This window comes from Dipteris shenzhenensis, chromosome 29 (genome assembly GCF_047967505.1).
Source record: "Dipteris shenzhenensis isolate YYH24624 ecotype China chromosome 29, Dip_SZ_1.0, whole genome shotgun sequence".
Lineage (NCBI taxonomy): Eukaryota > Viridiplantae > Streptophyta > Polypodiopsida > Gleicheniales > Dipteridaceae > Dipteris > Dipteris shenzhenensis.
Window position 1 is genome coordinate 35,928,354 of NC_141624.1, and position 72,089 is coordinate 36,000,442.

At 42.6% G+C, this 72,089-nt stretch overlaps 1 protein-coding gene across 3 annotated transcripts; it reads right to left on the reverse strand.

Moving 5' to 3' along the window:
- Positions 1-17,065: 17,065 nt before the first annotated feature.
- On the reverse strand, positions 17,066-42,240 carry CNX2 (cofactor of nitrate reductase and xanthine dehydrogenase 2). Of its 3 annotated transcripts, none has more exons than XM_087400607.1 (7): positions 41,978-42,240; positions 40,908-41,660; positions 40,678-40,815; positions 40,335-40,526; positions 25,481-25,549; positions 17,479-17,691; positions 17,066-17,326 (listed from the first exon to the last, which is right to left on the reverse strand). In XM_087400607.1, the coding sequence occupies exons 1-6, from the start codon at positions 42,059-42,061 to the stop codon at positions 17,608-17,610; spliced, it is 1,320 nt and encodes a 439-aa protein (XP_087256733.1). In that variant the 5' UTR covers positions 42,062-42,240; the 3' UTR covers positions 17,066-17,326; positions 17,479-17,607. The 3 variants fall into 3 exon arrangements, with proteins under 3 accessions (XP_087256733.1, XP_087256732.1, XP_087256731.1); XM_087400606.1 differs by having other exon boundaries at positions 17,491-17,691; positions 40,648-40,815; XM_087400605.1 differs by having other exon boundaries at positions 40,648-40,815.
- Between the last annotated feature and the right edge of the window lie 29,849 nt (positions 42,241-72,089).

The following is a 72,089-nucleotide window of genomic DNA, read 5'->3' on the forward strand; positions in this document are numbered from 1 at the left end:
GAAAGAATGTGCTATAGCAAATACACATGTTTTCCAATGGCATTCCATTACCTAAGCTTGGGTATCCACATGGTTTTAAGTGAGTCCAGCAAAGCACAAAATCAACATATGCCTATCAAACTCAGTTTATGTCTATAAGCAAAAAACCATGTTTGTATTACGACTATGTAAATCGTAGAGCATGTAAAGTCCAACAAGCAGCAGGCAAGTTTAAGTAGTTATTATTAAACATGGTCAACTTCAATAAAGAATCTTTACTAGATGACTTCCATAATTTTACTTTACTAGTTACAATAGTTTAAAAATAGTTACAATAGTTTTACTTTACTAGTTACAATAGTTTAAAAATAAACTAAAAAACAATTTATGATGGAACAAAAGCTATAGCACTTTCTGCTACGAAATTGTTCTTCTCTCAAGAAATAAAGAGGAACCTTTTATTTGTTGACTTTGGTCAAAGAAAGCTGACTTTAAATAACTAGAGAAAGTTTGCTTTCCTTTGTTTTGCATTGATTAGTAAGCATCATGGGGACACCCACAAGGGAGTAGGATTACTCCAAGAACTAGAATACATGCATTAGCTAACCTCTAACGGGTTAGCTAAGGTGAAGGACCATCTTTTGGAAGAGCCCACTTCGAGAAATTCACCTTTTGGGACACCTTTTATGGAGAAAAAGTGCTTCAACTAGTTTTTCCTAGCTAAAAGCCCAAGCTTTCTAGGGCAAAAGCCGAAAAGCATGGTTACCCCTTAGATTATAAAAAAAGAAACTCTTAAGCTATTTGAGTTAGTTGGGATTTGTACTCAGTTCTTTCTCCTCGTGAGCCGCCTTGGACAAATAGCTTTCTATTGCAATAAAGACCCTCAAAGAACATGCACGCGTGTGTGTGTGTGTGTGCATTCGTGTGGGAGGGGAGGAGGAGGGGGAGACAAGAGTGGGACGGGGAGGGGAGGGGAGTTTTTTTTTTTTTTTTTGGGTGAGGGGGGGGCTTATTTGTGGCTGCTAGCGCTCCGATTCCTCTCTCTCCACCTCTGTCTCACTCTCTCCGTCAATTGCGATTCCAATTCTAGCGCTCTCGCTGAAGCTTTTTTGTTGTTCCGAATTTCCAACCACAAATCAAAGTGGTTTTAAAGTGCAGTATGGAGCTACAAACATAAGTTCAGAGGTATCAAAGCTAGCTTCTTCGAGGCAGTCGATAGAGCGAGCGAGGAAAAGCGAGCGGGCCCAAAAAAGCGAGCGAGCTTTTCCACAATTTCCTTATCGAGGTATTCAACATATCTTTGTGGAAACCAGTATTTGGGAAAATTGTCGAAAATAAAACTTATGTTACTATGTGTAACTATACCAATATTGCGAATTATAGTCTACCTTAACTTCCAATTGGAGCCATACTCACATTATGCAACAATAGTATGTGGTTTGAAAGAAACTGAATTTCCACTCCAAAGCGGATTCTATTACTGATACAACAATTCTTTTGCATTTGAAATGGGTCTTATTATCAAACTCCTTCAATAATCAAAACAAATGCGTTGCTTGATATGTTGAACTTAGTAACATAAACATCACTTCACCCATATGAGGGGAAAAAAAACTTTCTGTAGACTTCATAGCATGGGATTGCATCAACACTTATGACATTTAAAATGGTTCTTCTTATTAAAAGTGTTATCAACCATGAAAGAAAATGTTTAAAAATAGTTCACCCATATGTTGAAAAACCCAAGTGTCATTTACATTTATGACATTCAAAATTGTTCTTGCAACCATCCTGTAGTTCCTAGAGATTTTGCCCATACTTCCAACCCCTTCCCTTCAACCACTAAGAGGTATCTAATAGTTTTATAGAACACTTGAGATATCATCACCTCCTAATACAAAACCATTATTACTATTTGTAGAACACTTGAGATATCATCACCTCTTAATACAAGACCATTCTTACTATTTGTAGAACACTTGAGATATCATCACTCCTTCCCTTCAGCCACTAAGAGGTACCTAATACTTTTGTAGAACACTTGAACCATTCTTACTATTTGTAGAACACTTGAGATATCATCACCTTTTAATACAAAACCATTCTTACAGTTTGTATAACACTTGAGATATCATCACCTCTTATTCTTAGTATTTGTAGATCACTTTAGATATCATCGTCTCTTAATACAAGACCATTCTTACTATTTGAGAGATTAATGGATTAAAGGTTTGAAGCTCATAGGAGACGAAGGAAGAGAAAGTCAGTTTCGACATGAGGACAATAAAACTAATTGGAATATTTTGACTTATGTATTATACCTTTTTGAAGACTATGAATTTAAGTCAATTTCAACATTAGGATGATAAAACTAATTAGAATATTTTGACTTATGTATTATATATTTTTGAAGACTATGAATTTTAATGAGGAGAGGCATGCACACTACTTAGTAAATACACTAGTACTACTACTAGCCTACGACTATTAAGCCTAGTAGCACCAGTGTGATTTTGAGCCTTGTATCAGCCTTTTGATAATTTTCTTTCATCTTTAGTGCAATAGAAATTATTCCTTCTATCAGAAGAATCTTGCCAAATTTATTCAAAGTGATGATTTTGTAGTCTACAGCCACTATCCTCTGACTCTCAAAAATATATTAAATGTGAGCACCCATTTATCTTGTTTGATCAACCCTAGACTATGCTGCGATAGGACATTACTAGAAGAAAAAAAAAAAAGAATTGATATGGCAATGTTCGGTGTGAAATAACCAAATTAAGGATTTAATAAGAAAGAAAACAATCAGAATCAATAGGCTATTCAATGGCTCAAATCTGCACAGAAATTATAATGTGCCTCCCAACTCTTATGCATTCCAGCTCCTCATGTTTGACAACAATGCAAACAATAATGAAATCACATTATCTTTAGTTTCAAAGTAAGCAAAGCACCAAAAATAAATGCAAACGTATTGGATGACGAATAAATAGGTATAGATATAGATAGACCTATATATATGCATTCATAGATATAATGATGATTAAAGTTGGACGGTATAATAATATTATGTGTACTATCATTGGGATTAGGACTACTATTGGTAATATTGTATGTAGTAGTAGGAGAACTACCATTAAGGAGCACTCAAATAAAATTACTAATGGTGGTGATAAAACTACCACTAGTAGTTTGGTAATTACCCCTAACATCTACAACAAATATTTGATGGGTAGCTAGTATTAGGTCAAAAGGCCCCAATTGTGCTATAATAATGGACCAAAAAAGGGAGTGCTATAGCATCACCTAAGGGTCACTTTTTATCCATGAAAGAAACAAGTCGGTGCAACCTAGGTCATACAGATCTGGGTCATGTGGAGTGATTCGCGTCTCTTTCCTTGACAAAAAAGTTACACTACCTTTGATAGTAACTACAAAGATTGCTGCCATAGTGCCGTAGAGTAGCCCCTAGGTTGCACCATCATCCCTTTTTGCTTTTGAGCCATTAAGTTTGATCCACTGATTTTATGTAGAATTATTCTACTATATGTTCACATGTCCTTAATAGGATCTTGATATAATCCCTTCCATTGTAAGTACTTTTACTTCAAGTTTCACATATCCTTAACAAACCACTAGGCTTCAACACAAATTTATTCTTATGTTTCAAGCCTTAAACTCAAACACCCTTGTAAAAGGGATAATGTATTAAAGCTACATTTAATCCATCAAATCTTTTGAATAACAGTTCTATTGAAAATTCATGTATCATCAATAGGATTTCATCCATTATATGTTCATTTGTCTTTAATAGTATGTCTAAAAATTCATGTATCTTCAATATTATTTCTCTCATGTGTTCCAATATCTTCAAAAGGATACCTTTATTTAATAATGTCCAAACTTGAGCATTGATTTGTATTTATCAAACACAATTTCACTCCACCTATTCTTTAGAATGAAATTTTTTCGCCAAAAGTGGGCCAAATGTAAGGTCTTTCCACATATTCTTAAGAATGAAAATTTTGGCCTTACGTTGGCAAGTCTATGGAATGAGGGTAAGGCCAAAGTCTCTGGTACGGTGCATTAGGTCTTGATTAATTCTTCTTTAGGCTTGAATATTTAATGCATTAACTTCACAACTATTATTTATGCTTGAACTTGTAATGTATTAATTTCATGACTTAGGATTTTATGAAGTTATATCTAACATATCCCAAATTTAATGGAAATTAATATCCTACATAACACAACAAAGTATCATCATATCCCTTCCCAAAATCAATGCTACCTAGCAACTCTCCTGGCATTTTCACTGCCTTGCATTTGAGTTAGCTATGATGAAGAATGTTGCCTGCCTTTGGAACCTCTTAGAGTTACCGTTAGCATGATCTAATTTCATGTACCCCAAAACTTGAGACTTGGAGATTCCCATATCACACCAGTGGTAGCTATCTTGTCCACTCTCAATGCTAGTAAGAGCTAGGCCCCATAGACCGGTAAAAGAAGTCTTTTTGGAGGTTCAATTTTTTCCCTTCGTCTTCTGCAGGCCCCCTGATGAAATAGCATATATTCATCACCCTACATTTAATGCAATAATTGACACAACTTTTTTGGACCTGACTATGTAGTTTACATCCCAAAATTGGTGCTAAAATTGCAGATTAGGAGATTCCCATATCACACCAATGGTAGCTATCTTGTCCACTCTCAACACTAGTAAGAGCTGCGGTCCCCATAGACTGGTAAAAGAAGTCTTTTTGGAGGTTCAATTTTTTGCCTCCGTCTTCTCCGGCCCCATGACGGAATATCATATATTCACCACCCTACATTTAATGCAAGAATTGACAACTTTTTTTGGACATGACTATGCAGCTTACATCCCAAAATTGGTGCTAAAATTGCATACCGGGCATCTCCATTTGTCGGGAGGTGTCCCCAGCGACCCCTTGGACTTGCTCTATTTGTCTAGTTGTGTCTCTCCACAAAAATCGGAGTAGGGCCTATTTTTCCCATCTAGTAAAACTATATGCATCAATATGTATGTATGTATGTATGTATGCATGCATGCATGCATCCATGTATGTATGTACACACACACATATGTATGTATGTATGTATGTATGTGTACTAAAACTACTAAAACTATATGCATCAAATAATGTTCTTGATCAATTTTTGGCATACCCTACCAAAATCAAGACCCCCATTGCAAAGAAAGGTAAGGAACACAAGTGCTTGTTCTTATGCTCATGAGACAACAAAATGCATGACATAGGCAACCAATGGGGTCTTACTTTTGATGTTTGTATGTATGTATGTATGTATGTATGTATAAATGTATGTATGTATGTATGTGTGTGTGTGTCTGTGTGTATATGTATGTATGTACGTATGTATGTATGTATGTATATATATATATATATATGTATATGTATATGTTGATGCATATATGTATATATTGATACATACAATTTTGATATATGGAGAAAATGGACATGAAAACCATCTAAATTGGTTCTTGTCGTTCGATTTGATATATGATATGATCCTATTTGGATTTGTAAGTCCAAAGATATGGGGTCCTACTTTTAGGGCCTGAATGCCTAAAATAGGTAGCGCATTAACGCGCTACCTATTTCATGCATTCAGGCCTCAAAAGTAGGACCCCATTGGCAACACAATGGGGTCCTAGTTTTAAGGCCTAAATGCATGAAATAGATAGCGTGTTAACACGCTGCCTATTTTAGCCATTCAGGCCCTAAAAGTAGTACCCCGTATCTTTGGACTTGCATATCCAAATGGGGTCATGTCATAAATCAAATCGAACGGCAAGATCCACTTTAGATGGTTTTCATGTCCATTTTCTCCATCAACTAAAACTATATACATCAAATAATGTTGTTGATCAATTTTTGGCATACCCCCCTAAAATCAAGACCCCCATTGCAGCAAAGAAAGGTAAAGAACACAAGTGCTTGTTCTTATGCTCATGAGACAACAAAATGCATGACATGGGAAACCAATGGGGTCTTACTTTTGATGTTTGTATGTATGTATGTATGTATATATATGCATGTACATACATACATACATACATATACATATATATATATATATATATATATATATGTATTTATGTATATGTTGATGCATATATGTATATATTGATGTATATATTGATGCATACAATTTTGATATATGGAAAAAATGGACATGAAAATCATCTGAATTGGCTTTTGCCGTTTGATTTGATATATGACATGACCCCATTTGGATTTGTAAGTGCAAAGATACGGGGTCCTACTTTTAGGGCCTAAATGCCTGAAATAGGCAGCGCGTTAACGCACTGCCTATTTCATGCATTTAGGCCTCAAAAGTAGGACCCCATTGGCAACACAATGGGGTCCTACTTTTGAGGCCTAAATGCATGAAATAGGCAGCGTGTTAACGCGCTGCCTATTTTAGGCATTCAGACCCTAAAAGTAGCACCCCGTATCTTTGGACTTGCATATCCAAATGGGGTCACGTCATATATCAAATCGAACGGCAAGATCCAATTTAGATGGTTTTCATCTCCATTTTCTCCATCAACTAAAACTATATTCATCAAATAATGTTGTTCATCAATTTTTGGCATAGCCCCCCAAAATCAAGACCCCCATTGCAAAGAAAGGTAAAGAACACAAGTGCTCGTTCTTATGCTCATGAGACAACAAAATGCATGACATGGGAAACCAATGGGGTTTTACTTTTAATGTTTGCATGTATGTATGTATGTATATATATGCATGTACATACATACATACATACATACATACATACATACATACATACATACATACATATATATATATATATATATATATATATATATATGTATATGTATGTATGTATGTATATGTTGATGCATACAATTTTTATATATGGAGAAAATGGACATGAAAATCATCTAAATTGGCTCTTGCCGTTTGATTTGATATATGACATGACCCCATTTGGATTTGTGAGTCCAAAGATACGGGGTCCTACTTTTAGGGCCTGAATGCCTAAAATAGGAAGCGCGTCAACGCGCTGCCTATTTCATGCATTTAGGCCTCAAAAGTAGGACCCCATTGGGTTGCCAATGGGGTCCTACTTTTGAGGCCTAAATGCATGAAATAGGCAGTGTGTTGACGCGCTTCCTATTTTAGGCATTCAGGCCCTAAAAGTAGCACCCCGTATCTTTGGACTTGCATATCCGAATGGGGTCATGTCATATATCAAATCGAATGGCAAGATCCAATTTAGATGGTTTTCATGTCCATTTTCTCCATCAACTAAAACTATATTCATCAAATAATGTTGTTTATCAATTTTTGGCATACCCCCCCCAAAATCAAGACCCCCATTGCAAAGAAAGGTAAGGAACACAAGTGCTTGTTCTTATGCTCATGAGACAACAAAATGCATGAAATAGGTAACCAACGGGGTCCTAATTTTGCTGTATGTATGTAAGTATGTATATATGTATGTATATACATACATATATATCTATATGTGTATATATGTGTGTGTGTGTGTGTGTGTGTGTGTGTGTGTGTGTGTGTGTGTGTGTGTGTGTGTGTGTGTGTGTGTGTGTGTGTGTGTATGTATATATATATATATATATATATATGTGTGTGTATGTATATATATATGTATGTATATATGTATATGTTGATGCATACATGTATATATTGATGCATACAATTTTGATATATGGAGAAAATGGACATGAAAACCATCTAAATTGGTTCTTGTCGTTCGATTTGATATATGACATGATCCCATTTGGTTTGTAAGTCCAAAGATATGGGGTCCTACTTTTAGGGCCTGGATGCCTAAAATAGGCAGCGCGTTAACGCGCTGCCTATTTTAGGCATCCAAGCCCTAAAAGTAGGACCCCGTATCTTTGGACTTGCATATCCAAATGGGGTCATGTCATATATCAAATCAAACGGCAAGATCCAATTTAGATGGTTTTCATGTCCATTTTCTCCATCAACTAAAACTATATTCATCAAATAATGTTGTTGATCAATTTTTGGCATACCCCCCCAAAATCAAGACCCCCATTGCAAAGAAAGGTAAAGAACACAAGTGCTTGTTGTTATGCTCAAGAGACAACAAAATGCATGACATGGGAAACCAATGGGGTCTTACTTTTAATGTTTGTATGTATGTATGTATGTATATATATGCATGTACATACATACATACATACATATATATATATATATATATATATATATATATATATATATATATATATGTATGTATGTATGTATGTATGTATATGTTGATGCATATATGTATATATTGATGTATATGTTGTGCATACAATTTTGATATATGGAGAAAATGGACATGAAAATCATCTAAATTGGCTCTTGCCGTTTCATTTGATATATGACATGACCCCATTTGGATTTGTAAGTCCAAAGATACAGGGTCCTACTTTTAGGGCCTGAATGCCTAAAATAGGGAGCACGTCAACGCGCTGCCTATTTCATGCATTTAGGCCTCAAAAGTAGGACCCCATTGGCAACCCAATGGGGTCCTACTTTTGAGGCCTAAATGCATGAAATAGGCAGCGCGTTGATGCGCTCCCTATTTTAGGCATTCAGGCCCTAAAAGTAGCACCCCGTATCTTTGGACTTGCATATCTGAATGGGGTCATGTCATATATCAAATCGAATGGCAAGATCCAATTTAGATGGTTTTCATGTCCATTTTCTCCATCAACTAAAACTATATTCATCAAATAATGTTGTTTATCAATTTTTGGCATACCCCCCCCAAAATCAAGACCCCCATTGCAAAGAAAGGTAAGGAACACAAGTGCTTGTTCTTATGCTCATGAGACAACAAAATGCATGAAATAGGTAACCAACGGGGTCCTAATTTTGCTGTATGTATGTAAGTACGTATATATGTATGTATATACATACATATATATCTATATGTGTATATATGTGTGTGTGTGTGTGTGTGTGTGTGTGTGTGTGTGTGTGTGTGTGTGTGTGTGTATGTATGTATGTATATATATATATATATATATGTGTGTGTATGTATATATATATGTATGTATATGTATATGTTGATGCATACATGTATATATTGATGCATACAATTTTGATATATGGAGAAAATGGACATGAAAACCATCTAAATTGGTTCTTGTCGTTCGATTTGATATATGACATGATCCCATTTGGTTTGTAAGTCCAAAGATATGGGGTCCTACTTTTAGGGCCTGGATGCCTAAAATAGGCAGCGCGTTAACGCGCTGCCTATTTTAGGCATCCAGGCCCTAAAAGTAGGACCCCGTATCTTTGGACTTGCATATCCAAATGGGGTCATGTCATATATCAAATCAAACGGCAAGATCCAATTTAGATGGTTTTCATGTCCATTTTCTCCATCAACTAAAACTATATTCATCAAATAATGTTGTTGATCAATTTTTAGCATACCCCCCCAAAATCAAGACCCCCATTGCAAAGAAAGGTAAAGAACACAAGTGCTTGTTGTTATGCTCAAGAGACAACAAAATGCATGACATGGGAAACCAATGGGGTCTTACTTTTAATGTTTATATGTATGTATGTATGTATATATATGCATGTACATACATACATACATATATATATATATATATATATATATATATATGTATGTATGTATGTATGTATATGTTGATGCATATATGTATATATTGATGTATATGTTGTGCATACAATTTTGATATATGAAGAAAATGGACATGAAAATCATCTAAATTGGCTCTTGCCGTTTGATTTGATATATGACATGACCCCATTCGGATATGTAAGTCCAAAGATACGGGGTCCTACTTTTAGGGCCTGAATGTCTAAAATAGGGAGCGCGTCAACGCGCTGCCTATTTCATGCATTTAGGCCTCAAAAGTAGGACCCCATTGGCAACCCAATGGGGTCCTACTTTTGAGGCCTAAATGCATGAAATAGGCAGCGCGTTGACGCGCTCCCTATTTTAGGCATTCAGGCCCTAAAAGTAGCACCCCGTATCTTTGGACTTGCATATCCGAATGGGGTCATGTCATATATCAAATCGAATGGCAAGATCCAATTTAGATGGTTTTCATGTCCATTTTCTCCATCAACTAAAACTATATTCATCAAATAATGTTGTTTATCAATTTTTGGCATACCCCCCCCAAAATCAAGACCCCCATTGCAAAGAAAGGTAAGGAACACAAGTGCTTGTTCTTATGCTCATGAGACAACAAAATGCATGAAATAGGTAACCAACGGGGTCCTAATTTTGCTGTATGTATGTAAGTATGTATATATGTATGTATATACATACATATATATCTATATGTGTATATATGTGTGTGTGTGTGTGTGTGTGTGTGTGTGTGTGTGTGTATGTATGTATGTATGTATGTATGTATATATATATATATATATATATATATGTATGTATATGTATATGTTGATGCATATATGTATATATTGATGCATACAATTTTGATATATGGAGAAAATGGACATGAAAACCATCTAAATTGGTTCTTGTCGTTCGATTTGATATATAACATGATCCCATTTGGATATGCAAGTCCAAAGATACGGGGTCCTACTTTTAGGGCCTGGATGCCTAAAATAGGCAGCGCGTTAACGCGCTGCCTATTTTAGGCATCCAGGCCCTAAAAGTAGGACCCCGTATCTTTGGACTTGCATATCCAAATGGGGTCATGTCATATATCAAATCAAACGGCAAGATCCAATTTAGATGGTTTTCATGTCCATTTTCTCCATCAACTAAAACTATATTCATCAAATAATGTTGTTGATCAGTTTTTGGCATACCCCCCCAAAATCAAGACCCCCATTGCAAAGAAAGGTAAAGAACACAAGTGCTTGTTGTTATGCTCAAGAGACAACAAAATGCATGACATGGGAAACCAATGGGGTCTTACTTTTGATGTTTGTATGTATGTATGTGTGTATATATATGCATGTACATACATACATACATACATACATACATACATATATATATATATATATGTATGTATGTATGTGTATGTTGATGCATATTTGTATATATTGATGTATATATTGATGCATACAATTTTGATATATGGAGAAAATGGACATGAAAATCATCTAAATTGGCTCTTGCCATTTGATTTGATATATGACATGACGCCATTTGGATTTATAAGTCCAAAGATATGGGGTCCTACTTTTAAGGCCTCAATTTTTGGCATACCCCCCCCAAAATCAAGACCCCCATTTTACTGTATGTATGTAAGTATGTATATATGTATGTATATACATACATATATATCTATATGTGTATGTATGTATGTATGTATGTATGTATCTATATATATATATATATATATATATATACATACATACATATGTATATATTGATGCATATCTTGATGTATATATTTATGCATACAGTTTTGATTGATGGAGAAATCAGGCATGAAAACCATCTAAATTGACTCTTGCCATTCGATTTGATATAGGACATGATCCCATTGGGATTTGTAAGTCCAAAGATACGGGGTCCTACTTTTAGGACCTAAATTCCTGAAATAGGTAGCTTGTCAATGTGCTGCCTATTTCATGCATTTAGGCCTCAAAAGTAGGACCTCATTTGGTCCTACATGGGGTCCTACTTTTGAGGCCTAAATGTATGAAATAGGCAGTGCATTGGCGCGCTGCCTATTTTAGGCATTCAAGCCCTAAAAGTAAGACCCCATATCTTTGGAATTACAAATCCAAATGGGGTCATGTCATACATCAAATCAAATGGCAAGAGCCAATTTAGATGTTTTCATGCCCATTTTATCGATTTAATAAAACTATATGCATCAAATAATGTTGTTTATCAATTTTTGGCATACACCCCCAAAATCAAAACCCCCATTGGAAAGAAAGGTAAGGAACACAAGTGCTTGTTCTTATGTTCAGGAAACATTAAAAAAGAGGCCTAGTAGCCCAAAAATGGCAGCGCATCAATGCACTATCATTTTTGGGTTGCCAGGTCTCTTTTTTGTTGTCTCACGAGCATACATATGGAGGTTATTATACAATATAACTAAGAAGTAGTATTGAAGTAGTTCTACAATTTGGATGCATTAAGAGCATTCATATAGCAAGGAAGAATATAATAATTGAATACATTTTTTTTTCAATACATATTGCTAGTGAGACTACCAAAAAGAGGCTCTACCCCTCATGATGTCTCTGGATACAGAATATGAGATTGCTTGAGGCTTGGATTGCAGCTGGAAACATTGCGTGGGCAAAGCCACTATATGCCTCAAGTGTTGGAAATTGATATATGGCTCAAGTGCTAGAATGTGCAAATCATGGCCAAAATCAAGACCCCTTAGAGATTCCATGAGGGCTATCCTTTTACTACTACACACGTCACCTTTAGTCGAGGGCAGAACCATTCGTCGTCATAGGCAGCAGGTTCATGGGACCCCATCCCATGATCCAAGGCATTATTCAAAGACAAAGTATTTCTGACCATTCCCAAATTGAGTTTGCCAATTCCTAATCTGATTGCAAAGCCCTTGCTTAAGGAGCCTCTTGATTTTGGGGGTATAATGGTCAAAAATGGCTTAACACGCCCAAAATCAAGAGGCTCATTCAAGCTTAAGCAAGGGCTTTGCAGGTCTTGTTTTTGGGTGGCAAAAGCACGAAAAATGACAGCGCATTAAGGTGTTGCCATTCTTATGCTTCCCCCCTCCAAAAACAAGACCCCCAAGCTATTCATTAGAGACACCAAAATGAGGAGAAGGATGATGTGAGGAGTAGAGGAGCTCGCCAATGAGCGGAGGGACAGCCTTGGAATTGCCAGCAACAAGCATGATGCAAGGAGGTGAGAAGGCAAAGAAGCAAGGAGGTGAGGAGGTGAGGAAGCAAGGAGGCGAGGAGGCAAGAGGCAGTCTTGAAGGGCAACAAGAGGGTGGAGGTGCCGAAAGAGTAAGCAAGAAAGGGAGGGATGGAGATTGCTTGTAGGAAATGCTTGGATTAATGCTACAAATGCCATTTTTTTGTGTGTATTTTGCAGCATGAAATGTTTATGGCATTTTTCTTTTAAAAAATACAAAATTGTTGTGATTAATTGCGCTACAAACAACTCAAGCCGTAAAGCACCATGGATTAGTACAACAATATACATCACAAATGGATGCATACACTCATATACATCACCGATGGATGCATACACTTATACTCACATCAATTTCCAATATTGTATTAGATGGACCCTTAGCATATATGTGTGCATAGAAGACCATTTCCTACATTGATCCCTGATTTCATAGTTAAATTATTCCCTTTCTCACATTCTAACATGTGAAGATTTAATGTACATGCATTATGGGCACATTATATTGCAGTTTATGACTAACTTTTTTTATGAATGCATGATACTTGTATATGGTCAAGGAAGGTATATTATCATTTTTGAATGACAACATTACTCTATGCTCCATTTTATCCTATATTAGAAACTATGATCACTAGATATTACATAAATGTATTGCTCCATTATATCCTATACTAAAAACTATTTTGACCCAAATACATAATGCCAATTGAGGTTAGTACTGATGACAAGTGATGAAAACAATCTAATGGTATGAATGAGATCTTGTAAATTTTGGATATATAATATGGGTACTATGTTGATTGAGCTATTTTTCTAAGGGAATATTTTCAACTTAATTACTAAATACATACTTACAATGGTGACCTAATTCCCATCTATATGTATAATCAAGTTTTACTTTGTGTTTTAAAAAAAGCTTTTGCATAAGGTTAAAATTTGAATAGTATTTATATTTGTTTAAGACCACCCATTGAGCTAGCTCCTATCCTTATATTGAACATGATAATGTTCATAAAGATTTTATGAATACAAATAGATAGCATTGGCTCTCTTTTTAGTGGTTGGGAATGAACCCTAAAAGTACCCTAAAATGACTATGTATTCCCTTATTTGTAGCATGGAAGTGATCATGGTAGAGTGGCATAATCCCTATTTTGCTTTTTTCATAGGTTCTTTTGCTACTCATGGTTGGCGGATACACCACAGCATAGATCCGAATAGATATTTGGTTTTTTGCTTCAACTTGCTTGACTAGACTTTCCTTGATGATTGTTTGATTGTGCATGATGAGTAGTCACTGGCTTAACTGATGCATTAAGTGAAATGTTTTCCTTAAAGTTTTTCATACTACAAGATATGAGTTTGCTTATACGGGTGGAAATAAAAGCTTGTTAATGCCTGGTGCATATTTTTCGTTAGATGCAGTAGGATACTAGTTACCGAGTGTTTTTGCCAATTATTTCACTTGAATCATGCTCCTCTTATGCTTGAGTTTGTGGTCACGTATTGACTTTAACATAATAGTCTATAGGATACTGGATGAGCACTCAACATAGTGGTTAGATGCATTCATTTCTAGTTCCGATAGAACTATCATTCAGACATTGGTCATAATAGAAATATGGAGGGCTAAAATCCTTTTTTGGCTCCCTAAGTTTTTTAAAGCATGGTATTGTCCAAATTACATAGGTATTTTCACTAAGCAAAATTAATCCTTATGATGAAAATGTATTTTTTTTCTTTTGACATAGTTAGTTCTGTTTCCATGTTTTTGGATCGAATGTATGGATGATCTTCTGCAAGCGTAAAAGACATGATATGTATATGTAGCACATGATCATGTTTACATATTTTCAGTCATATATTCTACATTGTGATCTATCATTATCTTGCTGTGTGGATGTTCAATCTGAGTAGTGTTTGCTTTTTTTATCGCAAATTTTATGTATTGTTGTGTCTCTACTCCTCCACAACGACTCAAATTGATAGTATGGGGATGAAAGAGAAGTTAATTGTGAGTTTCAGGCATGCCTTCATTGTTGGAATATGTTTAATTTGCTTATGATCACATCAATTGTTCCAATGATATTGAGAGGAATAAGATGCTGGATGAGGTTCTCGCTCGCTTGAAACCTATTTAATCTTGCTCGCTTATTTGGGACTGCTCGCTTTTCTTCGCTCGCTTTTTGGTAATCCTCGCTTCTTCACTTCCCTCGAGTGAAGACAACCCAAGATTTCAAAGAGAGTGGAAATTTGAATGCTTTGAAGGGAGCGTCATCAACCAAGCAAGAGTAGCTTCCAATTGCCAACGAGTATGACGAAGCCTATGGACAATTGGAAATTTGAATGCTTTGAAGGGAGAGTCATCAACCAAGCAAGAGTAGCTTCCAAATGCCAACAAGTATGACGAAGCCTATGGACAATCGGAGAAAGCTATGAAGTTCGTATGCTAATTTGACATGGCTTTTGGTATCGAGAGGTATCGAGCATCCTCAAAGCTCTGAATGGTGAGTCTGCATCTCATAGACATGGCCAATGCCCGATGTAGTGCAAAGATGGTGGCTGGAAAAGTTCCCAACATCAACATAACTAAAGAAAGTTTGTACATCAAGTACATATCACATGGGAAGGCCTCCACATGGATGAGGATGAGCCTATCAAAGCCTACTAAAAGAGATTTTGGGATGTGTATTTACAAGTCTCTTCTCTTCAAGAAATCCTAGATGAGGTACAGCTGTAGAAGTATTGGGCATGATTACCACAAGAAAGCACAAGCTTTTGTAAACATCCTACCTAATACAAAGATTTAGAACCTTCTGCACTCAACTTCAACTACATTTCTCATATACATAGAGGATTATCCTTCCTTTGAGAAAGGAAAGAAAGGGGGATAAGAAAAGAAGAACAATGGACAAGAGGAGCAAGGAATAAGCCCTCTATGCCACAATGTTTTGAAAAGAGTCTCAGCCACATAAGCCAAGGAGTGAACCAAAGCCCTACAAAGAAAAGTCCAAGTTCACTCCAAAACAGATCAAGACCTTCCAAAAACAAGGCAAGTGTTTCAAATGCGGGACAACAAAGGACTTGATTGCCAACTGCCCCAAAAAGTCCAAGAGCTCAAAGGAGAAAAAAAAGCCAAAAGAACCATCAAAGACTTTGGCTAGAGGTAGACAAAGTGGCCAATCCAAAGGCTAGAGAACTTTGTCTCCATGAGGCAAAGTAAGAGACCAACACATTTGACCCCAAAGGAGCGACAGATAACTTTATCTCACACAACTCAATTTTGCACCCATAGATCAATATTGTTAAGATTTTTGCAACGTATCAATATATTTGAGACCTAGAGAAAGCTTTTTCTCAGGTTCAGACAACCATCGAAAGATCCAGAGAAAAGCACAAAAGAGCTATGGATAAGCACAAAAGACACATGAACCTTCAAGAAGCAGATTGGGTACTTCTCAAGTTTGAGAAAGGAAGGCTTAGAAGAAAAAGGGCAAAGAAAAGGTGTATCCACAACTCTCTACCAACTACTACAGACCTTTCTAGGATCAACCAACCAATACACAAAGTAACATTTTGACAAGAGCTGCTAGAAAATTGGGTGATTCACAATACTTTTCACGTGAATCTTCTAAAGAAATATCAAGGACACAAGCCCACAGTTGCAATTCAAGAAGAACCACTAGAGGTGGAAGAAATGGAGGAAGTTGTCCAACCATAGCAAATTGTGTACCACACAGAGAAGAAAGGGCCAAGCGGCAAGGTTACCCGTAGGTACCTTATCAAGTTCAAGAACTCCTCGACACTACATGCAAGTGGGTGGATGAAGAATTTTTCTCCAAATTTGTAGTTGTGCCAAGAAGCTTTTCAGTTGAGAGGAGCCAAGGGGATGTCACTTCACTGTTCTTCTTCCAAGAAATAAAGAGATTCGTTCAAAGAAAGTCGACTTTGCTTAACCATAGCAAGTTGACTTTCTTTTGTTTTGCATTGGTTAGTGAGGAGCGTGGGAACACAAGGGACTAGGATTAGTCCAAGAATTAGAATGCATGCATTACCTAATCTCTAATAGGTTAAAGTGTTGAATATTGTTTATTCATTGTGTAGGACCTTGGAGAGTGCAAAAGGCTCATGTTTTAAGGAAAAAGTACACCAACGTGGAGGGCCAGCTTTTGGAATGCTTTTTTGAGTTTCCAAGCCACAAAGTTATTTTGAAGTGTGAATTGCCTAGAACTGCTGCAAATTGAAGTGTGGAGATGCAAACTGAAGTTCAAAGAAGATTTCACAGCCTGGAATCCTGCTTTGGAAAATGTCAGGTACAGCCAATTTGGAGCCAAATCATCACTTATGGTGGTCCATCTAAAGCGCAAAGCACATGACAACCGTGCATAATGGTATTCTGCATGAATATGCGGCACTGCAAGCACAATCAATGGTCCTTGTCACGAGCATGCACGGTCAGCATCATATGAAATCAATCAATGAATATATTTCATTCAAGAGGATACACATTCAAGTAAAGAAAACTTGACAAACTAAACAAACCCAAAAAAAGATAGAAATGATGACCTTTGAAGTTACCAGATAGCAGCTCGAAATCTTCTTTCCTTCTGGTTTTCTCCTGGTAATCTCCAAATCAATATTCAGGCTTCCAGCATGGCTGTTGTAAATGTTCAACCAGAAGCTTCTATTTTATAACTAGCCACCAATATGAATCATAGGCCTATTTGGTGTCTGGGCTATCTCAAACATGCCTGCATGAGCTGCCTTCTTTTTCTTCACCTGCTTGTGATTAATATAGAAGGTCCATTAGATCTCTCTCTCTCTCTCTCTCTCTCTCTCTCTCTCTCAACACACACGCATGCTCATGGAGTCTACTTGACGAAGTGTTATCAATCTCAATTACTAAGCAGATAGCCACACCATGCTATTAGAACACTTAGCATCACTATGTCTAATGGAAAATAATGATGGAAATCACATATCATAAGAACATGCTAAGGAAAAGGAGAGAGACAGCATAATCCAAATCACATATCATAAGAACATGCTAAGGAAAAGGAGAGAGACAGCGTAATCCAATTACATCATCACAGATACCACACTAGAGGCATGAAAAAGGGCATCCCCTACTTTGCAGGTGAGAATCTACAGGAATACATAATAATACTAAGATACAATGACCAAATCTCAATTTCCAAATCTTGGGCACATCCTGGCCATAAAGAGACTGAGCATAATAGGAATGACTCACAAAGTACTAAAATTATGTAAATCTGATAGCTCCATGCTGAAACGATAGACTGAGAATAATAGGAATGACTCACACAAGTACTAAAATTATGTAAATCTGATAGCTCCATGCTGAAACGATAGTCAGTGGAGAGGCTTAATCCAAAAGCCCCTACATTTACTGGGCCCAATTAAAGCCTCATGCTTAAAGAAATAAGAGGCTTGAAACTTGCCTTGAAATTATGATAATGAAAGTACGATTTCAACCTCCCACTGAACCAGCTTTCCCATCGCTTAGGAAGAGAACACCCTTTGATAAGTATAATTCCTTGTGTAAAATTGGAAATCTAGTTGTAAAAAAGAAAATGTGGAATACAAGTAGCAAACACCATTACATAGCCTTGAGTAGGAGCTCACAAATTTGACCTTGTAACTGGGGCAGGCCTTCAGAATATTAGTGCCAATTATAATAATGAGTTGGTGCCTTGAAGTTACAAGCTCGATAAAAATAGGTGGATAGGACCATGGCCTATGTTTAACCTAGACATTATGTATGTGACTAATCGACACACTCCTTGGGGTAGGCTACATGGACCTTGACAATTTGTCATATATCTAACTCAGATGGTAGCTAAAAGGTCATCGATTACCTGTAAGTCTGCAAAGATATGAAAGGTGATGATAAAAAGACCGTAGAGAGTGAAAACTCACCCTTTGAGATTATATAAGCAACCTAGCCTAGGTTCAGCTACTACCTGTATCCAACATAAGCTTTATAGCAGCTTGAGAAACATGAACAAGGTGTTAATTCTAGTTAAAATGATCTGATAATTCTCTCTATGATTCCTCTAATCTTTCATCAACATAATTCTTCGTTGTATTTTAGCCAACCCTTTGGTAACAGAAATTTATAAAAAGGCAACCACCTTGGAAATCATCAATTTTTTTGGTCTATGTGAAAATGCGTGGAGTGATACTTTGGTCCCTCAATTCTCCCCTTTCCAATCATATCTCCACTCATCTTCCAGATCTTTCTCCTCTTAAAGCAATACACCTTCCCATGCCTGGCTGTTCCAGCCTGCGTGGGCCTTTCCCAGGCTCGTGATATGTGTACATCGACTTTTACTATCCACTTAATCATCATGTCAGGAAGTCTTTAAGCAGACCTGTGATAATTTACTACCAATATTATCCAAGATCAGTTTTTACATCCAGCTTTAACGTTCCTTCTAGATACATAAAGCAACTACACCAAATTATTGCATGGCCAAATAAATCACTCATTGTCCACTAACTGTCTATTATCTGGCTGTCAAAATTCAATTGCAAGGTCGACTTCTAGAACTAAATGAAGCTTATCTCTACACAAAACACCTTGGACAATGGAAAGATTTTCAATGATTTGCATAGTACCCAATCTTTTAGATCCTCATGGGGTTTGGAATGCCGAGAATCCTTTATCCAAATAGGTCTCAATCTAAACCTCCATAGCTTACAATCAAGGCCGTTCGGAGATAGTCGATAAAAATTGGACTGTCCACAAAAGCTTTCAATCCGTTCACATAGTATCCAAAGCAAAATCCATTGAGAATCTAACTAATCTTGAGGTCACACTCATGGTCCTTCAGCAACAAAAGGGGGGTTTGATCAGTGCAGTGGGATCTCAAACACACCCCGTTTGGAGATTTCCGTTTGCCTCCACAGGGTTGGAGAAGTGGTCCCCGGAGGTGTTTGATGCTATTTTGGGTGATCAGATTATGCTCATGATGGACGAGTGGATGGGACCACACGGACTAGATCTTTGGTACGCCCATGGCGCAGAGGTGAACTTTCAGCTGAGCTTCACGCTGATAAAACAAAAGAGGAACATGGCTAAAAAACAACAAATAATCTTCAGACTGGAAGATATTGAGGCTGGGGCAATCATGGAATCAAAAATGCAGTGTGTTCTGGCTCCAAGTGACAATAGCTTAGCACACCATCCAAAGCATGGATCCAAAATTACAGGAATCGTGCCCAACACAAACTCATTGAAATCTTTCCCAGACACAAAGCGAAATTCCCACGAACCACCAATCCCAAAAAAAATAGCGTAACACCCACAAGCACCTTCTGACAGCACAAGAAACAGCAAAATATAGGAAATGAACCCACAGCTCATTGGAAAAAGTCTCTCTGTATCTGCATCAGGAACCAACCGCGTACAGCTTCATAAATGTCTTCTTGTCTCTGACCAAATTGCACATGGAGCCAACAAGAAAACTCTCTTAATGACATACACAAGTCAGCAATCAAGCTTCCTCGTCAACTCAGCAACCCACCAATCATGTGGTCGTAGGTAGATCCATAGACAAATCAGCGCTTGTATTAAACTACCTCTGCCTTATCGCCATCCAGTCACTTTTAAAGAGTAGCCAAGGAGAATCTCAAATGAACTCTCAAATCTAGTAATTCAGCCAGCAACCTGTCAAACTCTTGACTCAACGCAATTCGATCAATCATTTGGCATACTGATCGTTCTCACACCACACCAACGGATGAAAGACACCAGCAACAAGTCGTTCTTCTCTCTTACTATAAGGAAATCAGAGTCAATCAGAGAATGACGTAGGAGCACCTTTCAATTCAACAGCAAGAACATTTTCCCTTCGATCGTGAAACCATTGTTGTGAACTAGCCCATCACTCAAGCCTTCTTCTCAGGAAATATCCCACGATCAAATCAGCAAATGATCACAACAACAAGAACGTATCGCAAAGAAGTCGTTCAGATCCCTTAGAACTAATCACAATCAGCAACTGGCCTTTCATTTCCCTCACGATGAGTCCAGTTCCCTTCGAACACCATCGTTGAAGAAGACCAGGACGTCACGCTGAACTGCGTTTCTTTGCAACCACACTCCTTCCTTCTTTCCTCGCACTTCTCCTCTTCTACGATGTTAGGCTCTCTCTCATTTGCATGCGAACCCCCTCCTTGAGACAACCACGGATCTATCACCCTTTTGGAAACTCTAGCAACCTTCCACCACGTAACATGGCAGCTCCCCACTTTCTTTGAGCGTTTCACCTGATCACGTAGCCAGCTTGCACATCCATGCAAAACTCCCACATTTGCTGGCCACCTCATCTCATGAATTAAACCACTCTCTTTCCCTTTCCCAAAAACCATACACCAAGGCCAAAAATGCCCCACATTCACATTTAATGCACATTCCCTTCAAGCCAACACTTACTCACAATCTATCACATATAATGAACCCATCCTTGACACACGGGATACTCATATAGTCAAATGGAAACCACTCATAACAAAGGAAACCCAAGACACAAGGTAATAAAAGAACATATATCAAGTCACACACAAAAAACTCCGTCACACATTGGATACCACAAATGCTCTGGATATGGCTGTACCCACATTACTTCTCATCATTTTCCATGTGCCCCTGCAAAAAAACATTTTTTTTATTTATCTTGAAATATATACAGCCATTCATCATAGTTCCAAAAGTAGTCTTTGGTATCCCATAACCCAAACCAAAACATAAAAGTGCATATCTATGCACCTACCCTTTATTATGTACAATGCACAAGAGCTTACTACATTTTTTGACCTATCAACGCACGAGGAGCCGGTGTGTTGTTTGGCGACAGGAATTATCAAATTGCCAATGGAGGCAAAGGTGGAGTAGGCACACTTCTGGCCCCTCCAAACGTGCGCGGAGTTGTTCGGGGTGGAAGCCTCCTTCATGATGAAGTGGGCACATATCCACCCTAGTGCAACGCCGCACGGACATTGACTACTCGCCCTCCAAACCCTCGGCAAAATCACACAAGATAGTCTTTCTAGGTCAAGCACCCACTCACAAGAGAGCCTTGTTCCCGACTCCCCTGTCCTCATGAGCTAGACCATAGTGAGTTGAAACGTACACGAGCTCCACAACCGTGTTCGTAGCCAGCCGCAGTACTTGATGCTCCAGCAAGAGTTGCAGAGAGCAGTGGTAGGGCGGGCAGTGGACATCCTTATGATTCAGGAGCACATGTTTTCAACAGCAGACATCAGATGACGCCATCACCTTCTTCCAGGGAGAGGTCCATAGGAGTGGTCTCCTGCAGTAGGACGGAGCGGAGGGGTCTGCATCTCACTCTCATAGACTTTGGCTTCAGAAGTCTACGATCAAGGCGAGCTCATTCCAGGACGGGCAATTTGGATGGGAGTTCGGACGAGAGAGTCCAAGATTGGAATCCTGAATGTGTATGCCCCAGCGTCGTGTAGGCAGCACCGCCCGACCTTTTGGTGGAGGCTGTCAGAGTATCTTCCGGATGTTGACTCCTGGATTGATGGAGGGGACTTCAACAACCTAGAGTTTATGGAAGACAAGCAGGGCGGCACCTCGTTCTCTCAGATGCCAGTAGCAGAGCGTAGTACCTGGGAGCAATTCATTTTCATGATCAGTGGCAAAGACTTGTGGAGAGAGCCAGAGTTCAGCAGGACTCCTGGCAGCCTTCTCTTCTCCTTTGGATAGAGGAGGCACGATGGATTGCTCGAGAGATTAGACCCCTTCTATGTTGGGGACTGGGCATTACACAAAGGCAAAACTACCGAGATTCTGGCAAGTACCACCATGTCCGATCACTCTCCAGTGGTACTTCACTTGGATCAGCCACGCCGAGGTCTCCCCTAGAAGGGGGTCCGCACTCCAGAGGACCTCTTGCAAGACGAGGAGATTCAACAGGTTATGCCAAAGATCTGGGAGCACTCGAGATGGCACCGACTGAGGGCTGGGCTGCGTGGGTTGCCGATGCGATTCAGAGGAGCAGTGTGGAGCTGCATGCTCACTCCCTTAGGCGGAGGACGACCCTTCAAGAGCACGAGCGGGCTTTGAGGAGAGACCTCGCCTCCATCGAGAGGCTCAGGGAGCAGGACCCAGTGTCTCAGTGGCTTAGTGATAGATTGGAGAGCGCTCGTCTCGAGCTTCAAGACACGGAGCTGCAGCGGGCTGAGTTCTCCTACCATTCCTCCCGGGCCCAATGGGTACAATAGGAGGACAGGATGACGAAGCAATTCTTTCATACCGTTGGGCCCCGATCGACCGGCACACGACTACAACGTCTCTGGGACTCTCAGGGCATCATGCACACTGACCCGCAGTAGATTCTTGACATGACCACCGGATTTTATGGCCAGATCTTTCAGACAGAGAGGATGATCCCAGCTGGTCTTGTGGCCCGAGAGCTAGTTTGGGATCACATTCCGACAGTAGTCTCGTGGGACTTATGCAACAGACTTGAGGAGCCTTTCACAAATGAGGAGCTCTGGGAAGCCCTCAAGGCTCTCCCAACCCAGAAGTGCCCGAGGGAGGATAGCTTGACTCCGGCCTTCTTCCGGAACTTATGGAAGATTATCTCCACCCCTTTCCGTTTAGATTACCAAGAATTTTCCACACTGGCCTTCTCCCTCAGTCCTTGTGCAGGGGGTGGATCTGTTTGATCCCGAAAGGGGGAGATAGGTCAGATATCCAATAGTGGAGGCCGATCACTCTACTTGATACTGCGTACAAGATCCTCGCCAAGGTCTTGAGTTTGCGGTTATGGCCTCATCTTACCGACATCATCCATGACACACAGACTGGGTTTGTCCAGGAATGCAGCATCCTGGACAACATCTTCATGTTCTGGGAGGCAGTGGATTGGTCCAGGGAGGAGTCACAGCCATTGGCCATCCTTCTCTTGGACTTTGAGAAGGATTACGACAGGGTGGAGTGGTCTTTCCTGGAGGGCACTATGAGGAGACTGGGTTTCTCAGACAGATGGGTCAGAGGAGTTTCAACGCTATATGCAGGGAGCTCTAGTCAGATGATTATCGGAGGACACACAGGCGAGGCCTTTCCTCTCTCTCGCTCGGTCTGCCAGGGCTGCCCACTAGCTCCCTTCCTCTTCTTGTTTGTAGCAAAGGCTCTAGGCTACTATTTGAGATCACAAGTGGTGGGTCTCACAAGGTTGAGGCTCCCAATCAAGCAGGAGGAGGAGCTCCCTGACTCGGAGTTTGCAGATGACACGGCCTTGTATGTTGAAGGCACCACAGCGAGTCTAGAGAGAGTCAGAGGCGCCTTGGCTATCTATTGTGAGGCCTCGGGGGGGCACAGATCAACTAGACGAAATCCATAGGCTTCTTCATGGGCTTTGAGGAGACACAGGAGATCCGTGAGTGGGGGAGTGCTTTGGTTTCAGATGGATACTGCGAGGCCAGACAGCGAGATACCTCGGATGCTAGGTAGGTATTGACATCACAACACAGCAGCAGATTGCCCCGGTCCTTGAGAGTGTTCAGCGCAAGCTTCTCTATTGGAGCTCGGCCAAACTGTCCCTCACAGGTCGCGCCTTAGTGGCAAACCAGGTCCTTCTTGCCTCCTGTTGGTGCTTTCACAGAGGATGCATTGGGCAGCTCCGACGGTTGGTATGGAACTTTCTCTGCGCAGGTTCAAACGGCACGAGGAACACTAGGGCCCGAGTAGCTTGGCAAACGGTGATCATGCCGCAGCGACTATCGAGAGGCGTGCTCGTTTCTGCCAAGCTTGGCCTGCAGGTGTTTTCTACATCTTCACTCGGCGAGGGATTCGCTGGCCATATAGTCCCCCCAATTGGCTATTAGCCCCATCCCCTAGGCAGTGAGCTGGGCTTCTCCGGAACAGGCCGGTTTTCTTTCTTTCAGCCTTTTCCGGTATTTCATACTTAGCACCTTCGGGGCTTTTGTCTTGTATGAATCTTTCAAGCATTAATAGAAGGTTCCTTTCTTTGAAAAAAAAAAAAAAACCAGCATTGTTGGAATACAGAAATATGCCAAGTGAGAACAAATAACTGGAAACAGGCTTCTGCTAAAGCTCGACTCTGACATCTCATTCATACCCAGTCCGGTGTCAATGTCTCTTGGATCATGTCTCTCTTGATTATGGATTGTGTGAGTGTAGAATTTCAAAGTTACAGTCTGGCCTTGTGGATCTATTGTGAGTTATATGATGCAAATCCTAATGTAAAGAATTATCTGCACAAATCTGACTGTCAGTCAGGCTACAACCACCTGGACAACCCCAATAAAAAATATGGATCATAGATTCCTAACAAGACATCCAAATATCTACCAAACCAGTAAAGATGAGCTCACTTGCTGCAGATTCGATTTCATGCAGGTTTAAAAATTTTAATGCAGATGAGGAAGTAAAGTAGCATGAGAGATTACAAGAAACATTTGACAAAGAACCAGATGGATGTAAAATAAAAGAGAAGTATTCTTTAGACAATAACCAAGAATGTATTTCCTCTATACAGACACCAACTCTTACAGCTGCACTAATGATCTCTCGAATCATGGTGTCATCTGCTCCAGCCCGTATTGCATCTCTTAGACTAACCTGTCATTTAACATAAACACCATAATGTTAATGTCTCCAACCATAAGCGTCTCTCTCTCTCTCTCTCTCTCTCTCTCTCTCGCACGCATGCGTTATGGCCCAACAGATACAAAGATCACAGAGACCACGCCCCCCACCATAGCGAGAGACGGCTTGACAGATGCAGACCCGTGACATCTTCACATCTCATCGGAGCACCACCATGGCACCCAGATAAGTATTTGGTACACGAGCCTCGCTTGTCTGAGCTTTTCTAATATTTTGAGATTAGCTTAGCTTAGCACTATGCAAGGGCCTATGCTACAAAGGAGCAACGACTAGACATAGTACATCTAGATGTTGTTGGAGGCCCTCAGCTGAAAAAGAGAGTAAGACCGCATCGTTCACGTGGAGATGAATCTGAACCAAGGAGCCAGAAAGAAAGAAAGAAAGAAAGCTTATGAAAGTCTTTGAAAGATCAAAGGTCCATGAGACTGACACATTCAATAAGCTGAATGGGTGGAACCATTGAGCGGGCATTCGCACCCAAGACAAACACAAATACTAAATATCTTAACCCATGGAAAGAAAGATAGATCTGCAATGTGGTATCACCGTGGCGGTCCTATATCTGCTGTCTCAAGAACTAGGTCCATTGAGTGATTGAGAACTAATAGGAGGCAAATATGTATAAGACGGAACAATCTCTACTATCAACCTGTCGAAATTGAATTGCTCTATGTGTCACTACCTTGGATGTATTGAAGATCATAACCTTGGTTTTACCAAGATTGACGTTCAAATCATATCTCACAAAAGATTTGAAGTACATCTAGATATTGCTAGAGACCCTCAGTTGAAAAGCATAGTAAGACCACATTGTCTACATAGAGGAGAATCTAACCAAGGATCCAGCTAGAAAGATTGAAAGAAAGGTCTTGAAAAAATGAAAGGTCTATGAGACTGAAAGAGCTAGAGACAATGAGCTGAATGGGTGGAGAATCACTAAGCAGGCATCCACTCCCAAGACCAATAGAAATACTAAATACATAAACCCATGGAAAGAAAGAAAGATTTGCAATGTGCTGATCCTCTGTATGATGTCTCAAGAACCAGGTCCATTGAGCGATTGAGAATGGATAAGAGGGTCTCAGTAGACAGAGGCTCCGGTGGGAATCAGCACTCCAGAGGGATAAAAATCATGATAGAGCAATGATGTCAATTAACCCTTGTAGTAGCTCTCCGTCGAAAGTGCCCCCTTCACCCTTGTCGATGTTCCAAGATTTCTTTTAAGTAGCTTCCAAACTTGTGGGCTGGCTGTTCCAATAGATTCTTCAGATTACAACTATTGTTGCCATGGTTCTCCCTTATGCGGGCGTATGCTCGACATTTTAGTAGCATGTGATGCTCATCTTCTACCTCCCCTGTAGGGCAGATTTTGCATATCCTCGCCTCCCTTGGGATCTTAGGTTGTATTCATCTACCCTTCTCCACTTCCAGATCATGCGAGCTGGTCCTTATTTTGCATATTAAATTCCTTTTGAATATTGAGATGTCCTCCCCAAGATATTTATGCATTGCATTGCTGTCCATTAGTTTGTTTTCCCGTTTGTAGAACTGCATTTTTGTTATTGGATCGTGCCATAGTTTCTGTACCATTTTCGACGTCACTAAGTCCCTGATTTCACATGATTCTTCAGGTATATCAGCCACCTTTATTCCCCATAGTTCCATCCACTCTTCCCCATCTTTACACCAGGCGGTGGTCTTAGTGGCTTTCATTGCTTTATGTGGTTTCAGGTGTGCATCCATCTTCTTAACCTTAATAAGGTATCCCACCTAATGGCATAGTGCTTCACCTTCCAATGATATCATACCTGTTTCAGCTAACAGGATGGGATAAGGTGTTTGCGTTTCAACTCCCGACTCGCCTATAATAAAGCATTTATGCACTGTTTCTATCCTTTTCCAATAAGCCCTAGAGAGCCCAAGTGCCCAAGCTGGACATCCATAGAGAACCACTGTTTGCACAAGCATGGTGTATAAAAATTTCCTCATCTCCTAATTCCATAAATGTGCCTTTGTGCATTTATTTTGGCAGCTGGACAATGCTTTTAAAGCTCCCAAAATCCTACCTTCCACACATGCATTCCACTTGTAATTATCTGTAAAATCCAGCCCTAGATATTTTGTATGAAGCAACTACTTACAAAGTCTCCCCTTCGAATGTGAAATTTATATGTTTATTTCGAGACCCGATCACCATTACTTTGGTTTTTGCTATGTTGATCTGCATTTTTGAATATTTGCAGAAATTATATAAGGCATCCAAGTGTGCCTACATATCGCTGTTATTTTTTGCAAAGAAGACCACGTCATCCGCATAAATGAGCAGCAACAGTGTGTAGCCGGCCACCTGGGCTCCTCCTTTGCTGTTTTTTGTCATCCAATCTTCCAACTCGTCTATGAAGAGACCAAAGAGAGTTGGTGACAAGGGGTATCTCTCCTTGACCCCTATATCGCTGCTTATGATGACCTTTCCTTTGGAACTGGATCCATCTACAAGTGGTTGTGCTAGCTCAGCTAGTACCTTCTCGTAGAGTCTGTACGTGCCGAATGCTTATTATTAAATAAGCCCTTTTTCCCCTTCATTACACTCCGGCTCTCAGCTGCATCATCTACCTGGAGACTGGTAGTCTGTGCTATCTGACAAAGAATCAATGATCACCCTCACAGTGGACTGTAGCTATGTCCCATAATCCTACCTTTGTGTCTTGAGCAACAAGTCTTTTAAGTCATATAGCCTCGTTTCTTTGCCCAAAAAAAAAAAAAGGTCATATAGCCTCGTGAAGGTTGATCGCTACTCATCTCTTATCCGAATAAACCAATAGGCTAGAGAGGGATCCAAATCCATCTCTGAAAAGACAATGGTGGTGGCCTCGAATGTCACAGCACACAAGACATCTGGAAGCAAAAGTGCTCCTCTAACCAACCTCCTATAGATCGATTGATCGCAAATGCGGCCCTCCCTAGATATGCCCTTGTCCCATCCGCCCTCTCAATGCATACTCCATGAGAAGAAACATAAAACTGCTCAATCGAGGTCCTCATGGAGTGGCGGAGGTGGATCATTGTGTAGCCCAAAGGTTGATGAAGCCCTCCTCTGATATCTGTAGGCAGTGCTCTTTGTATGAAGCCATAGGAAGCTCGCTAGGTGCTAACCAAGTTCTGTATGTATGTAGCTATACGAGACCATCCCGGATGGAATCGTTAGCCTCATAATAAGTGAGCAGAATAGAGCAGGCCTCAAGGCTATACTGAAAAGAGGCAATCTCTCCATGTGAAGTGCAAGACTCGCAAACCATCTACATGTGTGGGCACGACAACACCTCTGATCACTCTCAATTGCTAATGTGATGGACGCGGTTAAGGCGAGCCATGGTAACCTGCATCAGCCTGAGGTTGTGGAACCAAAATCCCTAGCTCAATGAAGGTATGTGATCACCCCGAATGTTGCGTCAAGATGAAGTGGAATCACCCAAACTCAGCCAAGATGATCTAGTGTGTGATTGATGGCTCATTGCAGATCATACGTGCCATTAATAGAACATGGAGCCTCTCCACCCGAGCTTAATCCACCTCTAATAGATCAACGCCCAAACTTAGGTTGCCATACATACCAATTGGACAGACCAAATAAAGTCTCAAACTCATCAATGTAGAGACCGCACCTCCTCATGTCTCAATGAAAGTCTCTAGCTTAGTAGCTTATCGATGTAGAGCCCAAACACAGTTGGTGACTCAACAGACAACCGTGTTTGGCCCCAATTGTGCTCATGACCTCCTCAGCCCATCCGGTCATCATTTGAATCCTACTTGAAACCCTCTCATAAATTTCAAAATTGCCTAGAGAATCAATGTAGGAACCTTGCTTGAGACCCTCTCATAACATGTGAGAACTGCCTAGAGAATCTCTTGACCACACCTCAAATCCTGTAGGCGTCTCATGAGATGGGCCCATGGCAGTGTGTCAAAGGCCTTGCGGAAATCCACAAATCAACAGTAAACCCTTTGTCTCTATGCCTTGGCCTCCTCAATGACACCTCAGAGTGTGAAAATGTGATCTAGAGTCATGTGATCAAAGAGAAAGCCTATCTATCTAGCCTCGTGCTCCGCAAACTCGCTCGCATGAGTTGGACAATGGTGAGTTTGAATGTGCATGGTTTTCATGACCGAGTTTAGATGTTTTGATGATCCATGGGCATATGTTCTCAACAGTGGATATCATGAGACATGGTCACCTACTTCTAGGATGTGGTCCTTAGATTGGGTCCCCAGCAGTAGGACGCAGTGGTAGAGTATGCATCTCTGTGAGAGAGGCCTTGGCTTCGAAGGTTTTTACCAAAGAGAACGGATGGGGCCTGAGCTATTGTGGATGGGCATTCAAGTTGGAGATCTTCATATTAGGGTCCTCAATGTTTATGCACTAGCGAGTCGCCAGTAAAGGGATCCTTTTTGGAGGCAGTTGACGGAATGTCTTTTTGGGTTCGACTTCTGGATTGTTGCAAGAGACTCAACAATCTAGAGTTTGAGGAGGACAAGTAGGGAGGGGCTCCTTCTCTGATAGAGGCATGTGGGAGCAATATATTTTCTCCATCTACAATTGAGATTGGCAAGAGCCCAAGTTTACCATGCTCCCAAGTAGCCTTTCTGCCTCTGTTGGTCAGAGATGCCCAAATGGTTAGCTCAAGCGATGGGACAGATTCTACGTTGGAGATTGGGCTTTGCCTATATCTTTGTGGCTATGACCATGGCCGACCATTTTCCCATTGCCATGCATTAGGAGCAGCCTTACTCCGATTTCCCCAAGTGTGGAGTGAGGATTCCAAATGAATTGTTTCAAGAGGACGAGGTTCACCAAGTCATAGCTCAAAATTGGATCATAGATGAGGTTGGGCCCTTTGGACCACTAAGGCCATTCAGAGGAGCAGTTCAAAGATGCAGACCCAAGCTTTGAGGCATGGACAAGCTCTATAGGCATGTGAAGGCTCTTAGGAGAGACTCAACATCCATAGAGAGGTTCAGGGATTAGATGAGGTTGGTCCCTTTGGACCACGAGGCCATTCAAAGGAGCAGTTCACAGATGCAGACCCAAGCTTTGAGGCATAGACAGGCTCTATAGGCATGTGAAGGCTCTTAGGAGAGACTCAACATCCATAGAGAGGTTCAGGGTTAGGAGCCATACTCCCATTGGCTAGGTAATATATATGAGAGAATTCGTTAATCCTTTCAAGAGACAGAGACCAGATGGGCGAAGTATCCATACCATTCCTCGTAGGCTTGGTGTGTACACCAAGGAGATAGGATGATGGGCCGGTTTTTTTAGACGAAGGGTTTGCATTCAACCGGGAGCGTAGCTTCAAAGAAGGCTGCGCGATGAGGGAGGAGCTTCACTCAGATAGCTAGAAGACTCTTGTTCACCACTTTCTACAACCTCCAAGTAGAGGAGATGGCCGACCAGCCTGCCCCTACCAGCCATTTGGGATTCCCTGTGCCAGATGGCTGGAGGGGGATCTCTATAAAAGCCCTCCTGGGCCTCAGTTAGGGGCCTTTGCTGGCCTGCCTGGCCACATGGCTTGCAGCCACTGGCGCAGGCTGTTCCACCCTTCTTACCTGCCCCCAAACCAGCCCATAAGGCCTTCCATATCTCACCTTTTGCTGCGTCTCTTCTTCCACCTCTGCTCAGCCCTTGTTCCAGGTCCATATGGCCTGTAGAAGCCCTCTGTACCTTCCAGATCTGTACCCAGGATGATGTCATCACGCCTGTCTACACTGCCCTTCTTGCTGGGTTCCCTGTGCAGTTATGTCCTCTCTAAGCATGGACAGCCTCTGGGAGCTTCTCTGCTAGATCTGCCCTCCATGGTGGCTCTCCTTTACCAGGTACTTCACTCTTTCTCTGCTGCCCACATGGCAGTCCATGTGACAGCCCCATACCTAATCTATTATCTATGGTCCATCCCCCCAATGAACTACTCATTTGGGGGCTCATAGGTGGGGAGGTGACCAACCCTAATCCAACAATAGTAGCTAATCCCTGCTATGTGTGATGGACTTTATGGTTTCAATCTTATGAGTGACTATCATGAGATTGAAACTGCACTAGGTGTTGTATTTTTGGTGGATAAGTTTCGGCATATGCCAGGTGGGGCAAGATTTTTTGGCAAATCAGCAGATAGCCTCGGTCCTAGAGATTGTGCCCAGGAAGTTATTACATTGGATCTCTGGAAGGCTTTCCCTTGTAGATCCATTGATTGTAGTGAACCAGGTTCTTTTGGCCATGGCCTGGTACATTGCGTCTTGCTGTTGTTTCCACATCGGTTGTATGGGGCAGCTCAAGAGGTTGGTTCAAAATTTCCTCTCGGTAGGCTCAAACGGTAGGTGGATTACTTGAGGACGAGACATTGATCCTCCCCCAAGGAGAGGGAGGGATGAGCATTATAGACCCAGAGATGCAGAGAAGAGCACTCTTCGGCAAGCTCATCGTTAGAGGTCTCACTCCAAGCACAGTCTTGGAAGCTCCTACTCCAGCAAGGGCTTCCAAGGAACACTCCCCACACAGGAGGCCAGTGGCAACAGTCTCTCAAGTAGAATTTCTCGGAGGCCCCCATCATAGGAAAGCGGTCGCTATTGATGTGAGCTTGATGAGGGCGTAACAACACCTCTCAGCACGCCTCATTCTGGCCAGCCCGTAGTGTAGGGCACCCCTCGTATGTGCTAGTGCCTGAAGCCACTCCTCCACCTACTCAAAAAGGCCATACCGAGCTCCAATGAAGGGGGCAGGTTCGTTGTCCCATTGTGCCCAACTAATGTGCATGCAATGGCCCAACATGTGCCCATCTGGATGTCAGACCTCTGGATGAAAAATCAAGCGCTAGTGCTCAAACTTGTCCCAAGCAGGCTTGCGGAGATCGATGCTGCCATCCCAACGTTGCGGCATGAGGGGATTAGGGTGGCCCCAAGCGAGCGGTTCTGCAAGGCTTGACACCGTAGGCACCTTCTACACTTTCATGGATCGAGGTATCTATTGGTTGTATCTTGCCCCTCACTATCTGTTGGCACCTGCTTCTAGGGTACTCTAGGCATTGAGACCCCAAGAGGCAGTGGCCATCACCCTTCCTTTCTAGATTGCTAGATTTGTATTCTAATAGAAGGTCCTTTTTCTGCTAGGGGGGGAGTGTGCCTTTTTGAAGCTGTTTGCTCATAAAAAGCCTAGTGGGGGCATTCTTTTGGACCAAGAGCAGTTAGTTCTTGTGGATAACACATCCTAAATAACCCCAAACTCTAATTCTTGGGCCAAAATCCTTTTGGACAAAGAATCAAAGTATCCTTGGGAATTTATCTGCACAACTGTAATTTTATTCAAGTTTTCGCCTCCTATTTCAAAAAAAATCATGTTTCTCCATATTTTTTGTTGATGCACTCGTGATTTCAGATGATGGTCATCCTTTGCCAATTCACCATATATTTGCTGAGACCACAAATATACTAAACAATCTTGGACCTTGACAATAAAATCGTTGCTTGAAATAATGCTTGCTCAGGTTTGAAGACAGAGTTGTGATAGAGTCAGCTGGTAATTGTGAAGTCTATTGCTTGGAACAACGGAATCGAGTCTTGCTGAAAATCAGTGATAGGTCGTTGGCGGTCAACAGCCCTAGTGTTCAAGACTCCAAGAAGGAGAAGTCTCCCCGACTTGATATCTTGGTATAAGATAGCATATGGGGATGCCTCCCCCTTCTCTCCGGAGCTCCATGGCAAAATCTGAAGTCTCTAGGGGAAACAAGTAGACTGCAATGAAGGTATTCCTCGATGATGTGCTCTTGATCCGAAACCAAAGGAATCTGATGTGCTAGGCTTGTCGCTCCACGATGATCATCCCCGTGAGAGACTATGTCAAGCTACTAAGTGGGCATCCATATGCAAGACAAACTAATATATGAAACCAATCCAAAAGCACTTTTCTCACAAGAGATCGAAGGAACTCAACAAAGAGAACCTAGAACTCCCACAAACAAAGACACAAAGACCAAAACCACAAATCTCACAGGAGATCTCAGGAACTCAAATAGAGATCCTAAAGCTCCCACAAACAAAATCCATTTTATTTCAAACCTTCTAGATTGCTTTCACAACCTTGAAGGACCTGCTTCGAAAGCAAGCATCATTTTTAAGCACAGCAAAGTCTATACGTGAGTATCATCGTTTGGTCCACCAAAAAGAGCACACATTTATTGCCATAGAATGGGGAATTACTAAACCTCATACTTCACAATAACTTTGACGATTTATGGCAGAAGTTTCCAAAGCAATAGACTCCTTGTCCTCTCACCGACGTCGCCCTCCAGCATTCCTTTGCACACATGCTATACGACATTCCTCATCAGCCGTCGCCCTCTCATGACTACCTCGCCCTGTTTCTTGTGCATTGTTTCCCACTGGTGGCATCAGACATGCTGCCTTGAAGCTACATAATGGTTGAGCCAAACATCATGAGGTGCTATGTGCTAAATACATTGTGCTAAATACATTGCACATGGACTAAGTATCCTAACTCCGATCTTGGCAAAGATTTTTAATGTAGTTTGCACCGCTTTTTTCACACTTGGAGCCTTACCCCTATGCACAAGGCAAGAAATCCCATGAGCCCAAAAAACTACGGGCACATCATCATTGGAGATGTTATGTCCAAGAGTGCCTTGGTGGCCCAAGAGGAGAACAAAATCCCTCCTAGAGCTAGAGGCCTACAATAAATGCTATGAGCGGCCCACCTTGGCTGGTAGTTTCAAGGGTGAGTAATCCTAATCCGTCCGATGCCTCGAGAAGCCAGGCCAAACATGTGCACCCAAGGCAACAATTCATGGTATGCTGCTCCCAAACGAGTAGCCACTGCCTACAAGGGCCAAATAATTGTCTTCAAGAGAGGCCTGGGGGAGGATATTGTTCACTCTAAGAGAAATCAACAATCTACCCATGCCCAGCATGTCTGGAAAAAAGGTTAGTTCACACTACTCCTTGCCACCATCCCATAAAGGATAATATCTAGTAATCAAAGGTCTGTGGGGACCACACCTCGTCACTTGCAGCCATGTAGAGGAAGCGCCCACGCTAGACGGGCTTTGCTGCCCAAAGCTCCCAAACTCCCTCTTCCCGGGGTGGACATAGATGCCCGAAACCTCAAAACTGTGGGGTAGCTGGCGGGGACATTCATGTAGTTACACAGCCCCATCGTGCAAAAATACCATAGAAGTTGCAGAGGCTGACAAAGAAGGTGTTGCGGGGGGCAGCCTTGTCTTGCCTCCCTCCAAGGCGGAGGATGAGGAGACCCCACTAGAAATAACCGTGGTGGTAGAAGAGACTAGAAGACCCTGAGGGACAGAGGGCTGGTTGGAGGAAGCGGAGGAGGGGGGGGGGCTCAACGAAGGCTTTTTGGGGATCAAAGACTTGAGCCAAGGGCAGATTTGTTTGATACTAAAAGGGGAAGACAAGTTTGACATTCGCCAGTGGAGACCGCTCACCCTGCAAGGTCTTGAGCTTGCAGATGCAACCACACCTCGTCGAAATCGTCCACAACATGCAGACAACATCTTGGACAACATCCTCACTTTCTAGGAGGCCAATGATTGGACCGGGAGGAGTATCAACTGATTGTGATCCTTCTTTTGGAATTCGAGAGGGTGGCATGGTCTTTTCTAGAGGGTACCATGCAAAGGATGGATTTTTATGATAGATGGATCGGGGGGTCTCAGCCATGTACGAAGGGAGTGCCATCTAGATGCTTATCGACAGTCACACAGAGGAGGCCTTTGCTCTCTCTTGCCCAATACAACAAGGTTTCCCCCTCGTTTCTTTCCTCTTTCTCTTTGCGGCAGAAACTTTGGGCTATTTTTTGTGTTCCCAAGCGGTAGGCCTCATAGGGTTGCGGCTCCCGATTCGTCAGGAGAAGGAGCTTCTTTACTCAAAGTTGGCATAAGGCACATTTCTCTTTGTGGAGGGCACAATGGAGAGCCTAGAGGGGGTCCAAGGAACCCCAGAGACATGTTGTTTGGCCTTGAGGACCAAGATCAACTCAACCAAATCAAATGGCTTCCTCATGACAACTAAGGAGGTTCAACAAATCCTAGATTGGGGGACTACACTTGGCTTCTGGTGGATTCCGAGGACCAGATAGCGAGATATTTAAGTCGTCACAGGTGGGCATCGATATTCCAACGGAGCAGTAGATTGCCCTCCATGTTGGAGAGTGTGAGGTGCAAGCTTTTGTACCGAAGCTTGCCCAAACTCTCTGTAACAAGCAAGGCCCTAGTCACCAACTAGGTCCTCCTGGCTACACCTTCGCATAGAGGCTCTTGTTGGTGCTTTCACAGAGGTTGTGTGGGTCAGCTTAGGCGCCTAGCGTGCAATTTCTTGTGGGCAGGTTTAGATGGTACAAGGGACGCTAAAGCATGGGCCGCTTGGCAAACGGTGCTCTTGCCCCAGAGATGCAAAGCAAAGCCCTTTTGGGCACGCTAGTGGTATGCGGTCTCACCCCAGGCAGCGAGTTGTTGCACATGTTGAAGATGCAACTATTTCCGTCATGCTCACACCACAAGCTTGGCAATGGATTGGCTTGTGCATTGATCCCGGCTCTTAGGATGGGACATTCATCTGTTGTATGATTGGCCATGCAATGTGGACACCATACATTTTCTATCCTTGGATAAGTCTGAGATGGTGGCTAAGACATGTGAAGCTTTTGTTCCATGGCATGCAACATTTCTTCTCTTAGCTTCATGTTCATGGCATCTAGGCAATATTCATTAGATGTTTCTACTGTGGAATTGGCTTTGCCCTTTTTAGAGCGATTATCTCGTGCCTTGCTCTTCCATTATCATTGCTAGTAACAGAGTCTGTCATTCCATCCTCTATGTCAATTGCTACTGCATGAGCGGCACTAAATGTCTCATAACTGCTAATCTTTTTCATGTCTTTGAGGATCTTCTTTCTTAGGCCTGCAATGAACCAGGCTATCAGGTACTTATTATCGGCAGGAGCATGGGTCACATTTGGCAATTAGGCGTATCATTTTGCCCAGGTACGTGTGTACATCTTCCCTTCAACCTGGTTCGAGATTGCTCAATTGGAGAGCGGGATCATCTTGAAGTCTTTTCGTTTGAAACTATCTCTTAAATTCGGTGTGCAACACGACCCATGTGGCTCATTCTTCCACTAGGAGGTCGAGGTACCATTCAGAGGTAAGGCAATGGGGAACCATGCGACCTTGGTTTCATTTGATTGATCCCCTTCAACTCGACATGCGGCATCAAAATGCTGGAGGAATATTTTGAAAGTTCTAGTTTGCCCAGGGGTCGCCTGCCTTCATTGTTATTGTTGCAGCCAAAATTGTTGCAAGGGTTAAAGAAATTGTCCCCATCCGATCCGGTGATGCTTGGGTGACACAAGCGGGCCATTTGTGCTTATGGAGCTCCCACAAAGAGTTGTTCAAGTGTAGAGTCTTTGACGGCATTCTGCCCTGCAAGCTTTTGCTTCAACAAGGGATTCTTAGCAACACCCCCCCATACAGGAGGTCAGTGGCAGTAGTCCCATAGGTGGATTTTTTCAAAGGTTCCCCTCACAGCGAAGGGTTGAGGAGCCTCCACAGGGTTTGGCAGCGCTTGTCCAGAGGAATCATTCAGGCCAGTCCAAGGTGCCAAGAGGAGTTTGAGCGGCAACAACTCATATGGCATCCGGAGGTTCGCGACCAAGAGAGACTCATGTTGGGGAAGAGCATGCACATCAGATGGGCTCACTAGGATAGTGGCCCATCCAATTCTTTTGGGGCTTGGAGCAGCCTTTCTACGAAGGTAGAGGCACGAGGTCAGGCGCTCTCTCATTTGGGCACGAGATGGCAGGGATTGATGTTGCCACCCCAGAGTCATGGTAGGAGGGACTGCACAGTCTCTTGGACCCCAGTACCGATAGTTTTCTAGGACTGGGGTGTCCCTCAAGATTCAATTTTTGCAGCAATCCCCTAGATTCTATCGATCGCACACTGTATAGAGTGGAGCCTAGAGGCCTTCTTTAGCCCGAGATTGTGAGGGACCTCAGGGCTGACGAGCCATTGGATCGCTCGAGTGGCAAAGGATTAGGGTGGTGGGCCACTTGGGCAATTGACTAGACCATTGACCCAATTCCAATCACCCTAGGATAGGAGGTGCCAGCCGGCCTCTTGGAAGATTCAATGGGATCCGGGTGGGTGGTTTTGGTCTGTACGAATAGGGCACTCCGACAAGGTGGAGGAAGCACTCTTCTTCTCGTATACGACATGCATTCGCCAACAACTTCAACTAGAGGCAGTAGTGTGTGTCATAGGATGGAGCAGCAGGTTCCCTAGGAGGTCATCTCCCATTTTTAAGATCATGTATTTCTTCTGGATGATGATGCACTTGGCTAGAGCAGGTGCAAGTAGATGGCAGGTGCCATTGTTGCGCACACAAACTTCTGGAGATAATTGCGCATTTTCTATGGGGTCGCCCAGCCACACAAAAGATCTAGATGGGTGCCCTTCGGATTGTTGCCACCGCACAAAGGATGCAACGAGACTTCACTTGGGAGATGGCTACATGGTTGACATAGGGGGGGTCATGCCTTCTCCAATGCAGCCTCTCCCGCCTACAGAATACAAGGACAATGGATCTTCAAGATAGAGGCACAAGATGCAACACCTCCTTCCGGCCCACGCCCTTTGCCTTCGTCACAGGATAGTGTTTGGGAGATGTGTCCAGCATCACTTCCTAGAACACTGGGTGGCCCGCTGCAGTTTTATGATGGGAGGCCATCTAGTTCCCCCGGTAGCCAACCTCGTCGCCATTTAGCAAAATATCATTTACAACATGTCCGTCATCTGGGAGTTCGGGACTTCAGTGACCGCCGAAAAGTAGGCACATTTTTGCAAGGCTTGGCTTGTAGGTGTCTTTTATGTTTTTACTAAGCGAGGTATTTGCTGGATGTATAGACCTCCACCTTAGTTGTTAGCCCCTGTTCCAAAGATTCTCCAGACAATGAGCTAGGTTTTCTTGAAACAGGCTGTTTCAAGCATTAATAGAAAGTTCTTTCTCTCTCCAAAAAAAAAGTGATATGCACCCCTATAGCTGCTCATGGAGATCAAAGGACTTGGATAATTCATATTCCAAATGGCTTACATTACCCCAACTTGCATGGTGGCAGACTAAAAGTGAGACTAGTTTAATGAGTTGGACAATTCACTCAATTAATTGTGTTTGCTCATACAATTTGTGTATATTGGATACAAGATGTTATTTTCAAACGTGTAAATAACCATGTAACCAGAGATTATTTTAACATGAGAAGTAAATGCAAGTTATACTCCTGGGAAATGCTCGAGAAATGCACTTCCCAAAATAACTTACATATTTCTATAACTTGAGAGCCGGTATGTCCCCATAACATTGAGGAAATGGACATTCCTATTAATTAGTTGTGGGGAAAGAAGAGGGGTGAGAAGGAAGATGGCAAGGCTATGATTAAACTAAGGGATAAAGGGGGGAGGAAAGATTTCAATAAAAGAATAATGGAGTTAGGGGGCATTAAAGAAAGAGCCACGTGAGGTGAGATTCGAGAGGGGGGAAGGGACCAGTTATGAAGGGGGCATTAAGGAGGAAGGGACATGAAGGGGAAGGAAGGACCATGTATAATATAATATTTATCTTTAGGGATGCTATAACTCTATAGCTTAGTGGTAGAGCTCAAGTATGTGAAATAAAAGATTATAGGTTCGAATCCCCTCTTGATATAATGTGTACCTTCTTAGACATAATATTAAAAGATTAACCTATGAATAAAATATACCTTTGTAAGACTAGAATATGCCCAATCATACAAATTTAGATTTTTTGTTGTTCTAAAGACCAAAAATCTACACAGAAAATAAAAGAGAAAACGAAAGAGAAGAAAAAATAGAGGTAAACAAAAACTTTAATGAAAACAAAAGGAATGAATACTTAGCAAGCAAAACAACACTTTAGTCGTCATCAGTGCCCAAGCATAAGCAGCTATACTGGGTTTCTAAAGACCATAAAATATATTAAACTGTGTACAAAATAGGTTAATTAGCCTCCATGGACCAAACAAATAGGAATAAAGTTGAGTTGAGCGAGTATGTCCCCACAACATAGAGAGAGAGAGAGAGAGAGAGAGGTGTAATAGCGTCTTCAGGAGACCTCACGGGTCTATGAGACAAGATACAAGATATATGTAACCCATACAAGCCACTGTGGACTGAAGCAAAGGGCTCACTAAGGCCCTTGCTGAGTGCTAAGTGCTGAGAATGCAAAAAGCTAGTACAAAATATATAAATATATATATAGAGAGAGAGAGAGAGACAGACAGACAGACAGAGACAGAGACAGAAACAGACAGACAAATAGACACTGAGACGAACTTGCTTAGTGCACATGTATATGATAATTCATACAGGTGCATTGGTCTAGTTAAGGTTTACTAACTAGTACAAGCACTTCTAACCCTAGATGCGTTTTGATGATGAAAATTATTTTGTATTAATTATTAAGATATGTTAGATATGCAATGAGTTTCAATGTCTCCAAACAAAGGGTTCACGTCACTGGTGGATAGAAAATGCAAGTGTGTATATACTTGAATATCACAAAGCACTGATGATAACTGAGCAATAAGATCGATAGTAAATGTAAAAAATGACTTGTACAGTCATTAGGAAATTTCAGCATACCTCCGAAGGGCCAAAAAGACACACTTTGAAATTTCCATCTGCAAGAAGACGAAGTCTATTGCAACCAGCACAGAAATGTTCCGTCATGGATGTGATGAAGGAAACTGAGCCCTTAAAGCCATCTACATAAAAGTTTTTTGCTGTATCTGATGGATGATCCTTCAGCCGCTGCAAAGTGGGAAATCGTTTCGCCTGAAAATTCCACACGTTAAGTCTCACAGGATCCTTCAAGCGCTTCCCACAAAAAAGAGGATTCAATACATTGATAAAGCACACATTCGAAAAGCTTAATAAGAGCTATTTCTTGACTTACCAGAATGTCTTTCATCTCCAAAAAGGATACAAGTTTCCGAGAGTTCCACACATTTCCATCAAATGGCATGAACTCTATAAAACGGACATTAATTGCCTTATCCCTTGTCAGATCCACAAAATCACAGATTTCATCCTCGTTAAATCCACGCATGACAACACAATTCAGCTGCACAAAAATTGATGAGCGCAATATTAGCAAAAAAGATGGAAAATAATGTTGGAAAATTTTGTAGTAACCTAAAGAATAACACAGCATACCTTGACAGGATTATAACCCAGATCTAGAGCTGCTTCTAGAGAATCTAAAACCTTGGAATGTCCCTTGCGTCTCGTTATGAACTCGAATTTCGCAGGCACCAGGGTGTCTAGACTAATATTCAGAGAATCCAATCCAACAGCTTTAAGCTGTGGGAGCTTCCTTGCCAAGACCAGTCCATTTGTAGTCATAGCCAAGGTCCTCAATCCAGGCAAAGCCCTCAAACTTCTACACAGCTCCTCGATATCCTGCCTGACGGTTGGCTCCCCTCCAGTAAGGCGGATTTTATCCACACCTGCTGTCACAAATAACCTTGCCAACCGAATGAATTCATCCTTATTTAGAAGCTTTGCGCTGGGTGTAAGGTCTACCCCTTCTGCTGGCATGCAATAGTGGCATCTGAGATTGCAACGCTCAGTTACAGAAATGCGTAAATAAGTGTGTTTCCTACCGAACGAATCCATCAGCATATCCATGGCAGACACTTCCTGTTCCAAGTTTTCCGCGCAGCAAATTGGCTGAGCTGCAGCCACTGATGTTAACGTTGATGGGTGACTCAGAAAAGCTCTCCCGAAGCCTTCGGAAACAGAAAACTTGGGCGATCCTCGTTTAGGGTCATGCAGAGCTCCCTCTGCCGCCATTACTCCGTTCACCCCACTTGACACTAAAAGTTTCTCCTTGTGCGAAACCGCATGAAAATATTTTATGCTCCACCAGGGTTCAATGCTTGAAAACGGTCTATTGCATTTCTCCCCCTGTCAGGAAACATTATTGAAGTATGAATCGCCTTCAAAACATCGCAGCTCAATATAGTCCGGAACAAAACAAAGTTGTGAGAAGTGGTTCTATAATGCGATATGTTGAGTATGCATATCATTGAAGCCAGGCTCACATTTGAAAGGATCAAAGCAGAACGCTTCAGCTAGTCAACGAATGAGGGAAGATCAACACACAAGGGTGGCACAGATGGAAGTTTGAGGGTGGTAAAATTTGCCAAAATTGTGTGAATAGTTGCCCAAATTTCAATCATCAAGAGAAAAAGCGATAGTAGATAAATGCAAGGAAAGCTTACGTTAACACCAGCAGATCCCACTGAAAATGTGAAGCGATGAGGAGGTGTAGACCAAGCCAAATGGTGCGCAATCCGTTTAAACATTGCAGGTGGAACAAAGGAGAAGAGAGAAAGGGAGGAGAGGGATTGAATCAAGAGCCTAGAGAGGAGAAGGAGGTGCGCAGAAACACAGAATTGATGAGGCGAGGCATGGCGGATGGAATTCGATAACTTGGCATGCAACAGCACAGAGATTGAAGTTCAGCTGCTCCTCCACGGAACTAGGAGACATTCTTCAATTGACAAGACCTTCTGCATATTTTTCTATTAAATACTCTCACGTCAAAACTTAGACGATCAGATCTCATCCATTCTTCATCCCACAACATGCCACCTGTATCGCCACCGTGTCTTCTCCGCCGCACGATCGAGGAACTTAGCGCCTTAGCAGCGGGCGCGTTCATACGGTCCGGCAGCATAGGACCCTCAAAGGAGGATGTCCGCCTGCCTCGGACCTTACCCTGCCTGGTTTTATTAGCCGTTTTGGCTTGACCGTCGAACTCCGCAATTGACCAACCGTCGCTGCTTGAGTGTGCGGAGGTGCCGCACAACCTTTCCTTCTGTCGGACAATTCAATGGTCAAATAGTTGTGTGCCACATCGATGAACACTCCTTCCACACCTAAACCCAACTCCGGCAGCAAAGGACCCTCGAAGGAGGATGTCCGCCTCGAATCTTATCTTGCTAGCCGTTGGTCAAATTCTGTAATTGACTGACCGCTGCTTGGGTGTGGGGAGGTGCCGTACAACCTTTCCTCCTATCAGACAATTCAATGGTCAAATAGTTGTGTGCCACATCAATGAACGCTCCTTCCACACCTAAACCCAACCTTATCATCCAACCTATTAAGATTTCAAACGAGGGGCTCGGTGGATTGCTATCTAATAAGAAACTAGCAAATTGCAATTTCAGACCTTTTAGTAAATACTAGCATTCACTAGGAAACCAACTAGTAGAGCTTTTTCCTTTCCCAAACACTAGTACCACTACATTGATGTTATTTTCATCATGGCCTTCCACGATCGCTCATCACCTTAGAGGGCAAGACCTTCAAGTCCACGTAGTTGCTGGTTTTTTAATAAATTTCCTTTGTGACTTGTAATCATGTCGAAATACAACATTTTCATTACATTAAACCTTAGTTTTTCATGAGTAGCAGCACAAATCGAGGGTACCAGTGTACCAATTTTCCACGTGCATTACTACTCACCTTGGAGGGCGCAAAATATCTTTTATTATTATCAATATTATTGAAGAGATGGATGTATATCCACCACGATCGCCCTTACAACCCTATGAGGGGATCAACGACGGTACCAAAATATTATTTTCATGATTAGACCTTCACATATCTAGAGTGCATGACATTAGATGGGATGCAATATGCCAGCTATCATTCCACTGCCCTCAACCTTATTGAGATAGAGGACACCAACATACCAATGTTGCTTTTGTTCTAAAAGCCATGGGGTCACCTCCCCTCACAACTAACAACAAGAAGGTCAAAGGTTGAAGTCACCTTCCCTCTTTCTTTGATGCCTCATGATATATTAAATCATTTATATCTAAATCAGTACAAGTATGTCCCGTATGCCCCCTTACTCATTGAAGAATCAAAATAGTTGTGCAGAATGGAAGAGGGGTGAAAAAGAGAAGGCCAAGAGCATTATTAAACTAAGGTTTCTCAAGGGTGATGATGGGTGTAGGTTGATTTGTCCTCCCCTTAAGAAGAAAAGGTACAGGACTCTAGGTTTAAAACATCTAGAAAGGAAAGTTTAAAAAAAGAGTCAAAGGTTGGGCTGGTGGCAAACCAATTATTGTTTCTTTGCCTCCTCATGATGCCACATGCATTAAATTTAAAGATTGTGATGTTTTGGTAGTTTGAGAGCAAGTATGTCTTCTATGTCCCCTTACTCATCAAAAAGTCAAAATTCAATTAGTATTAGCTGTTGAAATGGAAAAACTGCACTATTGAAGGCCAAGAGCACTATTGAACTAAGATTTTCGAAAGAGAGGGTGGGGGGACGTCCAGATACAATGATGGGTGTGTGTTGATTTGCCCCCCACTTAAGAAGAAAAGGTATAGCACTCAAGATTCAAAGCGTGTGGCAAGGTTGGGTTGATGGTTGCATCCACTCAAACCAAATTTTGTTTCTTTGCCTCCTCATGATACCACAATCTATTGTGCCCTTACTCATTGAAAAATCAAAATTCAATTACTATTAGTGGGAAGAAATGGAAGAGGGGTGAAAAAGAGAAAGCCAAGAGGACTACTAAAGTAAGGGAGGGAGGGAGGAAGGGGGAGAGACAATGATTGGGGTAGGTTGATTTGTCCTCTCCTTATTAAGAATAAAAGGTAACGCGCTTGAGATTCAAAGCATGTGGCAAACGAGTGAAGGATCTTGATAAAGAGAATATATTCTTTGTTCTTCACGTCAAATATATAATAAGTAGCAACAAGGGAAGGATCTTGATAAAGATAATATATTCTTTGTTCTTCATGTGTAATATATTATTTGTTCTTCATGCCAAAATGTTATACTAATTGATGGAATAACATTACCAAGAAAAAGAAAAGTGGAACACGTCAAAGAAATTAGTTAGATACTTCCATATCATGCATTTATTGCCAATATAAAAGGCCAACATATCTTAAGCACCACACAAAATAGACTTCAATAATCATTCCAACTCCATAAAAGAAGGAGCGAATTAGGAGCTTCTTACAAATAATTCAAGTAACCACCACACAGAGTAAACTCAACTTCATGAAAGAAGGAACAAAATTGAGAGCTTCATGCAAATAATTCAAGGAAGAAGTAACTAAGTAAGGCAATGTAGAATGCTTTATTCCAAGTCTTTTACCATGCATGTAGGATCCATGAACTAAATAAGGCACCCATATCAACATGCTTAAAAGCTACAATAAAGAAGGTGCACCTTCCTATCAAGCTCTAAAAGGGCCTTCCTCGATTTTGCCCCTCTTGGTATTTTATTTCTTGAATTGTTATCTTAAAGAGGAAAATGATGATCGTGTTCAATTACTCTGTACATTGGAGCATTGGCATATGCATACATACATCATGAAACACTACCTATGCATAACACCAAGAAAGTAGTGTGATTATGATTATGAATGCATGGGCTTATTAATGGATCAATTTTTACATATTCATGATAATTCATATAAGTCGCATAGATTAAGTTAAAGAATTACTAATGAGGGTTGGATTCATGCACACCTCTAACCCTAGTTGGTTTCTCTCATGGAAACACATTGCAACAATCTGGAGGCCACTTGAGTGGCACATGCGGACAGCTCGTGCCTTGCATCTCTCTCACAAGGAGTAGCTTGGAGTGGAGGCTCCATCGGCATCTCTTCAACATCCCCATGACACGTGAGTCACCATCGAGACTACACATTTTTGGCACTGCTATCGAGGAATGGAGGTATGGTTTTCAATTGCACTGGGCTTCTTCCGTTATCTTCCCATTGCACAAGGCTTCAAGCTTAACTTGGAGCTTTGTTAGTGGAGTTATAGGAGAGCAAAGGGTGAAGAAGTAGAAGTTTTGGACAAAAAAGTTAGGAAAGCGGTCATTTTCTGTTGGAGAGTCTTTTTGATCATTTGAAGCTTGTTTTTTATGTTTTTTAGTGTTTTGAGTTGGTAGGAACTTAGTATGTAAGATTGCTAAGGAGAGTATGATGTCTAAACACACAAAAAACAACAAAAAATGATTATTCTTGCTGAATTTCGAAGTGGTTTTGTGTGGTAAAACTCACCCCTCAAGAAATCTTGCATTTGGCTTGCAAAAGTTGCTTTTCTTTCAAGTTTTCTTCATTGAGTAGGTAGACTAGGTAGTGTAACATCCCCCTAGCATAGAAAAACCAAAACAAAAACTCAAAATCCCCCAAAAATCACTAAAAACCAATCGGCAACGTAGTGTTTCTCTATCCCACTAGTCGGCGCGTTAGAGCTATCCCGCCGACCGACACCATAATCGTATCTTGCCTATCAAACCTCGTTGACCCGGTGCCATAGCCGTATCCCATCGACCTTACTTTTAACCATGGCCTAACGCATCGCCTTGATTAAATGCGTGTCAAAGTTAATTATCCCGCCGGCTTGAGAGCCGTTGACCCGTGGCCATAGCATTATTCCCGTGATCGTTTGCTATAACGTTATCTCGTCGATCGGTGTCTTTAGTCATCCCCACATCCGTGGCAATATTCGTATCCCGTCGATCCAATTATTTTGCCAACCAGCGCAATGAGGTCATCCCCATGCCCATCGCCATAATTATTTCACCAACCCTGTTATCCCTCCAACCACTGCTATTTTTCTATCCCCACGCCCGTCGCAATAATTATTCCGCTGACCCCATTATCCCTTCGACTGTTGTCTTAAACTTATCCCTACGTCCGTGGGGATACCATCTGCATCTTATCCCACTAAACATGTGGCACGATCTATTCCGTTGATCAGTGTGTTACACCTATCCCGCCACCTGTCACATTACTCCTATCCTACCACCCGCTACTCTACTGGTATCCCACCGCCCGGTGCAATAACCTATCCCTACGACCATTGCCATAGAGTTATCCCTACGACCATCGTGGGGATACCTTTGGGGTAGTCCAAAATATAAAAATTCTAGAACTACAGTTCAACTTGAGTGTGCCTAGTTAGAGGTCTCATACATGCACTTGAGGTCCAAGAGAAATTTGTCCAAGGATCTCGTGCCAGAAGATAGTGCTTTGAGCTACACTCAACCCACCTTTCTCCCTAGCTAGGGATCCAAAAGCTCGATTCTTAGCTCCCACTCGGGAAGATCTATCTAGCTCTGACGAGACAGAGAGCTTGGACGAGGTAATGCAAGACCCCTTGGGTCTAAGGGCTTCTGAAGCCCCATTGACTAGTGTGGCTTCTCCCAACTCTCCCACACCTTCAGTAGCATCTAGGCTAAGAGGAACGCTCTCAAACATGTTTAAACGTTTAGGCTGAATAGAGTCGGCAGACATGGGGAACCCCTTCCCCGCGGCATGTCTGCACGAAGGGAAGGTAAGCAACATTCAACCCCCGAAATGCAAACCGGGATGGAAAACACCTTCGCAAACCTAGGACCCTCCTCCTTTGCAAGACATCCCCCATGGGAATGCATGGATGATGAAGATCCATGGATGAGGGAACTCGGAGGGCAGGACCCCAACCAAGGGGATTCGAGAGCCTTCTAAGGAGGGACGCCTTACGAACCCATCAATTTCCGAGGTCCCTTCCCCAACCCATGTATCAAACCCCCATCAGCCCTAACGACTTTGCCTAATCCTCTAAATACACAAAGTGGCCCTTTGGTTCAGTATAGGACTACTGAATCGGCTCCATTACCACCACCCATACTGGGCCCTCAACCTCCACTACCTCGTATAGCTCCGGACAATCAAGTATTGGTAGAGGAAGTGCCCAATTACTGGGAGGAGATGGATCCAGATCACGGACCCCTAGACTACTACCCCTACAAGGAAGGAAGTGGCACCCTAAGTCACTACCTTTTGTAAGAGGATCAACAAGTCCCCGTGTTCTAGACCACTCCCGTGAATGCAAGGGCTAGAGACCTAAACTCTGTTGCTTGAAGGCCCCCGATCCAATGCTATACTTGCCAGGGCCCCCACAGGGCAAGTGAATGCCCCTACAGAGGTACTTCGAACCCTCTAGTGTCATGCTTCAAGTGTCAAGGGCCGTATTTCTTAAAGGACTGACCCTATAGGGATCTTACCCTCATTGAAGGACTGACCCTATAGGGATCTTACCCTCATTTCTTGAAGGACTGACCCTATAGGGATCTTACCCTCATTGCTCTGACCAACCCCACACCCTTGTGTGCAGGGTGTGGAACCGAGCATCTATTCAAGGTATGTCCCTTGAGAAGACCGACAACCCCAGTCACCCCACCTAAGAGCACTAGCCTTAACTTTCTTAGTATCGAACAAGGCTAGGTGGCCACAATACCCTTAAAGTCATCACAAGGATGCAAGCCAAAGCATTAGGTAAGGCAATGGGGAAATTGACAAGGAAAGATAAAGGGCCCCTATCGCAAGGCCCTGAGATCCCTCAACATCCCCTGACCTGGTCCAAGAAGACCATAAGGGTAGGTGATGGATCTGACTAGGTGCTCATCCAAGACGGCGGTTCCGATGAGGAGACATCCACCCTTGCCACCTCCTCTGCCTCCGAACATGCTTCCACCTAGGGTGACCCTGAGGTACCTCCAAGCACCAAGGTAAACAAGCCAGTGCAGGCCCAAGGCCTAGCATCCTTGCCCTCCTATAAGGAAACCTATCCTGACTCGGTCCTAGAGAAGCAATACGTAATAGAGTCTTAGAACTTGGTACGAGCATAGACTCAAGGTGAGCAAAGGGTCAGATACTATCCATCCAGCCCACCTAATGGGCCACCGAGGGGCAAAATCACTCAAGGTGCCAGAAATCGTGAAAGAAGAGGAACGTTTCAACTTCAATCAGTCAGAAGCTCCGGATCTGATGCAGAAAATGTTCCAAGAAGACCTAGTATTGCAAAACGTACAAGAAGAAGGAGACCTTTACGGTTTTGAGGACCTGTTATCCATGGAAGGAGAGTCTTCACAAGAACCTTACGATAGTGCCAGGTTGGCTGCCTTCCTATCGACAGAGGTAAAAATGCTGATCACCTCCCTGCTAAGAAGGAATCCCATCCTTTGGCACGACCTATCCAACTGGATGAATAGACCGCCGTTCTTGCCCCAGGCCCTACCAGCCCTAAGGCCAACCAATCATTGCCCAAAAAGGGGCAAGACTTACCACAAGGTTCCCATCAATAAGCTAGGCCAATACTTTGAGGGTGATGACACGAATGCCGCTATCCCCATAATCTATCAACACCAAAAGGTTGATGCCATCTTGGATGGGGGGCGGGAGTGAGTGTTTGTACCAAGGAATGCTGGGTAAAGTAAACCTGCACTCGAGCAAACCCATCTGGTAGTGAAGTTTGCCGATGGGAACTGTAGAACCCTTGAGAGTCCTTACTGGCATTAACATTAAAGTATTCACGTACCCCGTCAGGTTCATAGTCATGGACTTCACCTGGTAGTTGGGAGATGAGGCTAGGCAGATCTTTCTTATGAATGTTCGGGCTCGTACACGACTGGCGTACTGATAACATCTATTTGTAGCATGAGGAATAAATCATGTGAGTGGACTTGCACACCTACAAGGCCCACCCATTGTCAGGACACCTTTTCACCACGGAATCCGATGACACAACCGCCCGAACTACATCCGTGAAGCTATTCCAACCCTATGACAGGGAAGAGGTTAAAATGAGTTTGATGAATTCTGGTATGCACCTCTTTGCGAGCTGGAATTCTCTTAGAATTGGATGCACATCTTAGCCAACATTGATGTTCCAGAGAGAATAGGGTTTCAAATCACAACCCTAGCGCTCGAGGGTCTAACGCAAAGGAAAGTGAGGGCCAAATCAGATCTCCATTGACTATCATACGTAGGTGCCATTACCGCTCACCATGATTTCTCTTCCAATTGGGGAGCCAGGGTGAGTAAGATAACCTCCCCAGTCGGCTTTGTAAGTGCAATGAAAGAGCCCCCTTCAGGTTTGAAACTCCTTGTATCCAAAAGCTTGGCTAAGGCCAAAAGGGCCACTTCTCCTGCAAAGGAGGAGGTTGAAGAAAAGGAAGACCTACGACATGTACCAACCCACTACAAGGCCTACACAATCGAGGATCGCAAGATCTTATGCCAACAGGCCAAGAGATCTCGACAAGACAGGTGCTCTCAAGGATACGAGGGGCCAGCCCCAATCAAGGAGGTAAACCTAGCTTTGGAAGGGTAGGACCCCCAACCCATATTCATCCCACCGATGATTTCACCCCCAATGAGGAGAACACTTTAATAGCTTTCCTATGAGAATACAAGAACTGCATGGCCTGTAAATACACCGATATGAAAGGGATGTTTGCCAAGTAGTGCAGCACACGATCCCCATGCTAGACGATGCTAGGCAAGTATTCAACGCCCCTACCCTATGAATCCCAAGTATGCACTCATAGTGAGGGAGAAAATCCAAAAACTGATAGATGCGGGATTCATCTATGAGATTGAGCATACAGACTGGGTGTCACCCATAGTGATATTCTTGAAGAAAAATGGAAAAATTAGAGTATGCATGGATTTGAAAAAGGTTAACGCTGCCACTAGACTTGACCACTACCCCTTGCCATTCACGAAATATGTCCTAGAAAGGGTAGCCCAGAAAGGAAGCCTATCACTTCCTAGATGGATTTTCGGGTTACAACCAAGTGTTTATTGCCCTATAGGATCAACATAAAATAGCCTTCGCAACCAAGTGGGGTGTGTATGCGGCTAGAGTAATGATGTTTGGGTTAACCAATGCCCCTACCACCTTCCAACGGATGATGATCATGGTATTCAAAGAGTATCTGAGAGATTTTGTGGAAGTCTTCTTGGATGACATATGCGTGAACTAGATGTGGAATGATCACCTGAAATACCTTAGGCTCATCCTTGAGAAGTGCCGCTTATACCGCATACCCCTGAACCCGGTGCGACTTTTGCCAGTGTGTCCAAATCCCACACGAGGTGGGACATGATGCCCCTAAGTGGAATCTTAACAGATCATCGCTCTTCACCAAGTGGGTAGAAGGGAGAGCCACCGTGAAGGTAGATGCAAGATCCACTGCCAAACTCTTATATGAACAAGTTATCACATGGTTTGGATGTCCCTTAGAGTTAGTCAGTGACCGAGGAACTCATTTCCTCAACGAAACGATAGCAATCTTGACTAGTGAGTTTATGATCATACATAGGTAGTCAATGCCATACTACCCTAGGGCAAATGGCTTGGTTGAGAGCTCCAATAAAACTTGTTGTAAGATCATAACTTGTACAGTAGAGGCCTGTAGAGGCCTGTCGTACTGACTTACAAAACATCCTACAAGGTGGCTACGCATTGTACCCCCTTCAGCCTAGCCTTCGGGGTGGAGGCGGTGATGCCAATGGAGTATGTAGTGCCTAGCCTCTGTCTTACCACCGTTAAGGAAAGTCTTACAGAGAATGCATTGGCAGAATGGTTAGTTGACTTTGAAAGGTTAGAAGAGACAAAGTTGCATGTAGCGTACTCTCTCTGAGTGGAGAAGGCCCAATGCAAAAAGTGATTCGACCGCAACCTCAAGAACAAAGATCTGGCAAAGGGAGATTTGGCACTCCTCTACAACGTCTGCAATACCAAGTGCAAGATCAAGTACCGAGGTATGGGTCTCTAATGCGTGGTTGAGATCACTCCACAAGGGGCATGTCGAATAGCCACCCTTGATGGGATAGAAATGGATGGCTACCTTAATGGAAGCAAATAAAAAAGATACTATGGGCCACTCACACTATCTACCCTTCAAGCCATCCATAGAGAAAAAGAACTCAATGCCGAGGTAGCCAGGATGAAACGCGAGGCCATCGAAGAAACTAGAGCTCGTAATGCTAAGCTCAGATAGCGTAAGCAAATGACACTCCTTAAGGCAATGAGTGAACAGGTGGAATTAATGGATGAGCTAACAGTAGAACCAGCTAGGTTGCTTGTTCAATTGCAGGTCTCTTGCATGCGCATCAGAGCACTCGTAGATCCAAGAGCGAGCCACAACTTCATCTCTCATGAGGTATGGGAAAAGCTACAGGTACCCCTAAACCTCCACAGCCAACTCATACGCACCTTGGGTTTTGTGAATTTAAGTCTAATGGTTGTTCGCCAGGCAGTAGAAATACGCTTCTATGTTCTCCCTACAGAAGCAACTGACAAAAAGCTCATATTGGGAAGGACTTGGTGCTACGCCATGAACTGTCAAATCAACTGGCATGCTCGGGCTGCTTCGCTCACAAATGGTGATAGAATGGTGATAGTCCCACTGTGTGGACCAAGTCTTGCTCCTTTAGGTTCACCCTTGTTGGATCACGACAAAGAAGTTCTATGGGAGGGCACGCCGGAAGCCCCATCCACCTCCAACCCCTCAAAAAGAGTCTGAAGGGAGGAGAAGGCCAACCAGACTGGCAACTTGGTGCCATTGCCCATTTTGCCACCATTTTCGTCCTCCACTCAGGAAAGTCATGAACAACAAGTACAAACAACTATCCTCTGTGCTCATTGCTCAATGCTAGTTCAACCGAAACCAACAACCAGAGGAGGTTCAAGCAGCATAGAAGTCCCTAATTGCTCCAGAGACGTCTCTTTCGAAAGCATTTGTGCCAAGAAGAAGGACAGCTGCCACCATCCCGCACTTCATACTCCAAATCCAATCCACCTCCTCAATTGCAACATCCCCCCAAACATTGGGTCCCCACCAAGCACTTGGAAGACTGAGGCAACCAGCTCGCCTGGGTGCCGAAGTTTAGTGTACAAACCGCGAAGGTTTCGAAGGTAGCAACACAAGAACCTGTGTTGACCCAAGATGTAGAACCCCAAGAACCTACTGACGAATTGAACATAGCAAACTAGCCCCAGAATCCTCAACGTGCTCTTTTACTATGAATCGTTCAACCCAACATGAATATCGCCAAAGGTAGCAAAGGAGCAGCACAAGAACCAACTCTGTACAATGCGGGGTGTTACACAAGAACCTCCCTCCAAATCTGAAGGCGACCTCAAGGATGATTGCGATCATACCATCTTTGATGGTACAGTCCTACTCATGAGAGCAAAAGTCTATGCCGAAGGCGATCACACAAGAACCCACTTCCCCCGTGACCAAGGACCATTCCATGACAACTAGTCATAATGCCAATGTGCCTCTGGCATCCAAGGTAAGACACAAGCTAAGCACTTGCTCTACATGGCTTTTAACATACTATGCGACAGTACGACATCTGTCTACAATGGATTCCTCATAATCGTCAAGTCCAGTGAGTCAGTACGGTAGGCACATCACCCGATGCACCCGCAACCCACAAGTCACTGCCGAACACACACACACATCCACAGTCATCACTAGGTGATTAGGGTTAGTACGTCCCTTTTGCATTTTTTCACTATCTTGCACACTGGCCTCCTAATCTATCCCACACTGCACTGGTGCACCCCACCTGTTCCTATCTCCCACCCACCTTCCCACTCCTTCACACTTTTCCCCTCTTTCTCTTTCCCTACTCTACTCAGATAGTATCCCGCCGGTTGTTGCTATAGCATTAGCACGCCGGTCGTTGCCATAACCTCATCACGTCAACCGTCACCATCGAAGAATCCCGCCGATCATCACCATCTCCATATCCCACCAACCATCACTATCAAAGAATCCCACCGACCGTCACCATCCCCATATCATGCTGGTTGGCGCCATAACCTCATCACACCAACTGTCACCATTGAAGAATCACACCGACCATTGCCATCGAAGAATCATGCCGACCGTTGCCATCGAAGAATCCCACCAACTACCGCCATCCCTATATTATGTCGACCATTGCCATCCACATATCATGCTGGTCATCGCCACCATAACCTCATCACACTAACCATCTCCATCCACATATCATGCCGGTTGCAACCATAACCTCATCCCTGTACCCTGCCGACCATTGCCATCCCCGTACCCCGTTGACCATTGCCATCCCCGTACCCCGTCGACCATTGCCATCCCCGTACCCCGCCGACTGTCGCCATCCCTGTATCCCACTGACCATTGCCATCCTCATACCCCGCCGACCGTGTAGATACAAAGATCTATATAAGGAGGCCCTATCCCGCCAAGTTGTCACCATAGTAGTTTCCCCTAGACTCTGCCAAAATTTCATTAGAATTATCATAGCCCCCTACCCTCTTCCACAGCCATCTAGCATAGTCTGTTTATGTCCTCCCAATCTTCCTCTTCCATCGATTCCCTCGTCATCACTCGATTACCCTCACTCTTCCCCATGGATCCTGAAAATGAATTCTTCGAATTCGAAACTAAGCTAGGACTCCACCCCCAACCTATTCCACATACCAATGGCCTCTCCGATTCTCAAAGCACGCCTTCGGCAACAATCCGCATGCCCTCCGAATTCCCCATCAAGATTTGCAAGGGGAGGAGGAAGTGTCTATGAGACAGGCCGCCCAAGAGGTTTCGACAACAGCCAGGACGCTACCCTCAAGGTCAAGAAAGCGCACCCTATCTCCCACAAAAGGAGAATACAAAGTCGTGCGCTCCCAAATGCACTCACCGCTTGAGGAAGCCTAGCTCCAAGAATTAGACGCATGCGTCATTCACTCGCACTTCGCCTATGAGTGTCATGATTACACCCTCCATTACCACACAACAGTAGCTTATGTGACACTCAAGGAGCTAGAGGTGCAAGATGCACTAAGAGTTGCAATCCTCAGCATAGTGGCAGATCGCCTTCCATGCCACCTAGACATGAAACTCTTAGGAGAGTTCCTCTAGGTGTACAACAACAATACCAATGTGGGCATCTTGCATGATGCAATGGGCACTCCCCACTACTACCACCTCAATCAAGACGTAGTATGTGCCACCTTTGGTGTGGAGAAACAAGTATTCAATGAAGAAAAAGTTGGAGGCCCTCAGCAAAGTCTACCACTACAGCCGACATAAAAGAAAAGGTCGAATCCACTTTACCGCAATTCTCAATCCAAAGGTGGAAAGATCGATAAGAGCATTGTAGTTGGCTAACGTAGGTAAGGCACACGGACCACCATCAGTCCATCATGCCCAATATCTTCTTGCGGTTGGTGGATCTCAGGTTACAAATTGGGCAGACCATTTCTACAACCAGATGAGGGATGACCTCAAAACGCACGGGAAAGTCATCAGCAAGCCAATGCTCTACATGCTGATTCTATACCACATCCACCTATCGGCGATGGGTTGGCCGAAAAGTCCACCATAGGACTAGCTTAAACACAGCCAGAAGAAGCAGAGTTCAAGCCCAAGCGAGCAAGGACAGAGCCAACTGACACTCCGGCCGGCCGACTTGTGCAAACGAACCCAAGCCGCCAATTGCTCGTGCAACATGAGGATCGCCAAAAGTAGGAATTCTTGATCCGATAACTCTGACTCTAGTGAGAGGATCCTCATCAAGATAAGGGCAAAAGGGTTCAACAAGAGCCCATCTTAATCGAGGACATCCCAGGTGATGAAATGATCACCACCCAAGAGCCAAAGCCATGTCAGCAACTCCCACTGCACCCCATGTTTTGGCCTCAGCAACGGCCCAAGGGACCACATCCTTTGTCACTGGTGACTCCTCATCTCCATGGGCAAGCCTCGCAGATGATTTATGATTTTGTAGCATGCCCTAGTATTGAGCACCAGGTGACTATAGCCACATGCTAGTTGAGCAGCTCTCGCATATAGACCTGATGGAGCAAAACTTATTCGAAGCTATGGCGCAGCTTCCACAGGTGGCACAAACAATTCTGCAAAGGAGGCAAGAACAGGCCTCACAGCTCTCAGCAACTCTCCTCCAGGCATAGCTCTTCATGCACGATAGCCACACAATAATGATTGTTGCCCAAGCCACAGGGCAAACGGCCATAAGCAAAGTAGAGGAGTACTGCACAAAGGATAAAGAGCTCAAGCTGGCAATGACAAAGCTCAAGGATGAGCTTGCCACTAGCGAATCCCTTGTCCAAACTCTCATGGACCAAACAAAGCGGAATCGGGCCTCCGAACATCATTGGAGCAAAAGGAACAGGCAGAGGCAGATCACACCAGGACACAGGAGAACTAGGAGCACTGGATCCAAACACTACAGGATTTCCTGGCATAATAATGAGCACTGACAATGTCCCTTCAAGAGGAGAACAAACGACAACACATCCCAATCAATTAGAAGACTCAGGCTTGGAAGATCGGGAGCAACAAGAGTTCATAATGTATAGGGAGGTCTCCGCATAGCTAGCCACTTACACACTCACACCATGCACCATCACCCAAACACTACAAAAGCACTTTGATGCACTCCACGCACAAAACCTTATTCCATCTAGACCTCAGAGCTCCACTCCCTCCTAATGCCCTCTAAACAATCTTCCATTGTAACACCGATCACTGCCGCCCCATCCTAGCCATGTCTTATTTTTCCTTAGATCTGCAATCCTCTAGTCTCTCTCTTCTCTGCCCCTCTAACCTCCAGACTCTAGCCACCCATCCCATTCTGCTGAATTTCCAAGCCTAGTGCAACATCATCACGAAGTCCACTAATTATCCCCAGTGGATGATGACGTGATGCAAATCGCAAAGCTCAAGGAACTCAACCCGTGGGTCTGCACCCCCGAAATTCTACAAGCTGACATTGATGAGATGCAACAAACCTATGGCCGAGCCTCCACAATCCAATCTCAAGGGCATCTTGCAGCATACCAGTCCACCACTTACAACCCCCTTGGCATAATAATCCTCTTCGATTGGGTGCTACAAGCTCTCCAAGACTCACTTGATTCCTTGGTGAGCAATTTTGAAACAATACATGTAGCATATCCCAAGGAACTTGCCGAGGAGGAAGGCCAAGAAGCCATCGCCATATTTAATTCTACCGCCCCACCTGCCGAAATCCCACCACCACCCCCTCAGGATCCCGCCCTACCCACCTAGCAAGCCACCCAACCTCCCCTTCCTCGGAAAACATTGCCTGAATATTCTTCCAATGCCTCTAACACCACCTTCGAACAGCAAGGGACATCTCCTTTATAGCTCCAGTTGACCTCCTTGAAGAGGATTTCAACACACTGCTCAAAGCAGCCAATTTTGTCCATGTGGCTGATGATACAATACCAACAAGAATAGCAAAGGTGGAGCCTATACCTATTGAAGATGACAAGGCTCTACAAGCTCCTCCTTTTTCCCTGCTCGAAAATGTCTAGTGGCACCCCAACTTGCAGTCATTTCAAGAGCTGCCAGACAGTGCGCTTATGCACCATTGGAAGCGCCAACTTGAAGGCTCCCATCTCCATCTATACAAAATCTTAGAGGTGCACCCCCTCACACAATTCATCACCCAGTCTTTCGATGACTGGTGACACGTGCATCCAAAGTGCACAAGAGGAGGATACAACCTCACCCCCAATGCTCTAGTCCCAAGGACCGATGTAGATACTGGTCTATAGCCTTGTTGGCACATTCCCTTCTTAAAGATGGACCAATTTTGGCAGTACTACTGCATTGCCCACGTTGATTGCCACATCCACCCCCTATGTATTCTGATGGACTTGGGCAGAATTCAAAGAGCTACAAAAGGACCTTAATATGTTGTACAATTTTCCAAAGTACAACTTTCCCAAAGAGATGAATCAGGAGGGATTTTGCTTCCGTCTCCAGTCATTCAATGGCATGTATGGCTCAGTACCCAATCCCACCACCATGGCAGTGGTCCACTTAAACTACCTCCTCCTCTTACTCCTCTGTGACCTCCCCACCCACAATCACCCCATCGATGACCACCTCCACAATATGAACAATTAGATTCTCTTCAATCCCAACATTGGTCCTATGCAATTTCAGAATCTCAGCCTCTACCTCCATGTCTGCAATCTCCACGGACACCACATCTGCATGTACGAGGATATGCACACCACCCATTTTTGGAAGGATCGCTTGCGCCTCACTCGGCTCACTCCACAACAGCTAGACCACTATGCAGTCCTCCAAACAGTCCCCATCACACACCTTCTCCAACACAGCTAACTGAGGGTGGATCAACAACAGGAAGGGGGCCATCTTAACATCCATAGAGTACGAATGTAGGGTAATCAGTGAGATCAAACGTGATTAGGCTTCATGATCTACTTCAACAATTATAGCCATGGAAGGAGTACAGTGCAAGCTTTAGGGATTTTGAGGCCCAAATACCCCAAGGCCGAATATTGTAGGCAACATGCACAAGGTGCAGGTTCCAGCTTACAGATTGCAGGTTCTAGCTTACAGGTTGTATGTTCCAACTACAAGTTGCGGTTAAGTGTCTCACACAGTTATGCCTCACCACTCCAGATTTTGAGCCTCCTACATGGGGTTTGAACCACAAATAGCTTAAGGCTTGGAGGCGTGAGGCTAACACAAGTGCTATTAAGGAGCCGGTTAGGAAACCTCCTAATGCAAGGCTTGTCACAAGGGCTCTTATATGGTTAACACAAGCACTATTTCCACTAGTAGAGAGAGATGGAAAGAATAACAATATGCCTTGGCACCCTACGGGCCCAAGAGCATTTTATGTAAAGAGAGGGAGAGTGCTAAAAGAAAAAGGGTTGGCCCTCCCTTTAAAAGGTGACATGTATAAAAGGCCAAAGGGTTGACTTTGGTCTTCATTGTTGTTTGCACAAGATTGAATACAAGCTCCCTCTTCTCTTCCAAGAGCGTTTTGGGTGTTCCCTTGTTTCTCTTGTAGTGTCTTTGTGTTTGCCACATCCCCCTTCACTCTCCTCTTCCCTTCTCCCTCCCCCTCTCCTCTCCCCTCTCTTCTCCCCTCATCCCCTTCCCTCTTTCTCTCGTGGAAACACATTGCAACAATCCCGCTTCAGTGACACATGTAGATGGCTCATGCCTTGTATTGCTCTCACAAGGAGTAGCTTGGAGTGGAGGCTCCATCAGCATCTCTTCAACATCCTCATGACATGTGAGTCACCATTGAGACTACACAACCTCTTCCTTGGTAGCCTCTCCTCTCACTGCCTCTTCTATCTCCTCTTCTGTTGCAGCCTCCTCTTTGTCCCCATTACCTTTCCCTTCTCCTCACCTCCTCTAAAGCCCTAGTGGTATTGTCACAAAATGACATGCAATTGTTTGGGCAACTGATGGTGGCTAAGCATTTGTTCTATGTTTGTGCTATTGGACTCTTTAAATCATATCTTTGGTGCAGTTCATTCAACTATCAATATTATGATCATTTTTCCTATTTTAGAGGGAAAGGAAAGAGGAAAAAGAGGAAAAGAGAGAAGAAGAGGGAAAGGAAAGAGAGATTGGAAAATGAGAAAGAGGGAAAGAAAGAGAGAAGAAGAGGGAAAGGAAAGAGGGAAAAAGAGACATATGCTCATGCTTATGCATGAGCATATGTCTACTTCTCTTATGCTCATGCATAAGCATAAGCATGAGCATATGCTCATGCTCATGCATAAAGCATGAGCATATGCTGAATGCTTATGCTTATGCATGAGCATAAGAGAAGGGGGAAAGAGAGAAGAAGAGGGAAAGGAAAGAGGGAAAAAGAGGGAAAGAAAGAGAGACAAAGAGGGAAAGAGGGAAAGTAAAGAGGGAAAAAGAGACATATGCTCATGCTTATGCATGAGCATATGTCTACTTCTCTTATGCTCATGCATAAGCATAAGCATGAGCATATGCTCATGCTTATGCTTATGCATGAGCATAAGAGAAGGGGGAAAGAGAGAAGAAGAGGTAAAGGAAAGAGGGAAAAAGAGGGAAAGACAAAGAGAAGAAGAGGGAAAGGAAAGAGGGAAAGAGAGAAGAAGAGGGAAAGGAAAGAGGGAAAAAGAGGAAAAGAGAGAAGAAGAGGGAAAGGAAAGAGAGATTGAAAAATGAAAAAGAGGGAAAGAAAGAGAGAAGAAGAGGGAAAGGAAAGAGGGAAAAAGAGACATATGCTCATGCTTGTGCATGAGCATATGTCTACTTCTCTTATTCTCATGCATAAGCATAAGCATGAGCATATGCTCATGCTTATGCTTATGCATGAGCATAAGAGAAGGGGGAAAGAGAGAAGAAGAGGGAAAGGAAAGAGGGAAAAAGAGGGAAAGAAAGAGAGAAGAAGAGGGAAAGGAAAGAGGGAAAGAGAGAAGAAGAGGGAAAGGAAAGAGGGAAAAAGAGGAAAAGAGAGAAGAAGAGGGAAAGAAAGAGAGAAGAAGAGGGAAAGGAAAGAGGGGAAAAGAGGAGGAAAGAGACTGAAAGATTGAAGGACAGAAGAAGGAAAGGAGGGAAAGAAGAGGAGAGAAGAGGGAAAGAAGAGGAAAGAGAGGGGAAGAGAGGGTTCCTACGCCCATCACTATAGCTAGCGCTTAAGGCACTAGCTGCAGGCCAATGCAAATAACAAAAATAACAAATGGAAAAAAAAGGAAGCACTTACTTGAAATAGTACGTCCCGCTTGGTGTTGTGGATTGGCCCTACAAAAGAGAGGAAACATACCATTTTTCAAATAAGATGTTAGAGGAAGGAGGAGATTACAAAAGTAACTTCTTGAAAGGAGGAGATTGAGGAGACAAGGAGAAAGAAAAGGAAGAGAAATACAAAAAAGGGAAAGAAGAGGTGAGTCTTCTTTCTTTCTTGAAATCTCATTTTTTGTTTCAATCCTTTGAAAACAAGCATGAAAACTAGTTTACAGGTTTAGCAATACAAGCAGAAGCACTCACAAAACTAAAGCTGACAAACAAATAACCTACATTGTTGAAACAGACTCACCTCTTGAAAAACTTCCTTTTAAGAAACCAAACAGGGAGAAGGGTGGAGAGGGAGCACAAGAGCTAGGACAAGGGTGAGGAGTGGAGAATAGAGTGGGAGGTTGTCGAAAAGGTCGAGATATCGATGATATGCCAGGGTGACCGTTGTGCATTTATGTCATTGACTTGTTAGCTGCAGATGCAGTTGGTACACCGCCCACGAATAATAGCTGGATGATAGCTATCCTTATCTACTCTAGTTTGTGGCTCAGTTAGTATGCCACCTTAGTTAGTTGAGTTTGGTTTGAGACCCACATATAGGGTTTTTCTATTTCTTTGTACTAGAGTTCTTTTGGCTTTCACAACTAAGAAGAGGAAAACTGTTTTCAGTCTCCACCTGTGTGTGTATTCCCCCATTGTGTATGTGAGAAAGTCGCAAGTGAGACTCCTTCCCTCTCTCCCACTATCTTCACATGGTATCAGAGCCTTGTTCGTGGTAAGGAGCTCAAGAAAGCAAACCAAGTTCACGGTGTCCTGGTAAGAGGACCAGTGTTGCTTTCCTATTTCGAGTTTGGGAGCAAATCTCTGCAGGTAGCACAGCCAAAAGTGCAAGAGTGCATTGTCTCAGATTGAGACACCCTTCTGGGTGTGGCGAGAGCGCAGTATATGTTGCGGGATTCATCTATGAGATTGAGCATATGGACTGGGTGTCACCCATAGTGATAGTCTTAAAGAAAAATGGAAAAATTAGAGTATGCATGGATTTGAAAAAGGTTAACGCTGCCACTAGACTTGACCACTACCCCTTGCCATTCACAAAATATGTCCTAGAAAGGGTAGCCCAGAAAGGAAGCCTATCACTTCCTAGATGGATTTTCGGGTTACAACCAAGTGTTTATTGCCCTATAGGATCAACATAAAATAGCCTTCGCAACCAAGTGGGGTGTGTATGCGGCTAGAGTAATGATGTTTGGGTTAACCAATGCCCCTACCACCTTGCAACGGATGATGATCATGGTATTCAAAGAGTATCTGAGAGATTTTGTGGAAGTCTTCTTGGATGACATATGCGTGAACTAGATGTGGAATGATCACTTGAAATACCTTAGGCTCATCCTTGAGAAGTGCCGCTTATACCGCATACCCCTGAACCCGGTGCGACCTTTGCCAGTGTGTCCAAATCCCACACGAGGTGGGACATGATGCCCCTAAGTGGAATCTTAACAGATCATCGCTCTTCACCAAGTGGGTAGAAGGGAGAGCCACCGTGAAGGTAGATGCAAGATCCACTGCCAAACTCTTATATGAACAAGTTATCACATGGTTTGGATGTCCCTTAGAGTTAGTCAGTGACCGAGGAACTCATTTCCTCAACGAAACGATAGCAATCTTGACTAGTGAGTTTATGATCATACATAGGTAGTCAATGCCATACTACCCTAGGGCAAATGGCTTGGTTGAGAGCTCCAATAAAACTTGTTGTAAGATCATAACTTGTACAGTAGAGGCCTGTTGTACTGACTTACAAAACATCCTACAAGGTGGCTACGCATTGTACCCCCTTCAGCCTAGCCTTCGGGGTGGAGGCGGTGATGCCAATGGAGTATGTAGTGCCTAGCCTCTGTCTTACCACCGTTAAGGAAAGTCTTACAGAGAATGCATTGGCAGAATGGTTAGTTGACTTTGAAAGGTTAGAAGAGACAAAGTTGCATGTAGCGTACTCTCTCTGAGTGGAGAAGGCCCGATGCAAAAAGTGATTCGACCGCAACCTCAAGAACAAAGATCTGGCAAAGGGAGATTTGGCACTCCTCTACAACGTCTGCAATACCAAGTGCAAGATCAAGTACCGAGGTATGGGTCCCTAATGCGTGATTGAGATCACTCCACAAGGGGCATGTCGAATAGCCACCCTTGATGGGATAGAAATGGATGGCTACCTTAATGGAAGCAAATAAAAAAGATACTATAGGCCACTCACACTATCTACCCTTCAAGCCATCCATAGAGAAAAAGAACTCAACGCCGAGGTAGCCAGGATGAAACATGAGGCCATCGAAGAAGCTAGAGCTCGTAACGCTAAGCTCAGACAGCGTAAGCAAATGACACTCCTTAAGGCAATGAGTGAACAGGTGGAATTAATGGATGAGCTAATAGTAGAACCAGCTAGGTTGCTTGTTCAATTGCAGGTCTCGTGCATGCGCATCATAGCACTTGTAGATCTAAGAGCGAGCCACAACTTCATCTCTCATGAGGTATGGGAAAAGCTACAGGTACCCCTAAACCTCCATAGCCAACTCATACGCACCTTGGGTTTTGTGAATTTAAGTCTAATGGTTGTTCGCCAGGCAGTAGAAATACGCTTCTATGTTCTCCCTACAGAAGCAACTGACAAAAAGCTCATATTGGGAAGGACTTGGTGCTACGCCATGAACTGTCAAATCAACTGGCATGCTCGGGCTGCTTCGCTCACAAATGGTGATAGAACAGCGATAGTCCCACTGTGTGGACCAAGTCTTGCTCCTTTAGGTTCACCCTTGTTGGATCACGACAAAGAAGTTCTATGGGAGGGCACGCCGGAAGCCCCATCCACCTCCAACCCCTTAGAGAAGGCCAACTAGACTGGCAACTTGGTGCCATTGCCCATTTTGCCACCATTTTCGTCCTCCACTCAGGAAAGTCATGAACAACAAGTACAAACAGCTATCCTCTGTGCTCATTGCTCAATGCTACTTCAACCGAAACCAGAGGAGGTTCAAGCAGCATAGAAGTCCCTAATCGCTCCAGAGACATCTCTTTCGAAAGCATTTGTGCCAAGAAGAAGGACAGCTGCCACCATCCCGCACTTTATACTCCAAATCCAATCCACCTCCTCAATTGCAACATCCCCCCAAACATTGGGTCCCCACCAAGCACTTGGAAGACTGAGGCAACCAGCTCGCCTGGGTGCCGAAGTTTAGTGTACAAACCGCGAAGGTTTATTTGTGCAATTTATTCGTGGTGCTCAAAACATGTGGGTGTGCTATGCATGATTAGTGAGGTGGGCATTCCTCCTATATGCTTAATTTGCTAAGGGTATCATAGGGTAGCTAGGACTCAGTCATCATCTCTGAGCCCTAGGTTGAAATTGATTGAAACTACCTATATGTGCAACGTTGTACATATGCTAGTGAGTGCTCGTGATACAATCTAGTCCTAACTATGGAAGAATTGGGCCCCCCAAATCTTCATTATTGTTCGAGATGCCTTTCATGTTGAAGTAGTAGTGCTTCAGTCGTCTCCCATTTATTGTTGTTGTGAAATGGACTCCATCTAGTGTTTCTAGCAGCATAGCGCTGATGGGATTCATTTTTTTGACTCTATAAGCTCCTTGACCTAGAAATTTGAGCTTGCCCTTATGGACTTTGGTATTGTACAACAAAACAAGGTCACCTTCCTTTGTCTTTGAGGTTTCTATCAAACCATGCCTTTCTTCTTAGTTTTTCTGTCAGGAATCTTTACAAATAAAATAGAAAAAGGGTATATTTTATTCACAATAAACTTATAAATAAGGGGTTTTACAAATAGGAATTGAATGCGCATCATATATAAGGTGTATACGTAGTGACCCCTCTGAGGACCCACCAAGTGATATGTCCCACCTCCATCTTATTCAGTTCTTGTTCCTAGCTCTCTTAACAGTGGTAAGAATTCTCTCCATGATTGTAGATTGAGTGATACGCTACAAGACCTTAAGGAGATGGGAAATTTTCCACTGTAGTCCACATGAGGTTCATGTTTGAGTCCCACAGTGATTCATTTTAGTCATGGCACCATATGGCCCACATTCACAATTGGATCCAGCAATAGAAATAATATTGCATGAGTTTTTGCAACACCAGGATATGGATCAATCTTCATGAAGGTCAAGTAGTGTATCTCAGCAATTGAATAGAGCATTTTTATGAAGTTGAGGAACTCAAGCACTTGTGAACTTGAGCATTCTTGTATTGACAAAACACCCTTTTCTAATATAACTTTGTTAATACACACAACCTTGTAATGAATCTTGGTCTCATAAATACTCCCTTCTTATATAGGTAGAACATCATTTTGTAATATAAGCTTGTTTAGTATATACAAACTTGTTATGAAATTTGGTCTTATGATGGTTTTATTTGAGAAATCCCCAATATTTATATGGATATGATCCTAGTTAATTGTTAGGATTTTCCTTAATTTCTTTTTAGGAGTCCTTAATTTAAGGGATTAAAAAAATTTTCATTCATCTAGTTCGTGAGATTGACCATCATGGTGGTTGATGTGGGCCATACTTCCTATAATCATTTATACAAGTTGGTTAATATATATATACTTTTTATGAACTTTGCAAGTATTTCACATAATGTGATATCACTATTTTTTAAAACATAGAAGCAAAGTAAATAAGTCCCTTGAGGGATCCCCATTAGGGGAAAAGGGTCATATAGACATGCCTATATGTCTCATGGCATCATTTATGGCTTGCTAGACATAAAAATCCATCTATTTTGCACCTATCATGCTTTGTTATAATTTAATTGATGTTCATTGTTGTTTTTCTAGCTCTAGTGGTTGAAAGAATTACAATTTTTGGTTGCTTAATCTATGTTCTTAGCATGCCATTGGGTAGGTTTAAAATCATCCCACAATTTAAACCATCCCAATGGTTGGAATAACATGTTATTAGATTGAAATGAGATTCATTCATAGTTAAAACTAGTGGTTGTGAGATACATTATTTTAAGTTTAATCATTTATGATCTTAGCATGCCAACAATGCATGGTTGAACCACCCTGGTTGTTAAAACTAAGTTATTGTTGTTGAGCGGAAGAGAATAGGAGAGATATGGACACAATATTTATGTTGAGAGGAAGAGAAAGAGAAAAGACATGGACATAAGAGTTGCTTCCAAGGAAGTGATTTTAGATCATAGACATATATATAGTTGAGGACTAGGTTGAGTTAGGGTGAGCCATATATAGCTCTAACACCACCACTTAAACTAACCCCTCTAGCTACAAATGAAAAAACCCTGGGGAATACAAGGGAAAAACCCGAGCCACTATATATATCTATGTGAAAAAATATATATAAAGGATGGACATATGCCAGTTTGAATGATACGGTGTAATGTTGGATGATACAATGCAAATTGCATGTGGATAGTACAAAGGCATAAGACAAGCACTTAGCCATACTATAGTGCAAAGTATGGGTGCTATGTTTGGCGTATGATATAGTACAAAGTATGTGTGGAAAATAAAAAACTATTCTTGGAAATGTCAACTTGTTTGACATAGTGATGATGAATAATCAGATCTTGAGATCTTTAAGTTCGATGTTTGAGCTCTTCATCTAACATAGTGATGATGCATAATCAAGGCTTGAGATCTTCAAGTCTGATGTTTGAGCTCTCCATTTGAATAGGAGAGCTTGTTGTCTCCAAGTTCAATCTGGTCAAACCTCCTCAAGCATTTATAATCATGCCTTCATGTTTTGCACAATTCATCCACCTAAAATGACGGATGCCCTCTAGCTACAAATGAAAAAACCCTAGGGAATACAAGGGAAAAACCTGAGCCACTATATATATCTATGTGAAAAAATATATATAAAGGATGGACATATGCCAGTTTGAATGATAAGGTGTAATGTTGGATGATACAATGCAAATTGCATGTGGATAGTACAAAGGCATAAGACAAGCACTTGGCCATAGTATAGTGCAAAGTATAGGCACTATGTTTGGTGTATGATATAGTTCAAAGTATGTGTGGAAAATAAAAAACTATGCTTGGAAATGTCAACTTGTTTGACATAGTGATGATGAATAATCAGATCTTGAGATCTTCAAGTTCGATGTTTGAGCTCTTCATCTGACATAGTGATGATGCATAATCAGGGCTTGATATCTTCAAGTCTAATGTTTGAGCCCTTCATTTGAATAGGAGAGCTTGTTGTCTCCAAGTTCAATCTAGTCAAACCTCCTCAAGCATTTATAATCATGCCTTCATGTTTTGCAAAATTCATCCACCTAAAATGACTGATTTCATGTGGTATATATGAATACAACAAATATTCAAGTGTCCTTTTCTCTTGTACCAAAGATGAATGTATGAGAAAATTGCTTTGGTCACTCCAAAGATGTGCATGCAGGGGTGATGTGTTAAGATGTCCACAAAGCCAGGGCTGAAATGTCGCTTATGTAGTGTAAGAAATCCATATAACACAATAGAAAGGTCCATAAAGATCTTGCAAATCAAGAACCAATAATCAAGAAACACAATGGCCATCGGAGCATCCGGAAGTATCGAGCACTTGGGCATCTAGAAGTACCAAACAACCAGATAGTGGGAAGTACCAAACAATTGAAAATACAACGAGCTTAAGCCACACACGTATAACAAGAGGCAAGCTAGTGTGGATTAGACACAGCTTACATAATCATAAATGGGAATGAAATAACAACCTCTTTGCATCTAGAAGTACCGAACAACCAAAAATGCAACAAGCATAAGACACACACGTATGATAAGAGGAAAGCTGGTGTGGATTAGACACAACTTACATAATCATAGCAGGAATGAAATAACAACCTCTTTGCATCTAGAAGTATCATTCAAGAACGGTGATCATATCCAAACAAGTACTCAATAGTAATCCATATGTGCCACATCCAAACAAGTACTTAATAAGTAATCCATATGTGCAATGTCCAATGAGTACTCTTGAAGTAATCCATATGTGTTCATAAATATTGTCACCTTAAAGACCTTGAACCTTGCCACATCCAAACACGTTCCCAATAAGTAATCCATAGGTGCCATGTCGAAACGAGTACTCAATAGGTAATCCATATGTATTCATTTGAAAGACATTGAACCTTACTACATCCAAATGAGTATGCAATATGACCATGTCTAAACGAGTACTCAATAAGTAATCCATATGTTTTCATCTTGAAATCTAGATAAATATGTGTCACATCCAAATGAGAATTCAATAATAATCCATGTGCCACATCCAGATGAGTACTCTAGTTACAAACACACTATTCAAAATTTTAGGACTTGTGTAAAGTCCAATTTGAGAAATGGACTAAAAAATAGTCCAAAAATTTTGAATAAACTAGTAATGTTGTTTTTTGAACTAGATTTGACAACTCAAAACAAAAGATTTGATGATTAAGTACTAAGAACATCAATGCATGACCAAATCTCTTACAAAGGTGGTCTACATAAACATCTTCATAATTTCACAAAAATCTCTTACAAAGGTGGTCTACATAAACATCTTCATAACTTCTAGTGAATTGAGCTACTATCACCTAAGAACATCAATAGATGACCAATAATAGATGACCAATTCTCTTAGAAAGGTGGTGTAAATAAACACCTTTATGTATAAGTGGTGTGCACACACCTTTACAACCATTTCTTTTAAAAAGGTGGTGTACATAAACCCCTTAGAAAGGTAGTGTAGATAAATCCTTTTATGTGTAAGTGGTGTACATATACACCTGACTTGGTATTAAAAAACACCCTTAACTATAAAAATACATTTGACATAAAGTTTAAAATACACCATTAAGTATAAAATGGACCTCATAAACAATCTTTATACACAATAATGAGAGTAAAGAAATCAAAAAAGTAGTAAACTTTTTATTAGATAAATTTTGCTTTACATAGAAGTTCAAAACTTGTGATTACAAAGCTGTCAGCCATCATGTTACTTAGTACCAATGTCCTCAATGCCAAGCCCTTGACTACCAGGGTCCTGACTAATAGGCTACTCTAAGACTGGAATCTTAGTAGCAAGGTCCTTAGTAGTTTGCTCTTCAGTTCCAAGCACCTGACTATAGGTTGCTCTAGAGTCTCATGACCAAGTTCTTGGTGAGTAGGGTCCTGGCTACTAGGTTCTTGACTAGTAGGCTGCTCTGGAGTCTGTAAGATCATGGTTGAAGAACCATCTATGCCTCTTGGTAACTCCTCCTAGTCATGCTTTACCTCGTCCATACCTTCTTTGAGTAAGGCTTCCTTGCTTGATCCACTTGCATGTCCTTCACCCAAGATCAAGAGTTCCTTCCTCACTTTTAATTTCAAGGGAAGTGCTTCCACCTCTTTAGCCTTACCTTTTCTTGTGATGTGCTATACTACTACTTCTTATTGCCACGAGCCTTCCCGTATGATGAGTGGAATCTCCTTGACTCTAGTTGACAATTGATCACCCTTATTCTTTGTGTGGATTTCTTCTTGGCGTAAGTCATCGGATGCAGAGCTTTCATCCTCATCATCACCTGAGCTAGAATCATCACCCTCAGACTCACTATCCTCGTCTTCGACATTTTTCTCACTACCCTCTTCTTTGACATTTTTCTCTTCAAAGAAGGTAGTGCAACTGTAATATGTGTCAAAGAACTCAATTTGATGGGGGGTATCAATGACATTTACATTTCTACCTTGGGGTAGCAATTTCTCAGCAGTGAAACCCATTCGATATAATGCTACTTGCCACCCATCATTCAGTAAATTCTTTGTCATATCTAGTATCACATCAGGATCCATCGGTTTTCTATAATCCACCATTGCTGCATCAAGCTTAACCTTATTCTCCTCAAAAAGTAATGAAGCTCGAGAGTCCTTAAAGGAATTTTGATTAGATTTCCACCACCCCTGGATAAGAAGCACATCAAGAAAGGCTGCAAGACTTGAATGGTAGTGCCTTCCAAGACAGTCATATGATTGCATAGGACTATACCATGGTATACTTTTGAAAGCAAATACCCAAATGCAGATGTGAAACTTGCATACAAGGCATCACTTTGTGATTCTATCACGAACTGGACCAACGTTGATCTTTTCTTATCTGCCATAGGACCTTCTATGATAAACCGCACAAGTTCAACTATCCGTGACACTGCAAGGTCTTGCAATCCATTCGCATGGCTTCTCCCAAGCATGACTGCTCATTGTTATGAAATGCTCTATATTAATGCCATTGATATGTGCAAATTTTGTATCATTCTCTGATAGCAGGATATCATAGGAGAAGCTGAATGGAGAACCATCATCTAAACCACCAATTGCTCTACCTTGAGCAGTGGACTGCAAGGCCTTTTTCTTGATGTCCATATATTCTTTCTCAACAACCTTTGGCATTTTAGCTCTTAGATCCTTTGTTGGTGTGGCATCTGCATCCATTGAAGCCAACCACTTTCTAGCCCATGTCTTATCAAGGAGTTGACCTAGGCTAAGTGCTTGCTTCTTATCCACATCAATTGACTTGCTAGCTAACTCATCATCAGATTTCAATAAAAATAATAGTGCCAAGAGAGCAGCCTCACTTTGAATGATTCAGGCGACCACTTCATCCAAGTTGATATGCTTGCTCTTCTTTCCAAAGAAGCAGTCACCACTTAGGATCTTCTTGCATACTTCTTCTGTTATTGCATCTGGAACAAACCTTAATGCTCTCCACCAAACAATAGACATCGGATTCTCTATTTCTTTCCTCTAAGTTGCAGTGTGCTCTGGTGCCTCAAAGGATATCTTCCCTGTTTCATATGCTTGGCAAACATCCACCATGCTCTGAAACACTGAGTCCTCATGGAAGACAATGCAAGTAACATCCCTATATCTTGCAACGGCGGTGTTCAAATCCTTTGCCTCAACCTTATTAGTTGGTATGCCTTGTGTATTCTCCTGCCCTTCACTGTTTGTGGCTTTCCATAGCCCAGCCATAACTCCCTTGCCTTTATCAAAATCTTAGAAAGGGAAGAGCTTTTTTTCAACCTAAATGGAGCAGAATTCAGCCTTTCATATTCTAGAATGTACTTTGCGTCATTGTTAAATATGCATACATGACAAACCACCTGTTGAAATTTTTCCATCCACTTTATCTGTGGCAAGTTTCCTTTTCTTCCCTCATCAAGGGTGATCCTACAAGATTCACAAAAGTGTTGCCCATCAATGGGCTCAAACCTGCATCTTTCCAAGAATCTATTCTTTGCCAGCATGTATCTCTTCTCGATGTTAGTCCCATATCAGCTTTGGTACAAAGCCTCTCCATGCACAAAGTCATTCCTTCTAAAGTTCTCAAAAGCATCAAGAAAGTCCATGCACTTTTGAAATGTGATATCAGGCAGTAGGATCATCTTCTTGAAGTCTCTTAAATGCCATAGGACAAAGAGTGATATTAGTGGCAACTAGAGTTCTTGTTTTCCTCGTATCTTCATACAATTTGCGTGCAAATGTCTTATCTAGCTTTCTTTGATTTGTGAACAACGAAGCTCGATCAATAAGCAATGTCTTATCTAGCTTTCTTTGATTTGTGAACAATGAAGCTCGATTAATCAGCATTGTGGCCATGCTAAATTGTGAAAATCCCCAAATGTACCCTCATCCATTGGAGGATGTAAGTCTGCCACACTTATAGAAAAGTCTTTGAGACTTGTATCTTCTTCTTGCGGATCCTCCTGTTCATCGCTATCCAATTTTTCGCTTGGTTTTAAATAACCTGCACTTGAACGATCTGCACATGGAGTAGGAGTTATTTTTGCTCTCTTTCTGGGAATAGCTGTAGAACTGGAATCTGCTCCACGATCACTCCTTTTCCTATAGTTAGAGCAGTCAATGGTGTAGGTACAGTTGGAGATACTGTAGTTACTGTCACAGATATTGTAGTTACTCTTGTCGGAGTTACCGTAGTTATGGCCATAGATATTGGCGTTACAACTTGATGGTTACATGTTATAGATGGCGTACTGAGTGCTGCACTTATTGCTGCTGAACGTACAACAACACCACTTGGAAATGCATCCCATATTTTCTTCAATGCTTCTAAGGCACTAAGTAATCATTAGGATCCCTCAATTGAATCTAATAAGGGCTTCAAGAAGTGCTTGTGCGTAACTCGTAACTTGTAAACCACCTTGTCGTTCTCTCCTTTCCACACAACTTCTATCAAATTGTTTTCTTTAATGTTGATGTTTGAGACCATGCCACCATTTCTTACTGCCTATGGAGAATATTTCACGCTTGACACATTCTCTACAGTGATCACCAAAAAATACTTTGATTTGTGCTCCATAAAATACCAAGCATGTTCAAGGTATTTGAAAGACACCTTGGAACCAAAACTGGAAGCCTCCTCCCTCCCAACTACCCTCTCCTCTCCCTCTTCCCTTCCCTCCCGTCCTCCTCACCCCTCCCCACCTTAAAAAAGAGGGACAAGAGGGGGGGAAGTGGGAGGAGAGGGGAAGGGAGCGGAGGGAGGAAGGGAGGGGGCCGACAGGAGGGGAGGCGGGGAAGGGGGAGGGGGCGATGGGAGGGTGGGAGGAGAGGAGGGAGGGGGGGAGGCGAGGAAGGTAGGGCACGAGGAGAGGAAGGGAGAGGAGAGGCGGGGAAGGCAAGGTGGGGAGGGGGCGAGAGGGTGGGAGGAGAGGAGGGAGGGGGGTTCACCCCCAGGGTGGGGGGTATTATTACCCCTACCCCACCTGTTGCATGTGCAACGAGGGGGGTTTAACCCTCCCCCTCCCTCCTCTCGTATCCCCTCCCGCCTCCCCTCCCCCTTCCCTACCTCGCCCCCCCACCCCACCTATTGTGCATGCAATAGGTGCGCAACAGG

Bases quoted from the DNA above. Each gene is read 5' to 3' on its own strand.
- CNX2 (XM_087400606.1), bottom strand. From the start codon at position 42,061: ATGTTTAAACGGATTGCGCACCATTTGGCTTGGTCTACACCTCCTCAT. The intron at 41,661-41,977 runs GTAAGCTTTCCT...GTTTCCTGACAG, and splicing joins TGGGATCTGCTGGTGTTAAC to GGGGAGAAATGCAATAGACC. The intron at 17,692-25,480 runs GTAAGAGTTGGT...AATCACAAGCAG, and splicing joins GAGAGATCATTAGTGCAGCT to GTGAAGAAAAAGAAGGCAGC.